This window comes from Opisthorchis viverrini, assembly GCF_000715545.1.
Source record: "Opisthorchis viverrini unplaced genomic scaffold opera_v5_63, whole genome shotgun sequence".
Taxonomy (NCBI): domain Eukaryota; kingdom Metazoa; phylum Platyhelminthes; class Trematoda; order Opisthorchiida; family Opisthorchiidae; genus Opisthorchis; species Opisthorchis viverrini.
Window position 1 is genome coordinate 157,283 of NW_008751719.1, and position 72,089 is coordinate 229,371.

The following is a 72,089-nucleotide window of genomic DNA, read 5'->3' on the forward strand; positions in this document are numbered from 1 at the left end:
CTAGAGCATGAAATCGGGGCTCAAAACCGATGCTTAGCTGCCGTAAGATCATGATTTTTTTGAAGGCTTCATTGTAAAAAAATAATAAAATGGACCAAAGCGAAATGTACTGATTGTTCATCTCAATCATTCCAAGATGTCCATACCGTATACTTATTGAAGCAGTCTGGGTAAACGTATACAACAAGAAAGCAATTGACGTCATCATACGTTCTACATCAGGCATTCATCAAACAAGCTTCGCTCTCGAAGGTAAATTGCTCTACAAGTTGGGCGGATAAATCATCGAACGTGGTGTATCAATGTGGCTGATGAAACATTCACGCAGGTGAAATCTGGCCTGTCGTCGGAGAGAACGGTAAATCACTGGTATCAGATGCTCTGTTACAATAGATACAAATAATATCGGAGACCCTCTTCAGTGAAGATCCTACTGACGCCCCTTTGGTTGCCATCTCACAAAAAGTATCACCTTGCAGACGGACAACGTTTTCGGCACATTCTGGTTACCTGGGGACGTATTGTGCTCCGATACGGACGCCGGCTATTCAAAAGGGCTCCAAAATTGACAATCTTTTGTTAAATTAACGGGCTAGAGCCCGTCATAGTGATGGGTATAGATCCAGTGAAGCCTTAGCAAATTTAATGGAAAAGAAGCAATGGGCCTCTCCTCTTTTATAACTTCCCTTAGGCAGTTGGATGAAACACGCAAGAGTGACTACAAAGGAACAAAGATTCAAACAGGGGCACAGCTGTCCAACAGGCTATGACGGTATCGACCCCATTTCATCTAGCTGCAACTGACTCCAAGTCATCAGAAATGCGCACCCGGGAGTAGGATGACAGACTGATTTAGTTACATAGGTTCCTGAATCATTGATCTTGATGAACGGAATACAGCATTGCATTGGGACACCTATCTATTCACCGCCTCTTCATGTTGCCTCGGTTCCGACGGGGTACTTGAGCCATGATGGACATGTGAATCGAATTCCGGGATTTGAGAATTGACCATACGCATTAAAGGATTTTTAACACGCTAAAGATCGCTTCTATGGGTTTCCGAGGGTGTAAAACCAAGCGCTTGTACGTCTAAATAATCGGACACAGCTGAAAACAAGGACGCCAATGGCACCTCAGCTAGTGGGGTCTCCAGTCATATGGGGGTAATTCAAAGTTGACCTCATTTTAAAGACGGGCGCACTTGAGATTACTAGAATGTTTTGCAACTGCTCCCCGCCAAATGTCCGCCTCGCTGTGCTGACGCGGTCGTTAGTTATGCGAAACAATAGATCTCTGCACTGTATGGAAATTTTGATAGCTCGGCTGCGTCAAAATTTTGTCGGTGGTGTGGCTGTTGAACTATTCACCGAGCTTGGCAGTTTGCCTGCAGATATCTGGTCAGTCGCGGATGTGGCATCAGTGCGTGGTTGAAACCACAAAACAATGCGCCTATTCAGGCAGATCGTATCAAAATTTGAGGACATGTGGTAACAGCCGTTTATTGCAGCTCTTCCAGCAGTGCACAGATGGATAACGAAAGCCTCATTCCTGAAAACACCGCACTGACATTATCTGAAATTCTCGTGATCACTTTCATCGCAGCCTGTATAGCGGAACGGTTTTCCTGGTTCCATACTCACAGCAAGAAAAAGGGATGGAATCCGCACTTCACTATAAAAACACAGCAGCTTCTCTTAGGGAAACTGCTGATTGACCATATAGATCTTTCTGGTTGTCTCGCTGCGGATGCTCCAACGCCTATGTAGATGTATTGTAGCTTACAGAGAAAGTCTTCTACAAGTCTCAGTGCACTTCCTGTCCACGGCCTCAGAAGACCTCTCTTACTCCTCGCCATAAAACAAACAGCACTTACCATAGCTGAACACAAAACTTCGGAGGTGAAAATCCATCACCTTGTCATCATAAGTGAAGCCAACCCGCAGGTGAAGTATGAACCTTGAAAACTCAAGCATTGACCTGGTCGGCGAAATTGCTACTTCAACCGACTGGGTCATGATCCCGAAATCCCAAACAGGGACTCTAATTCGAGAGTGCACGATTTCTTTGACCCGCCTGCTTGGGCAAATTCACTCGAGGAAATATACGGAACCGCCGTCCAGAAGACCTACCAAGCTAATGTGGCACTGATCTGCGGGAGGCCAGCACGCAGCCGAACGAGTCCAAAAGGATTCGGCGTTTTCTGAAACTGAGGTCCTAACCGTTCTAAAAAGAGAATCTACAACAGACACAGATCAACTGCTATTTCCTAAGATGCGGAGTCAGCGAAAATCGAAAACGTGCCGATGGATCATACGGCGAAACGACCGTTAATAATTGGTATCACCGAAAAACGAAAATGCACTACCCGAGTATGAGATGTACCTTCGTAGAAGGAAGCCAAATGCCTTTTGCTTGCTTAAGAGGAGCGGAAACCCACGAGTAACCCAGTGAGATTTTCTGAAGTCCATGGAAAATACTGTGCAAGCCTTATTCCAGCCCAGTAACCCCGATACCTCAAATATTGGCGTGGGTGTAACTATGAACAGCCTATGACCAAGTCTGAATAAGATGCTTGTCAACCCTTCTTAAACAAATGCCTTCAGCGCGTTTGGCAGATGTGATCAATACGAGGATCCTGGGGGAAACTATTCACATTGGGAAATTTTGTTCCTGGTACTCCCACGGTCAGTTGCCGAAGGAAACCTTCCCTTTCTCAAGTAGAAGTGATCAGCGTGTCATCAGCCAATCTGATGACCGCTTATCGTCACACAGCTACGGGCCCATTAGTCTCGCCAGCATATCGCGTTAGGCGACGGAATACACCATGAGCGGGTCATTTTAGATCACGGTACTGCCAACTGGCCAACAATCATGGGGATACAAACAAGGTCGTTTCCATGGACGGCTTAACTCAGGCCAAAAAAAGAGAATTCATATAGGCTGCCATATTTTTGAACCTAACGAAGGCATTCGATCGAGTCCCGTACGTTCCGCTGCTTCTAAAACTAGTCTAATGAAATTCAAGCAGAAATTATAGGCTGGATAAGGACTGTTATGTCAACTATAACACTTCAAGTAGGCGTCGGATTGACCCACAGTTCTTCCTCACCAGCCTCCATTTTAGTTCCTGAAACACTCATCCTAGAACCACTCCTTTTTCTGATCTACTTAAACAACCTTCGAGATGCGCTTTTAAGCCCATGTCTTTTTTGCGGACGGCCTGAAATCATCAAGTTACAATGCCACTGCCCACCAAATGGATTTTGGAGCCACGAACCACAAACCACTGAACTAGCACCTTCGTCCAAGTGACGAAAAATATCTGGTGAAAGCCTCATGGTTGTGATGAGCCGCGATTATGTGAAACTCTAGGCCATTTCAGAACTCCCTGAAACCTCAAATCCACGTCTTTCGATTAAAAGCGACGTGTTCGGTGACTTTGTACTCAGCTTTTTAACCTTGTGCTTTGTTCTCGTGATAATGAAATGAAATAGGCAAGTCTATCTGTAATGATGCAACGCCTCAGCCCACTTCTCGGCTAGCAGAACCACCAAAACTGCATTGCATTTATCAGAAGACCAAAACATTTCAAAAATTCGTGCTCAGTGTGTCATATCCGGTGTGAGCGCAACAACGACATCCTGGAAATTTGCGCCTCCTGAACGAAACATGGGTAGCAGCCATCAGCCGATGCCGGAACCTGATTGGTTGTTGGGTCCAGATGTTCGATCAGTGCTATTTACCCTTGAAGCTGAACGTCTTCTGGCTAATCATGTACGAATCACCTGATGGCTAGCTGCAAGGTGGTTTTGAGGCCTTAGCACAGGCTAATTGAGTTTTTATGGACGATCGTCTGGGCACCGATATTTTGGAGATATTCCAGCATCCTCATTACCATACTTGCCGCCAACAACATATCATGGTGGTTTTGTTAGCACAGGCTAATTGAGTTTTTATGGACGATCGTCTGGGCACCGATATTTTGGAGATATTCCAGCATCCTCATTACCATACCATTAAGGTGCCTGAGCAATGTATTACGTGTGCCAGGATTGGTGCTGTTTTCCGTGCCTAATTCGAACTTGTGCAAGCACAGAGATGGACGGAATTTGACGCAAAGGATATCGTGTGAAGTCTTCCGGCTGTCTGTTGCTCTCTGCCCTCCAGGATGTGGTCCACATAACCATCCCTTTTCTTGGTTGAATACGCTGAACGATATGGCAACTAACCTGTGTCAGTGGTGTTCATGGTATCTTTATATGTCAAGGTTATCTAACGGTGCTGGAGGTGTATATACCTCTAATGTTTGTGGAAGGCTACTCCTTGCCTCATTATTTTTTAGGCTTATGCTAATACCAAAAAATCATCACGAATTTCGCGTTGTTCTTCGCATACAAACTACACCCGTGCAATAAAAGTTTCATTTTCGAAAGTATAGTTATACAGCATCACTGTGCACTGCTTCAGTGCACATAAACCAAAGTGGGGTTACACTTTTTATTAAGATCTTACGGGAGCATCCATGAACTCCCCATAGGTCACAAAAGTGAAAAATCAAAAAGTCATGGTGGCAGTGATAGCACTATGCATTATAAGACTATTCAAACAAATCGACAGGGGAAATGCCAGTGTTCTCATCTGGGGTTATCGATGGTAGTGATGATCCATCAAATACCACGGTTGAGGTCGAACCCTCCCGAAGCTTCGCACCCCAACTGTCATGCTGTATAGGGTTCGTACGTCAATAATCAACACCAGCGCTTAGATGTCATCCGACCGTGATGAACGAATGCTTTTGTTAAAAGTGGAAAGTTGTGCGAGAAGCTCATGATTTGTGGAGTATGACTAAACACGAGGTGTGTACATCTCCAAATAACAGAGCATTTTGGGGAGTGAGATACCATCCACATGGTTGTCTAGGCGTCTCCGCTGAAAATCCAATTGAGCTAAACTGGACGATATAGCCCGGCGATGGTGTAACAGGATAAAAGCGGCCACTTGTCACATATGAGGAGAAAACTGTCAACCCCATTTAGTGAGGCACTCCCATATTGCTTTGCCATGCCATAACTCGACACCAGCAACATTCAAAATGAAATACAGTGCTTTGTTAAAACAGTTCAGCTCATCTGTAACACCCTTCTGGTACCTAACTGCCATGCAACCACAAGGAGGCACGAGGGCTGGGGTACTGCCAGGTTGCCCAGGCCCAGACAGGGTGAGTCGAGAAGCAGAGGCCTGATTTGAGCCACGGATCTTCTGGTCAGCGAATTCGCGCTATAACCACCTGAGCTATTTAGCCCTGGTAAAACAGTTTGGCATGGCTAGTACATTTCCCAAACCCATGGTTAACTTTGTGCTGTGTTCTAGTTGCGAAGTGCTCGCTTTTGCCTTATACCAAACGCAAAACGATACGGAGCAGATTAGGATGCCCCTGTGTGAGGATAACAAAATTTTGAAGTGTTTCTTACTTCTAAAAATAATAACTTTGATCGATCGTCTTTGATGTTATGCTTTCCACTTAGATGCTATGCGACTCGAAGGCTGAGCTGCTGCCATATGATACTGTAGAACGCAAAACATGACTGCAGTACTGCAATCTAAGGTGCCTGAGCAATGTATTACGTGTGCCAGGATTGGTGCTGTTTTCCGTGCCTAATTCGAACTTGTGCAAGCACAGAGATGGACGGAATTTGACGCAAAGGATATCGTGTGAAGTCTTCCGGCTGTCTGTTGCTCTCTGCCCTCCAGGATGTGGTCCACATAACCATCCCTTTTCTTGGTTGAATACGCTGAACGATATGGCAACTAACCTGTGTCAGTGGTGTTCATGGTATCTTTATATGTCAAGGTTATCTAACGGTGCTGGAGGTGTATATACCTCTAATGTTTGTGGAAGGCTACTCCTGCCTCATTAATTTTTTAGGCTTATGCTAATACCAAAAAATCATCACGAATTTCGCGTTGTTCTTCGCATACAAACTACACCCGTGCAATAAATGTTTCATTTTCGAAAGTATAGTTATACAGCATCACTGTGCACTGCTTCAGTGCACATAAACCAAAGTGGGGTTACACTTTTTATTAAGATCTTACGGGAGCATCCATGAACTCCCCATAGGTCACAAAAGTGAAAAATCAAAAAGTCATGGTGGCAGTGATAGCACTATGCATTATAAGACTATTCAAACAAATCGACAGGGGAAATGCCAGTGTTCTCATCTGGGGTTATCGATGGTAGTGATGATCCATCAAATACCACGGTTGAGGTCGAACCCTCCCGAAGCTTCGCACCCCAACTGTCATGCTGTATAGGGTTCGTACGTCAATAATCAACACCAGCGCTTAGATGTCATCCGACCGTGATGAACGAATGCTTTTGTTAAAAGTGGAAAGTTGTGCGAGAAGCTCATGATTTGTGGAGTATGACTAAACACGAGGTGTGTACATCTCCAAATAACAGAGCATTTTGGGGAGTGAGATACCATCCACATGGTTGTCTAGGCGTCTCCGCTGAAAATCCAATTGAGCTAAACTGGACGATATAGCCCGGCGATGGTGTAACAGGATAAAAGCGGCCACTTGTCACATATGAGGAGAAAACTGTCAACCCCATTTAGTGAGGCACTCCCATATTGCTTTGCCATGCCATAACTCGACACCAGCAACATTCAAAATGAAATACAGTGCTTTGTTAAAACAGTTCAGCTCATCTGTAACACCCTTCTGGTACCTAACTGCCATGCAACCACAAGGAGGCACGAGGGCTGGGGTACTGCCAGGTTGCCCAGGCCCAGACAGGGTGAGTCGAGAAGCAGAGGCCTGATTTGAGCCACGGATCTTCTGGTCAGCGAATTCGCGCTATAACCACCTGAGCTATTTAGCCCTGGTAAAACAGTTTGGCATGGCTAGTACATTTCCCAAACCCATGGTTAACTTTGTGCTGTGTTCTAGTTGCGAAGTGCTCGCTTTTGCCTTATACCAAACGCAAAACGATACGGAGCAGATTAGGATGCCCCTGTGTGAGGATAACAAAATTTTGAAGTGTTTCTTACTTCTGAGCTCAAGATAGCTCAGTGGTTAAGGCACGGCCGTAAGGATCGTGGCTGAAGTTTAACTCTGGACTTTGGTCCTTTCCGCTTGGACGTCCTATCATTACCTCAGGCCTCGCTCCGAGCTACACGGCGGATATGCGCTGAAAGAAAGCTACAGCCCAACGATCTGTTTTGTTTCGCCTTCAGTTACGCAGCACCTAGTTGTAGATGCACTGTTTTCAGCTTAATCCTATTACGCTCTGTAGGTTTGAATCACAAATACTTCTCCTCAAAACCACGGTCACACGCTGGACACGCAGCGTCATCGTCGGCGACGTGTTGCCGTCAGACTACAGAAAGCTTACTTTAAAAAAGCTTCGTAAAGCAAAAACTTGGGTTTTGAGGCAGTAGGACTCTTAACACTCAATCGCAACCACCCGAAAGACAAATATAAACGAAAGCTCCCTTGATATTAACATCGGCTAGTGGTCTTCCTCAGCATCATCAATGGGACGCCAATGTTGGAACCTGGTGCTTAACTCCCCTAAACCGTGGAAAAGTTGTATATTAGCAGAGACCCAGACCTGTTTTATTTATTGGTTGTTGTCAAAGGGCTCTAGGCGTCTTGATGCCGTTTCCTCATCTAACTGGATGCTGTCGTCATCGTCTGATGCATCAGGAACCACGCTTTCGTCTGTGAGCTGGATGGGTTGAAGTTTGTCGAAGAACGGGTCAGCTAATGCTTAAGCATCAACCCGATTTCCAGGCTTTCTAGATCGTGATTATCATTGATTTCAAAATGGAAATAAGAACACTAGTACTTCGGTGCCGCAGAAATTCGAATTTATTTGAGTAAGGCACCATACTGGATATAAAAAATGGAATGGGTTTGGGCTAGTGCTAGCCTACCATAAACAATTAAGGTGCTCGTATCCCCAACATTCACTCAGAAAATGTGAGTGCAGACTGACAGCTTGAACACCACCGACATCGGCTAGCGGCAGTTTGTTTCGTTGTCTCCAGCCAGGCACAGGGGGTCCCGTGGACCCCATTTTGGAGTCAGCGTAGCACAAACGATGACGAAACTTTTTATAATATCCTTCATTCTCTCCTTCCAATTGATATTGTCTTTTTCCACACATCCGCCACTTCGAATTATCATCATCGTCATCGACAGCTTGACATCACTGTTCAACGTATAACCATGATTTGTTTGAAAACCCTATTGTGACGAAAAGAATAAAGCTGGACGGGGAAGGGACTTGGTGCTAGCTCACTATAATCATTCCGGGGTGCATACACCTCCAACCACTCATTCAGGCAATCTGAATAGAAACTGTCGACAAGATCGCCACTGATATCAGTTGGCATCCATATCTTGCAGCGTCTCCAACTAGGCACAGTGGAGATCGCGCGGTCCCCATCCTGGAAGGCGAGTTGCACCGACGACATCCCGAATTTTCGTAATCTCCTTCATACTCCTCTGCCAGGTCAAGGATTGACCGCCTTTCTGCTTCCGCCACTCCAAATTGGGCATGGAAAACAGCACCCTCTTCGGCAAACGATGGTTCGGCATATGTAACACATGTCCCAACCAACGCAGTTTCTGGTGCTGGACACATTATTCAATGGAAGTACCCGTTACACAACCGAAGACTCGCTTTCTAATTGCCTCGTTACGGATATACCGGGACCAACCCACACGAGCGATGATCCGGAGACAACGATTGTCGAACACCCAAAGACGTCTTAGTTCCGCTGCTCGAACAGACCAAGTCTCACAGCCATACAACACAACAGCCCGTACTGTAGCTCGATACATACGTCCCTTGCTATTCATGAATACATCCCTTTGACGCCATAGGTGTCAAATTAGCAAGCGCGACGTGGGCCTTGCAGATTCCTGCACTGACCTTATCTGTCACACCACACTCAGAACTAATACAACTTCCGTAGAACGCTCCGTAAAACTCTCCCTGGATTGTGTGTTCAGTAAATGCATGTCTACGAGCATGATCTCACACTTTGTGGGTGCAAAGTGCATAGCAAAGGAAGGGATGACTTGATCACTTCATCCAAAAACACCTGCACCTCCTCTTCGAAGATGAAAACGATGTCGTCTGCATATTCCAGCTCGATAAGGTTTTCGTCACAGGCGCTCTTCTCGGTAACTGTAACCCGGCTGCGTGACACATAGCCCAAAATCTTGCCTTGCAGTTCTGGATGCGTTTCCGGATTGCATCAAAGGTCGTTTTTCTGATCACGTCACTGCGAACTCGCTGGTGCTAACCGATTCTACCTGTGGTTCTGAAAAGACGGTGCTCATAGGCGTGAAAATATCCCATACCATCCACCTGAGGTACCCAAGTCTCAGTCGTATGACAGTGCAGCATTTCTTTTGCATGTCGTTGGTCAGTGATACCATCGAGTTTGTCAGTTTGCGCCGATTTTCGAAAGTGATGAAAACCTTGCTCCCTCTCGAACAGTTATGAGCACCGGGCTTTCGGACATGCCTCAGAGTATACCTCATTTGCTCCTCAATGATGAAATAAAAAATGGCGAGATCGGATACCTTTGTCGTACACCACTGCTTGTAGAATGTTTTTGGGAATACAAAGAGCGGAAAATATTCACGAACTCATGCAGCATGTCTCGCTGTACAAGCGTATTGAAGAGAACTGATTTGCAGAATCGAACTCACCCACGAAGTCAGATAACATCATGACTGTAGAGCGCCTGTACGTATGCTGTTGTTCAAACAGTTGGCTGAGTGTGAAGATGTGGTCCACACAATCGTCTGTCGGTCGAATTTCTGCTTGCTGTTCTCGGATCCCGTCTTTATGCACCTTTGCAAGATGACGTGAAATCATCAACACCATAACATCAGTGTTCAACACTGGTACTTCGCTGCCACACAACCATAATTTACTCGAAATCCTTACCGCGAAGAAAATAATCAGAGTAAATGGGAAAGCAAATTGGTGCAAACCTATGACAATCATTCCGAGGTGCCTACACCTTAAGATACTCATTCAGGCAATCTGGATAGAAACTACCTCAATAACGCCATTGACATTGATTGGCAGCCATATGTTACAGCGTCTCCAACCAGATACAGTTGGAATCACGCGGTTCGGATCTTGGAAGATGGACGAGATGGCTCATTAGTTAGAGTGCGAATTTACTGACCAGAAAGTCCGTGGTTGAAACCGGACCTTTGCCTCTCAACTTCTCCTATCTAGGTTTGGGCAACCTGGCAGTATCCCATCCCTTGCGCTTCATTCGGTTGGCATGACAGCTAGGTAACTAACGATTATTTATTTATTATCGCTCTGCTTCCGCCACTCCGAATCGGGTACGAAAACCGCACTATTTGACAAACGATTGTTCAGCGTGCGCAACTCATGGCCAAATTAACACAACTTCTGGTGCTGAACGCATTCGTTGATGGGTTTTCCCGTTACACAACGGAAGACAAGCTTTCCAAATCCGTCTCGGACTAGTCAACTACGAGATAACGGTCGTCAATGACCTGTAGTTGTCTCATTCTCGAAAAGAGCAAATCTCGCAGCCCTGCAGCAAAACAACCCGCACTGTTGCCTGATACACACGTTCCTTGGGATTACCGCTTTGACGCCATAGGCGTTTCAAACTTATAGACGTGATCCGAGTATTGCAGATTTGTGAATTGACCTCATCCATCACACTACAAAGGAAAGTAATAAAAAATTACCAAGGTATGTGAAACACCCCACAACCCTGAATGCCTCTCCATGGATTGTTGGTGTCGTGTTCAGTAACTGCATGTCCAAGAGCATGACCTTGCACTTTGTGGGTGCAGAGTATATATCAAACAACGGGATGACTGATCATCCAAAAATACCTGCGTTTTCTTCTGCTCCTTGAAGGTGAGAACAATGTCGTCTGCATATTACAGCTTGGCAAGGTTTTCGTTGGCAGCTGTTTGAATACCAGGGTTTTTAAGGCCTTCAAGCCTTTTTTTACTTCGTCCTTCATGAAATTAAATAGGAATGGAGAGAGTGGGCACCCCTACCGGACATCATTTTGTACACAGAAGGTTTTGAAGAGGCCTTCGTATGCTCTCAAACGCCCCAAAGTCTGAGAACACAAAGAGCTTATTATGTTCTCAAACTTCCGTGACATTCATTGATGGGCATTTGAGTTAGGGAGAACTCATCGGTCAACCGACTCGAGTGCAAATCCAGGGATACCAAAAGTGTGGGTTGTTTATACCTATAACGATGTTCTAGCACTTGACGGCTGGTTAAGATTTGGTTAACGCGACCCCTACCAGATGGGAACCCTGCTTTCTGTCGTCATTTCAGTGATCCATATGCCACCATGAGGCGACGGATCACAAGTGACGCCACCAGCTTCGTTACGGGTCAAGCTGATCTCTGTCTTTATCACATTCACTATGAGCCCATTTTTCGAAAGTGGGTACTATCATCGACTCTCCTCACTTGTCTGGGACAGTCGCTTTTATAAATGCGGGCAAACAGATTGGACAAGCACTGACCGAGGACCTCAACCATGTTCGAACAATGCGGATGGGAGATCATCCAAACCAAGATCTCTGTGGCGCTTGGGAGGCCGTAGAGAGTTCCACGTTCCACGTTCACCGTCCAGTGTTTTATTTCAACGGTAGGCTGCACCCGGTGCCCACTCTGGGTGTTGTTCGAATTATTCGTCCCACCGGCCAGGGCGTTCTTTATTCAAGACTGTCACTTCACTCTCGACTTCCCCTGTTTAGGCTTGGGCGACCTGGCAGTATCCCAGTCCTCGTGTTTCCTTCGGGTGGCATTGCAGCTAGGCACCAAAAGTGTGCTGCAGCTGAAAGATGAAAGATAATGATCCTTGTAATCCTGTCCACAAATGGAACTGGGAATCGGTCGCTCGAACCAACCGAACTAATCTTCGGGTTTTATTAGCTCTCTAGACCTTTCCATTTCCATTCCATTTCCTGTTCCTTCTGATATCCAGTGGTTGAGTGGACCTGGGGCGCCGTATAGCACGCAAAAGTCCCAAGACGGTGCAAAGAGGTGGGGATCTCATTCTAGCTTGAATTCCCATTTGATGATGGAGCAGTTGAAAGAGACTCCAGGCGACGATTCATCCGGATCTGCCAGTTTGACTTGCTAAGCGATTCGTCCACACCTTGCGCGGCCATAGAAACCAGGTGAGGCGGGCCTCCGGACGAGTTGCTGGTTGGAATCCAGGAATTTTAAGGAGCAGCAATCGGTTGGGGCGTAAGTGGACACGATTAATAGGCAGCAACCAGCTTCCAGCTTGTGAGACTCCTTCATGGACTCTACCGCACGAACCACACAGAGGCGAAGATCCGCTTGATGACTGAGGGTGATACCAACCTCTACATATCATATCCTGCCCCAACAGCTTCTTTATCGCCAAATATGGGGTCATATTCGATGGGCATAGAAGGAGAGTGTTATTGATGGGTGGAGCTATGTAGATGAAAAGCATACGAAAGGGCAGGGATTGAGGCATCGGCAGTAGCCTGTTTTCTCTTACTTACCCTGCTGTGTGCAGCCAGTAAGGCGACCATCTGACGACACCACCCACCACATGAGAGTATTACTGCTTGTTTGTATCGTGGTTGGGATGAGATACTCGTAAGGCGCTCAGACCCCGAGAGGTCAACGATGATCCTTGATTCATTAACCTAACCACAAAACATCGGTGTTTAGCTGGGAATTCCAGTCAACAGACCTGGTATACTACTCTGCGGGATCCCTCTATAGATCAATCTCCCACAGGGGTACGCAAACCGTCACTACGGTCATGTCGATGCACTGTCGCCTCTTTGAAGATCCAAGCGAAGCACAAGCCTTGTTAAATAAACTTATCACTATCATATCATATTTTGGCATGCGCCTTGCACCTTCAAGGGGCAATTCCATGCTTCAGAACGTGCCGTCTACGAACATGTTCCTGTGGGAAAATTGAGTTACCTCGATGGTTCTATTATCTCTGACGGAAGTGTGTCCGATGAAGTCAGTAAAGTAACTCAAAGGCTCGAGTCACGTTTTCTAATTTGTGTCACTTGTTGCATCAAAAAGACATCTCACTAAATCTCAAGGCCACAGTGAGCGCTCTGTTGTGGTATGGGTGCGAGACATGACCTCTGCTGTCAGATGACGTGAGACTTCTTCAGGTCTTCGACCACCGATGCCTCAGAAGCGTGGCTGGTTTTGAATGGCGTCAGCGTGTTATTAATGAGGTGATTAGAAAACGGGTATTCGCTTGTGCTGCAGGTGCTTCCATCCGGGAACTGTTGGCGCACTTTGGAGTTTTGGAGCTTCAGACAAAGGACACGGGCTCATTTCATAGCTTGTGAGTTTGCTTGTCAAGAAATTTAACATTTGCGTAGCGCACCTCAAGCTGAACGCTGTGAACAGGGGCTTGTGAATATGGGAAACAGAACGCTTCAGACAAAGTGCACACGCTTCGTGTTCAAATCGGTAGCGCGGTGCTAATCAATAATCTGGCCGACGTTTCCCCAGGGAGTCATGCGTTCGTTCTTAGATATTATGTTGACCAAAAGTTTTATTTTAGGAGAAATTGCCATAGGGAGAGGCAGTTCAATCGTGAGATATTATTGCTTTCCGTCACTCTCGTGACACCCGAAATAAAGCTGTTGTCTTATCGTGTTGGTCGGCGTTCAGCGCTACAATGATTCTGAGGACTCTGCTTGTTGGAACTCTGTCCCTTACTATTCAATCATACCAGGAAAGCCAACGGGGAGCGATCTGGCGAACACCAGCTAGTCCGTCTTGTGAGAAACGGTACTACGAGGCGGTCTGGAAGTAAAGTCGCAGTATCCTCTGCGGTGGGGCTTTGAAGGTAGTAAGGTATTTCCTTCCAACGCGTCTATGTTTGCGGAAGCAGCGCTGCAGCCTTCCTCCGAGAGAGTGCGAGTTAGAAAACGTCGGCCCCGAAAACTGTACACTCCATTTGCCTCATTATTGGCCGTGAACCTCAGCACACTACTCAATACGGTCAAAATACTTTTAAAGTCAAAGAGCATGGTGCTGCTCCATAGGTACCTGCTGTGCATAGCCGCATTAAGAGTGAGACAGTATCGCCTGAATCTCTGCGCCCTCAGGTCATGCCAGCCCACTTCAGCCAAGCAAGGCAAACTACTGACTCGTTGGTTCCGGGACGTGGCCCTCAAGAAAACCCTAACAACCGCTGTCTTGTGGTTCAGACCTTTGGGCTAGAGGTAATGGGCGGGGTCCCCGGGGCAGACCTGACACTCTCCCACCACTTTGTGACCAGACTTTTGAGTCAAAGATTCAAGGTGGGATTCCTCAACCAAACCTCTTCGACCTGGTTAACAGGGAATTAGCATTCGCTCTTACAGCACTGTATTCACTGACTTCTCTCTTCACGTCCCTTGCACAACTCCCTCTGAATCATTTAACCGTCACTTACCTAACAGTTGCTCCGTGAACAAGCTTCTGCTCAGTAAATTAACCAGAATGACTCCCTACTGACTACAAGGGATCTCATCCACGCTGCTGCTTTCAACTTTTATGCTCTATGTCAGATTTGGCAGCAGATAGGTCTTGCTCACACCTTGTGCTATCGCTTGATCGACATCTGTTGGTTTTACAAGACATGAATACAAGACCCATTCTGATCATACATCTAAAACCATATGCTACGAACCCAGATTTTTCGCACTTTACTCAGGGTATCTGATGATCCTGATGTAATGGGCTGTGGTGTCTACCGTATGGTAGTTGTGCTTGGCTTCAGAACTGAAATGCTCCTTACTGGACTGTGTATGCGGCATCGCTTTACCGAACGAGCACGTTGTCTAGGGCAGTCGTCTGGTAAATATATATAATTCATGGCTGACACTTGTGCAGTTTCCAGCCTCATTAAAATAATCCAGGCAATGGACGTCTTGTTCTTTGATATCGCCGGCTTCTTTACTCATGTGCTTGTCTTTGTGTATCACGCCACGAAAGAAATCAGCTGAAACTCATAGCAGTTTCATATGGTCAGTGCCAATGAATGGACTACGCATACCAGCATCCCGAGGTGCTTTCCTGCTGTTGAAGTTGTTATTCCTCCTCTTGAGCTTAGTATGCGTGTTCTTCTTACCCCACGCACCTAATGACACTGGCAGCTTTGTGTCAGTTTGATTTGATCAGTCCCAGCCTTTCGGTCACCTAGGTTTAGATTTTGAACAGGTGAGTTGTTTCCAAAGAGCTGTACAACTTGATAGGCTCAAGCCCACTATCGCCATTTTATGATCAGAATCGGAAGTTTTGCTCTTGGGCCATACTCATCTCCCCGCTTAGATAAGGGTCTTCTCATAGTATCTCAGTCCACCTATTCTTACAAAAATAACTTCACATCACGTCGACTGTTCTGAAGTTCAGTCAAGTTGGTGAAAAATTGAAGTACTGGTGTTTTCTACCGGCATTTTTGGAGAGGATTATGAAAACGGTCCTGCCCAGTAGTCACATGGAGGAACGCCTGAAGTGATCTTTTGCAGTTGAGGAACTCTAACCCCTTTCTATACAAAATATCTTGGTCCTCAACGCACCATTCCGCCTTCCCTCAAACTGAGCCTCAAAATGTGGCAGCCGTGGTGAAGCTGGAACATAGCCTCTACCAGTGGAAGATATCCGAATACTGTTGCCTTCCTTCTAATTGTGCCTCCAAAGCATTTCGAGGCTTCATGCGGTGTGATCGTGAGTCGTTCGTACGGCGCACTAAGTGTACTGCAACTAACTGGATTGCGGTCTTCAGTGACTTAGGCATTGTTGTCGTTTCGAGGGGAGAAGCAATTAAGGGCTCAAATTAATGTCGTAAAACCCTACAAATAACACGCTGTGGCATGTCTAACAGCGAACTCCGTACTGGGCCTGTGAACCTAATATCGCTGACAAACAGAAGCACTACATACCTATCAGATCGAAGTCGCTTCTGCAGTGGTCGCACCGTTTGCATCAGGTGATGTATAATCCTTCGCCGTGTAACATCATCAGTCGTGCAGTTAATAGTCACTGGATATCTGCGCATCCAATGGAATTATCCAACGCTTGAAGATGCCTTTCCGACTGTCACGACTACCGTCGCGTTTTCAGACAGAGCAAGCCGGAATGTCGCCCCTCTCAAGCTAGACCACACATCACTATAGTCCTAGAAAGAGGAGCTACTTACGAGGTTTGGTGTAACCAACACCAGGCTGCAGTCCACAAATATAGCTGTGCCAGTGTAAAAACAATTCCTCAAGTTAATTCTCTGTCTTGGCAGCTGGCCACAAGGTGCACCAAAAAAAGCATTTGACAACCGGTGTGAAGTTAACACTATGCAATAACCCTTAGACACATAGCTGTTCGACCTAGTGTGATTTGGCGCCCAGTACAATTTTCGTGTCTTACCTCAGTGGATTGGTGTGATTTTCCAACTCATACTCTTAGCATCATCTGTTACTTTCGACTTCCTTTATTATTGCCCATTTTAGCTGCATTATCCGAACCCGCGTAATGTCCGCTAGACATGTAGGCCGAACAGATATTTCAGCGATCGGTATTGCAGCAGAAGAGGTATGCATCTTTAACTCAGTCTCACAACCTGCCCTTAGACGGAGGTGGAACGAGCCGCCAACCGACAGTTGCTACAAGAAGGTCGTCTTCTCCGTTCGAAGGAGCTTGAACGACTTCGTAATGAGGTAGGTTGGCGTTATATTTCACCCACAATAACCTTCTATGCAGGAAGAAAACGGCTACGATGGCCCCAGAGTAAGTGCCTTTGTTCGGAAACACACCACTTACATCGGACTCTATGATGCCGTTGGTTCCTCCACTTTTCGTTTTTACCTTTTCCCTCCATCCCTATTGGATAGTATGGGGCGGACTTATTAACTTTACCTCTTTTTGCATGCTTTCTCCGTTTCTTATGCTCCAGGGCGCATCAAACGGCAATTCCCGCTTCAGCAGCCAGCGTTCATCAGTTGAGCTCAGCTCAAGTGTCAGCTCATTCGCGCGCACAGCGGATGCACGAGACCTGCGGATGCAACTGAACCAGTTGGAAGACAAATTCAAGGGTGCAATGATGGTCAACGCGCAGCTTGACAACGATACACAAGTTCTGCGGTAAGCTTCTTACGATGACTACTTGTTACCCAGACTGGTTATCTTCGCGCTCTAGAAGGAGGAGGTGATTGTCGGGCGGAGAACTGGAAAGGTTTCATGTTCGGATGTTATTGGGTGACTGATCTATTAGTTACCTTTTCATCTAGCCAGTGGTAACCTGTTTTTCCCACATTTCTATTGCACGCTCCGTGGATTTTTACCCAAAAATAAGCAGCCGTATACATGAAGACATTCGATCATGACAGACTTACGTAAAGTAGTTTGTTTGTCACATGGATCTACACACTCGTAGTAGGTTCACTCAGGGAGCGGCCCAAACAACCTTGGTTTGGGTAAAATACGGTCCTTTTTGAAGGTGTCAGTTTCACCAAACTTGCAGCGAATGAATAGTTCGCACGCCTGAGGTTTACACAATACAGGTAAACAGCTGCAGCTCGTAATGTCGAGACTTTCTCATATAATACGACCGCTGTGCATACCATCTGATTATTTCAGACTCATGTCTGACTCAGAGCTGATGAGTCATCTACCTGCAACTGCCTGCAGCATCATACCTAAGTTTAGCTCCTAGGTTTAGCTCCTACGTTCTCTCCATAACTGTCTAAATATTTTTGGGCCCTGTCTCCATACGTTATCCATGTAAGGAAATCCAACCCTTTATGGGTTAGTGTTTTTGAAGGCGCGTGCCCGTATTCAAGCCGACCAAAGCAAATTTCATACTTTTGCATTTGTAGGATGTTGAGTCGTTAGTTAGATGTGTCGTTTTTCTCCGAACGGTCATTCCGTATGTTGCTCCTCGGATTTACCTCGCCCCACGGGATCTTCTCATGGTCTCACCCTCCGACTCAGTGCGAGCTTCACCTTGAGTCAGATCTAATCCTTATGCGATGGCTGAACGACTGGAAAGAGATTTCTTTCTAGATTAATGACCACTTTGACACGGGAGTATTCCAGTAATCCCCGGTTTCAAAACCTCTGTCACGAAAGAGTAGGATGTTTTCACTGGTTGTTTCATAATTTTCAGGGCCCTCATTTGGAGTAGAATTGATGGTCTGTTAGTTTTATTAGCACTGTATCGAAATACTGGTGACTCGGGTGCGTGGGTAGGTTGTGTACCACATAGCTGTTGACCTGTTCAAGCACTGATCAAGTACACTCTTACAACCTTGTAAACATAAGTAGATAAGAAGGAAGTAGCCACCCACCGCGCACCGATGACTTCCTCACGATTGACAAAGAAACGTCTGTAAGCGAATTGCCAAGCTTGGCGAACAGATCAGCAGCCAGTTGAATCTCAGGTTAATTTTGTTCCCTCATTTCCGTACTATTAACTGTTCAACTTTAATATGAAGGTTTATGTCAGTTGTCAAAAGGCTGTGTTTTCCTGTACTCCGCCCGAAGATCCGTTCCCAGAATTTTTAGGAGAAATTCAAAACAGTCAGTTCGCTTCATGTCACGTTTGCTCAAATTTGCAAATGATACATTCGGTTCGATCCTTTATGCATCGTTCGCGAGCACCAGACCCACACTGACAGATCGCTCAAGGGATTATTACTCCTGCATAGTGTGTTCTGCCAAATGAACGTGGTTTCTTGTTCTTTTCTACCTTTTGTTACATGGGATCAATAAGTCGGGGTAATATCAACATCGACTAGATTGATGGTTTCGCTTTTTTCGCATTCACCAGTCGCCACCATCACGATCACTGCCACCTTTGTGCTGACTCTGCATGTGAACCGATAATCCGTGTCTATATCGATTTCAACAAACCACACTGTTACGACGTGTACGCGCATGTAGGTGTACACGCGCATGGTCTTTCTGGTGGTTCTTAGCACGGTTGTATGAAGAATTCAGATTTGATCTATTTCGCTACAAAACACCCGTTAACTGACGGATGTGAGTGAAAAGAACAAGTGATTCTTTACTCTCACTTTTTCGCGCTTCTGCCTCACATAGTCAACGGATGCAGACAGTCCCGACGCCTTTATGTTGTTGGATGCTCTGCACTTGGTTTTTTCTATTGGGCCGTGAAGTAAGCAAAAAAATGTGCCCTGGACCTTCAGTAGTCCTTTCTGATTATCGGTTGGCTTCTCGTGCCGAAGATATTCCCTGCATCGAGCTCAGAAGCTGAGTTTTTCTGCATTCTTTCGCGTATGTATAACAACGAAAACCTAAAGAATGTCGATAAGTTAAACAAACTCTTCGTTGGTCGCTGAAGAACCTCCATCTTGTTCTCCATTGCTTTCATTCTGTTTGAGTCAAGTTAACTCGTGACTATACCTTTCATGCTGTAGTGTTCTTGAGCTTCGAAACTTCTTATGTTGACTGTACACTTACGTATCACTATGTTGCACGATTTTGTGGTGCTAACAAAACAAAACTATGTATTCGTTTATCCATCTGGTAGTTATGAAGTTGACCTCCTCAAGGATAAACTGGACGATATGATGGAGCTTAATTCCTCACTTCAGAAGTCGTATGCTGAGAAGAAGCGTGTAAGTCTTCGTACTTTTTTGCCTTTCTTTACAAGCTTCGGTGTGTCAAGTTTTCATCGTCGTAATTCCGACTCTACAGTTAGGGTGCACATTCCATACTACATATTTACTCGGATGCTGATGGTTCTGAGTTTGTTCGTAGACTTTGTGATTACAGTTGATAACGTGACTGCGTCAACTATTGCTTCTTTGGACGTTTCGGACTCCTTTTACTCTTTGTCTGAAGTGCCTTCACTACTCCTAAGGTTGCTGGAGGTTCTTCGACAGCCCATGACCGGTTTCGCCCTTTTTGGGGCTCATCAGTCCCCAAGTTTCCATAAACCTTGTGTTCTGCTTAAAGGAAGTGGCGAGCTACTTGTCTGACAGTACACTAACGCGTGAATTGAACTGAACGCCTGAGTTACGAAGGCTGGTATAGCATTTGGTCGCCTTGAGACACATATCTGGGGCACTTATCGCTCACGGATACAACCACGGCTGTAGTATATCGGTCTGTTGTGCTGTCTTCACTACTGTGCGGTAACGTAATGCGAATACTTTACAGGCGGCATTTTGAAGTACTTGACCGATTTCACTTGCATCATCATCATTGTCAGCTATAAGAAGCGCGTATTTGTCGTAGGGTAGCTGTAGCTGCCACAGTTTCGTTCACCGATGATTTGGGGAGGTGGGGTAGGTAATTGCGCAGGCGGGTGCTGACAAATTGGGTCGTAGGGTGTAGCTGCCACAGTTTCGTTCACCGATGATTTGGGGAGGTGGGGTAGGTAATTGCGCAGGCGGGTGCTGACAAATTGGTGCGTGAATACAGCGCTGTCGGTAGACTGTTAATTGGGGGAATTGAGAAGGGATCTGTGCACTGAATGCAACAGCTTGGATGCACGAGCGTCATTGAGGGTGCGACTTTTTCATGTTCAACAATGTCTCTAATTATTGATGTGTCCCGTCTCCTGGTCCCCATCCAGGAAGACGGCAGTGACCAGCGCAGCTGAGTTTGCTGGTAATGGCTCTGCTTCCAAGTCGTTGTTTGACCGCCTCTGGTTCGTGGTTGTGCGAAAAGAACCCTCCGAGGAAGTCATTCGACCGGCATACGCAGCACGTGGCCAAGCCAACGCAACCCATGCAGTGTGATCAATTCATCTATTGAGCTTGAGTTATTTCTCCCGAATACCATTCGATGTACTTCAGCATTGCTTATCCTTTCACTCGCAATATTTGCGCAACGTTTTTCAGACAAAATGGACAGACCGGGTCTTAAGCATCAAAGCCTTTCGGAAAACAGACACTGTTGGAATTAAATATAGCCTGAGGCGGAACCAGCTTCTCTGGTTGGGTCATTTGAGGCGAATTATCTGAAGTCGCATCCTGAAACCACTAATCTACAACTTCGGACATACCTGAATCTCCGAAAGAATTTGTAGCTTTCGTTTTAGATGGTGGGAGAATCTGACACTTGACATAGAGTTCTGGAGCATGCTATCATCGCATGTGTTAGAAGCTTCCAAACACAATCCTCCTTAGTGCTGCATCACAAGCAGTCTTTCTCTGAACTGAAGAATACAATCATCTGAATTAGGAATGAATGGATGATACTCGTGCTTCCTCGATAAACAAGTGTCAGTTCTCATTGTTATACTATCATGTTTAGGCCGACTGATGACTTACAATAAGCCTGTGTGTATGTTTGCTCGCCTACCTTATCATTTCTGATTTCCACCAACGTCCAGGCCCTGTGTGCAGCACCGCGAGCTGTTTTTGCTTATCCAACTGTGTGCAGACACCCAGTGGTTCCTTTTCGACCAACATATACGACCGGGTCGTGGTTATTCCCGTTCTCTAACCATCACTTTTCCTCGGTTTCCATCCTTGAGTGACTTTCCTCAGTGTATTATCGCCTTATTTTATTCAGTGATATCATTTTTCTCATACACCACACATTCACGCCACCTTGTGCAGAATCAGTGGATCTTCACAATACATGGTTCACTCAACGCTGTTTATGAAAATTGTTTAGAAAAAAGTTTAATGAAAGCGGTGTGCATACCTTACCTATCGATCTGTAAACCAAACATACCATATCACTACGCTTCTCTGTCTGTCCGCTGTAACCTGGCACATGGCCTTCTAGCTAAACTATTCTTAGAAATGTAATTTCACTCGCATTGTCAGCAAATCGATTAAACCCATGGGCGGACGGCCAGTTTGGTTGGATTTTTTGTGGTCTGGCTGGATGCTGATTTATATTAAAGTTCCTCGTGCTGCCCCGTTACTGACACAAAACTGATGAATGGATGTTCAAGAGGGTAACGGGCATGCAAATTCTGCTCCTTCACAAAATGTCCCATCTCAGACGTCGAGTTTGTGTCCCGAAACTTAGATATGGACAATGTAGGACACCGTGGCCATTAAGGTACTCAGTATCACTTGTAGTTGATTCCCTCGTATCACTAACTGTATGCAACTTTCCAAACAGCTGTTAAAGTCCGCTAGCTGGCACAGCCGACAAATGGTTTCGTGCTGAAACCCGTGATCTCCACAGATACTTCTCACGGAGAAACAGGCCTGTGTGTTTGCCTCAAACTTCCGTCGTCCGGTGCACGTGGCTGCACACATTTGACACTGAGTAACTCTTGTAAGAAACAAAATTTGCATAGTGAAGCGTCTTTCGTTATGTGGGTCCACCATCCTACATTCAACATTCGTGAACGAAAAGCACAAGCTTACAGTGTATGCTTGCCCTCAGTCAGAGACATCGCGAAGAAAACGCTGATGGGTGTTGATTGCTGCCTCCAAGTGTGTTGTTGACAGTCGGCTTCAGTTTTTACCTACCTTCGAGGAGCTATATACCGAGCTATATATACGTTTTTCGTTTGCATATTCCTTTCTGGATTTTTTTCAACTGAGTGATTCTGGTGCCTCTTTCGTGGTACTATAATGGCTATCTTGCCCCAAGAAGCGAATGTCCATAGGAAAGCTCTACTTCTCCTGCTTGTTGGTCCACTTAAGGATCAAGAACCAGACATATCGTTTGACCTAGCTAACACGGTTAGGATAAAATACGCGAAAGATGTTTTGCGAAGTGTTTTATTAATCGAATTCCAAACTGCTGGTCACCTGAATTCTTGTACCATTCATGGAGGCTAATAGTTCTCACATAACAATATTTTGCTCATATTCTGGATAGTGCTGTTCCCTAACAGTAACCTCAATCTCCCGTTCCGCTTGATCTAGGCGTGAACAACGCCTGGCATTTAATGACTAGATAATGCGCTCAGACAATGCCATCAACACTCTCGCCAAGTACCTGGTCCTAACACCCTGCCTCTCACACTCTACTGTTCGGTTCTATACTCTTCGAGGGTTCAACATGGCCAGCAAGCTAGAACCAGCCATCGCCTCCAGACTCGAGATCTCTCCATAGCCACCTTTTCAGGAGAGATGCGCTGGGCGATGACCTGTCTTTCGTGTGTTATTACACAATCGGTCGCAGCCGACGGGACCCCATTGCAGGTTACGCATGGTTTCAGCCTACCTTTAAATTCTCACTCATGGAGAAATTGTTGTACTCACACGGTTTCTCCGTGTGATATTAGCAGTAGAATGACTTCAAGTAAATCTTCGATTTCGATAACATCCATGGTTTACTACCAGGTTTCGAGGTGAAAAATATGTCGAGTATGTTGTCTATAAATTGTGTGTGAACTCAATAGTTATTGGCACATCATCGGCGCTTTGTAAACGAGTCACTTTGGGGAACCGGTAACTTCAATACGAGCAGCCAGATAACCGTGACAGGAGCATAAGTGCTTTTGGATTCAATTTGTCAAGTAAATATACGGGTAAATTTCTCCTCCTAGTAGGCAACCTGGGTAGCTAGCTGTTCTCCAATATTGTCGTCTAAGCCCTTCGTTTTACCAGAGGGACGTTTACAACTCGCATTTATACCCGTATCTCAGATACAGTCGTCTCATTGTAGGGGACCACCCGGAGTGACCGACCGAGTATAGCTTCTTCTAGGAGGGATATATTCGTTGGGTGGAATTTCGAGGAACCACTCAGTAGTTTCTTTTCAGGAGTGATCTCCATCTAGGAGAGCGGCTTTTTCAGTGGGTGCTCCTCACTCCCACACGTCTATCAGTTATTTTTTTCACTGATGAAGATAAACTTATCCTAAGTGCAGGAGCTCATCAAGATGGTTACTGTTTTCCTGCAGCCGACTGTTCCTGTTCGCTAGCACCTTCGGTTCTTGACGAAATTGATCAGCAACGCCAATCATCTGTTTTGTGCTTCCTAGGTAGTTTCCGTTGTTCCCATCGGCCCCCTTGATTGACCTGCTTTCAACGATCTCCTCAATTGGAACTGCCTAAAACCTGGCACGAATCTCTCACCGTTCTGTAGTTCCGAGGGTTTTACAGTATTTTCACAGTATTTTCGTGTCCAACTTCATTAGTCTACTACCTTCGTACTATTTTTGTCCACCATCAGTCTTTCATCAAGAATGAGGCTTCGTCCCTTCCCCATTAAAGACCCCCCAGAAGAGAATCCATTCTCCGGAGAGTACTCATCTATCCAGAGATAGTAGCGGACGAATATATCAAGCCAATTTTGTCCCGCCTTTCGTCTACTCTGGCCAACAAAATTCATTTCTTCCTAATAAGAGCTAATAGCTGTAGATGTTTTATCAAGTGAAATGCATTTCCTACAATATCCCACACTTGGGAGGCTATTTTCAGGCGATCCTAGCAAAGTTGGCTCTTCGAAGGACTGTTGTTACGTGTTTCTTCCTAAACTTAGTTTTTGCCTTCCACAACTACCCATTCTAGTGCCCTCAATACCTAAAAATCATCAACTGACGTCCAGTGGTGGTTCAGTTTTTTTTACTATGCTACTGTAGGATTTGTATCTCAGGTGCTTTCGAAGTTGGAAGAAATCCTTACCAAGTGACCTCTTGGTCCATTAATTTTCCACTCTGATTCACTGTGCGGAAAGCAAAACAGATCGGGGTATTTCCTACCACACCCTCCGCGTTTATGTTTCATGTGTCTCTTATCAGGAACTTGGTGTTTTCGCAGACGAAGCTGGACTCCTCCCACTTTTGTGTGCATGTGCGTATGGAGTGTTGACGTCGACCTTCCATCGTTCGTAAACTTGCTGGCACGCAAACACACGTCCATAATAATACTAAGTCAATCGATTGTGTTTTCTTGCCCATGGTTTTCACCTATTTCCTCACGTTTTTTATTGTTTTCGGTTCACTTATAACGTCGGCTTGCTCGACAACCGAATTTATTAGTCCATCCTTCCTCTTCGTTTTCATTCAGAACCGATGACCATCATAACGCGTGTGTCAGTAGTTTCGGTTACGAGCGTTTAACTTGCATTGAAATTCCGGTTGTTTTTGTAACGCACTACCCATAAGGTTGCTTAAAACTCCTCGACAGCCCAAGACCGGTTTCGCCCTCCTCGGGGCCCATCGGGTAGGCGCAGTCCCCGAATTTCCGTCAACCTTATGTTCTACTTGAAACCAAATTGCAGAAATTAGCGAAATACACTCATTTGCAAACTAGTTTGGTTTTTCGACAGACTCACCTGGAACCCAGCTGAATCTCTCGGTTTTGATGTTTCCAGGCAACTGAATGTGCTGCACCAGGCCGCATCATGTTTCAGTCGCTACGATATTCGAGATATCGCGATACACATATATTTTTGTAATGCACTACCGAGAGATTCAGCTGGGTTCCAGGTGAGTCTGTCGAAAAACCAAATTAGTTTGCAAATGAGTGTATTTCGTTAATTCCGACCGTTTTCTTCACTCGTTAAACTCATGTCGATACTTGGTTAATATTCGCCGCAGAAAAAAATTTTCTGCTTTTCCAACGTATCACTTATCACAGAGTTTTGTGTGCTTTTCCGCACGCACCATTGCTTTTTCTCTTGAACCGGGTTCTACGATCTTGCACGTGCACTTACTGTGCACCACAGTGCTATCGAAAAATCCCTATTTCAGTTCTGTAAGGTATAGAAATGTTTTACTGGACATTAAATCTGCTATCAGGTGACAAGGAAATGGTGTGAACCACAAACCCAGCCCAATGTAAACAGATTTGTGGAAAAATTGCTCGAGCTTTTGACGTGTTCCACATCAATCCTGCCGTCTTTTCAGTCGTTAGAGCGGCTGATGTTTGTGTCCTCTTCAGCGGAAGTGCGTCGACAACTGCCCTGTTTGGCACAGATCATTCCTCGTTACAGTGTAACACCAGGTGTTTTGTCTTCCTGCTTAACTTACGCACAGGAAGGTCCCACTTGTGAATCAGTGGAACGCAGTGCAGAATAATTACCTTGTTCCATGGGATGAACGATTTGGTCACTAATGTCTTACCATCAGTCTAGCTTACCTCTCCGTTGTGTAGTGGAGTGGCGGCGGGTGGACATATGTGGAGGCATGTCCTGTGATGTCTTCGAAAAGCAGACATCAAAATTGGATTCTGTTTTCAGCAATAGGCGGTTCCATTTTACTGGACTTTACTTGAACTGTGTTGGGTTTTTTTTTCGAACACGAGTGAACTATTTCTTGGCTGAATAGTTTGGCTAACTCATTAAGCCTTTTTAGGACGGACCACAGCATTCTCATGTGACTTTCTGCCTGACAGATATCAGCTATTGCATCCGGGTCGACTCATCACTGGGCTAAGTAGCTTCGTTATTGATCTAAAAGGAAGTGGACCTTGGTAAATTTTTACTAGGACACTGAAGCACACAAGGGGCAAAGAAAAGGGCAAATGCCACCGAGGCGAATTGACTTCCCACTTATCGAACGGCTGCTGTATCATCTTGGGTATCACACAGAATGCCCGCATCACACTTAAACACATGAGGTTCACATGAACTTGCTATGGAGGGTTCCAAGGGACCATCAGCCAAGTATCCCCATAATGAGGCAAACATTGGTATCGTTCACATATCCAAAACAACTATTGGTTTGAATTATAGGAGGGAACTGTGATAGTTCCAGTCCTATAGTGACTTTTGGGTTCTATAGAGCCCAAACCACATTGGTTTATCGTGGGTAATTGTATGGACTTCTTCAGTTTGGTTACTCTTGTAGTTGTTAGAAGAAATGCATCCTTATAATCCAATTACCAGATTGTGATTTGGTAATACCTGCAGGTTACTGGTGATAAGGGTCATTAAGATGTAACCACCGGATGTGTTCTAGCTCCGCTGGTTCTCATGCTGAAAGGTCATTTCTGTGTCGGAGACCTGGAAAGTATTAAGGAAATGGGACAGTAGAAATTAAAAACTTTATTTGTGTAGAAGATAGCAGCACACCAACCCCCCTGAAAAAATACCACTGGAGGTAAAGAAATGTTTGAATTTTTTCCGGGTGAGGGTCGAAAACTAAGCGGTAGAAGGACGAACGTTGTTGTGGATCGTGTTTGGGTTGGCCTCTTTTCCCAGTCATTTTCCTCTGGGGTTATACGTTTAGCGCACGCTGAATTGAATCGGGAGCTTTAGCACAAATACCGAAACGATGACTATGGAAATTGAACTCAGGGCCTCCCACCGACGCATAATTAACTGGATTGAATGAACCCCTAGTCAACTGGTCTCTTCACTACTCAACAGACATCCGGTGCCATCAAGTTTGACCAGATACGAATAAATTCCATAGGCTGTGACTGAATGTAAATACGTTCCAGTGAAGTCATCACTTAGTCGGTTGGGTACTACATCTTATCTAACCGCAGCTATGTCGATCGTCAACTCCTGCCTTCTAGGTTCTCACGAACTATGGTTATTCCATCTCTCTGGACTAGAATAATTTATCGCGAAAGCCTATTATTATTATCATGTAACAACGGAAACAATGGTTTCACTCACTCCGTCATGTAGCTTTTTTGCCTTCCATTGGTATTGCAACCAGAAGCGCTCCGAAGAATGTCAATGTGTTTATCCGGAGCTATATTATTGTCCAGTCAGGAGGTCTTCACTGGTATAGCGGACAGTACTTAGTTAAAACAGTCATGTCAGTAGGTACTACCTACGAAAATATGAAAAATCTTGTGTGTTCCGCCGCTGGGTGTGGCTGTCATTCTCTCGTTCGAGCGCCCACATTCAGCTAGTCTCCCAGTTAGTCTCCTGTTAAAAACAAATTGGCATGCAAATGAGTGTATCTCGCTAAAACTGATGTATATTTTGAACTAACCATTTGGTTAGACAAACTTCTCAACCCCATTTCAACACCATATTGTTGCACTCTCTGCTTTTCCTTTCACAATTGGACTACTAGAATTAGGCCTTATCCTATCTTGAGGGGATCACTCCAAATCTATTCTCATTTATGAAACAGAAGGGCCCAGAATAACTCTTACTTTGTGTATACCGTTTTCATGTTGTATACCGATAGTACCCAAAAATCCTCTGGAATAATTTAAACTTCCGACGTTGTTGTACAGCAGTTCAGCATTTCTATGCCATTGGACGTTTGTTTACTCAGGGATTGATTCCATTCCTGTGTTTCGTGATTCTGCAGTGTTAATGGGGTTCTTCGAATCCTATCATTCCTCCTGCTTCTGTTGCAACTTATCAGTCAAATTGAGGATTACATTTCCTCGTGATCTTCAGTTCGTTCTTTTCAGTACCTTGCACGGTAAGTGCACCCATACCAGACTTCAAATCAAAAGCCCACTGGGAGTTCGTCGTTTACACAAAGTAAACACGTCAGCAGGGTCCACTTACACTTAATGTTTCAATTTTCATAACAGAATTTTTCTGAGAATCTGTAGTTTCAAATAACCTATGATCATACCACTTTTATCAGGATCTGGCGTACCATCGACTTCAAATCACAGAACTGACAAATCGATTGGAATTTGCTCGGAAGCAAATTGAAGCTCGTGATGAGTTGATCCAACAGCACAACCTAATTCTCCTGGATGCCAACGAAATGAACGACCTTGCTCCCCCAACTGCCGCACTAGACACGACAGGTTCCGAGAACAATTTACCCATCGATAAGAAGCGACCGAGCAAACAGGTCACCAACGGCCATTCGGACCACCCATCAAAACCCTTGGTCAATGGGTTGCCGAATGAGACTGGTCCCTGTATCCCCTCGATGGCACTAATCGCGAAGACAACTGCCGAACTTTTACGCACACTGCCCGAAACCACACTCGGTAATGGTTGATTCCACATGGGTTTTTATTTAAGCACCTTATAATCACCTTGTAATAGTCCTTGTAGCTTATTCCTATCGAGACATCGATATTAAAGTGGCACGAATATGTTTGAATTCATCAGCAAAGATTAACTGGCCACATTGCTTACAAGACTAATGCACCATCCGAATCTTGTTAGCTTACGTTGTCGGTTCGTGATAATATTGTGGAGGGCTTGCATAAAGGGAGAACTGACTCTTAGCTTTCATTAAAAATGAGAGATTCTGACGAACAAAACTCAGCAGGGCTATTTATTTGTGGTGTGAGAGTTTCCTCTGCCTCTGACAAGGTTTCTGTATCCATCCTTTGGATACCGTGTTTGTAAGCACCTTTTTGCCCTGCAGGATTGACCTTCCATTCACCCCAGTTTCGATAGTTTGATGATGCCGTTGGTCCCAGTGATTAACTTGAATCCCGTGTGGAGAACAAACAGCGGTTTCATGGGATCGCTAGAGTGCATGCGATTTCGGGACATCCTTTTCCCTAATTGGTAAAAGCCAATGCATGAAAAAAAACGAATATAATGGAGGCGGGTTACGCAGGTGCGGAAAATCGATATTAGGGACAAGATGTGATTAGATAAGATAGAAAGTTGACAGTGTTCAGTTCAGAGTTTTACCTGTGAAATAGAAAGCGGAAAAAGTGAAAATAATGCTGAGTTTAATGCACAAACAGACTGAAGACGGAAATGAGTTTGAGACGTAGAACAGGAGCAGTTTAGGTTATCCCCGGAAGTTTGTTAATCAGGTTGTTAGTTTGTCCTCACTAATTTGTAACCCACACCCAAGGGAGGCCGCCATCTAGGCGGAAGTGTTTGCGTGAGCAACCTATTTCAAGGGAAGGGAATTTGATCATGGACTCTCTGACGATGCATCCTCTCCTTATACGAGTGGAACAATTTTTGGGAGATTTCTGCATTCTCTGCGAAGTGTTAGCGTACTTTATTATCTCCAGCACTTAGTAACTTCCATTACGTCATATTAGAATAGAATGGCATTTGTTTTGTTAACCCCTGAGTATGCATGAGTCCTTTCATCAGTATCGCTTAACAAGTAGTCGCTGCAGTATTATTTAACAGTGAGTAAGGAGCCGGTATGTGTGATGTGGGGCAGGATATCATAGTATGGAGAGACGGATTCGATGAAAAGCGAACGCTCTTATCTGGTTTTAAGGGCGTCCGCTCCTATTTTGGGTCCGGTATCTATGTGCTTACTTATAACGACACCTTTCTCATTACTGAGGACATTTCGGAGTTTTTTTCGCATATTTCATTGTATGTGGTGGTAAACGATGAATTTGTGTTGGTCATTGTTTTCCGACTTGGCGTCGCACTGACCCGTAAACAATCTGCCTACGCGCGCTACTTGGGGAGCATCAAATTACATTCTGGTTTGGACTTATTGGCCCAATTAATGCCAGTCGTTTTCGTGTTACAGCTTTGTACCCACAGACAAGTGACCAACGGCGCGTTCTGTTTCTAACTTCGCATGTTGCATGTCCTGCTTGCGTCATGTCTAATTACTTCGACCTACACGTATCTGTAGGTCTGAATAGCCACTGATCCATAAAGTACAAAATCACTATCGCATTCACAATCGGTTGAATAGTGGACTGAGGTAGCCGCGCTGGCACTCTCATCGATTCCGCAGTTCTGCTTCTTGCTCGATGTTGTTATACAATGGTCATTTGGGATCATCATCATCATCACTGCCATCATGACCATCAGTTACCGGTGCCATCAGCGTGCAGATTTAGATTGATTAGAAAAGTCTAACTTCTGCTACCAACACCTCAGTAATATAACTGACGACCAAAATATGCGCACTTCGTTTTCTAGCAGGATTTCCATTTTAACTTGGTAGCCAGACTTTACATTCAACTACTGGCCTTACGACTTGCACATTATTACCTTGCTCACTCTCGTCCTTAGCAGGCTACACACTGAAGGTAGATTCCAGGGGGACTAGTCGAGGGAAGACGAATCGAGTGTCTATCAGCGTCCATTTCCTTTTCTTTCGCATTTGTTAGGTAGGAGCCGTTAATTTAGTTCAAACTTTCGCTCACTGAGCATTATGACGAGAGAGACTTCCTGCTAGACAGGGTTATCTTGTGCGAGTTCTCAGTGTTGAGTCCCCTTTCCATGGTGGTGTGGATATAGCTAACTGATCTCCTCTTTGGCTCTTCAAGTGGCTCAAGTGGTTAGGACGTGAATTGACTGACCTGAAGGTCTGTGGTGCGAACCCAACCCCTGCCTCTCGATTTCCCTTGTCTAGGCTTGGGCAACCTGGCAGTATGCCAGCCCTCGTGCTTCCCTCGGGTGGCATAGCAGCTAGGCACCGGAAGGGTTTTACAGCTGAACGATTTTTCGGGTTCCTCAGTTGACACCGAATCGATTGCCTGAGAAAGTTATGCGCCTGCTTCAGGTTATTACGATAAACTCTAGTGAATACGAATGGAAGTTAGATTGTATGACGAACAATTTCCAAATGATTGCATCCATGGATCTGGCTTTTGCTGTACACGTGGCTCCCCATCCGTCAAATTAGCAGCTGCTATATTTGCAGATTCAAGTAAACTGGCTGTGACATCAACCGGGCCGAGAGAGGTGGCTGTCTTATCGGCAGGTAACAGATTTGGGAAATAGGGTGGTTGAACGGTGTCTGCTTTCCGTATATCGTGACGGCTTCACCTTTCGCAACCTCACCAATATGTCAACTTTATTTAGCAGCTTCAAGTTCGCATTCAGATCCATCTCGACTCTTGACGAAGTGCCTAACTGTCACTGGAAGCAAGACCCTACAGCAGCGTATCATGAAATTGATCGTCTAGATAAAGCGTTGACAATCCAGTATCCTTACCACTTGCAGGCCAGATTTTTCTTGCCGCATTATTTGTGGAAAACACTGCCGCGGCACTTACTGGGACTCTCGCTGTTACAAACATTTTGATAGGCCTAATGATTGGAACCTGGCTTACTAGACTGCTTACCTTGGAGGTGTTGAGAAATGCTGCACTTAGGTTGGAAGCCGTAGGCGAAACCGTAACGAAACAAGGGAGTAGCAACAAGTTGGTCGAAAAAGCCTTCACAATAGAAGGGACCGACACCAATTCAGCCCCATTCACTTTGTGTAAGCATCTAACTAGGTTACAGTGGCTCCTTTGGTTTGACATTTTAGAAACTGCCGTAGGTCAACCTTCAGGTACGGTGTTTGAACATACGGTCTTAGAACTGGACGAAAGCTTTTGATATCAGCTTATTCAATAAGCTCTCATATAGGAATCACGTACACTCGGCTCCCCCGTAATCATTTCAGTCGTATACTCCAATAGGATGGTCTCAGAGGGCAACAATGTTGGATATAAGCTCGTTTTGGAGCCGAGTAGTACTTTTGTACATATGTTTGTATGTAGCTACTTGCATCATACAGTCAAGTGCCTCTACAGCAAATAACTATCTACAATGGTCGTTGTTGATCAGCCCTTACAAATCCGTGTTTTCTTTACACAACGACTCTCCACCATTCCGATAGGGCCCGTAAGCACAGGTTTGATGGAATCTGTCACCGACTGTACCGATGATCCAAAAACCACACTCATTCGCAAACTAACTTATGTTCCGTCCATACATTGTTTCTTCCCCAGAAGTGCAGCATTCATATTAAGTGTTCACACGTTTGGCACGTTAAGCTTCAGAACTGACGGAACTTGTTATGGTATCCTGATACAAGCTTTACTTAGTACCGAAAGTTCAGTGTTAGTACCTGGTTCCTCGTGATTGCACTCCAGCCATGTCACTGTGTAATCCACATTTTCTAAACACATTAAGTGCGTTTGATTTTACCGATGTTGATTATACGGTCGGAGTTGCAACTTGTAGAACTAGATGTGCGCGCCTGCCAGTTATCACACGCAGCTCGGTTTATAGGCTCATTTTTCTATCAATGCCAATAATTTTATAGATATCTTGAATAATGGCCTGTCTTTTGGCAAACGAATAGATCAGACTTCGACTGTTGGAAGCAGTCCCCCGTTCTTGGGGCTCATTAGCCCCATGGTAAACTTGGATACCAAGTTGTAATAAATTTCGTGTAATAAATTTCGTGTCTTAGCGAAAGACTCAGATGAATCTCTCGTCTATGGTATTCTTCAACTGAATGGGCTGTGCCCGAATGCCACCTCCTGTTTCTGTTGACACGATATTCTGGGTATCACAGACGAGAGATTCGTTCGCGTCCCTGCTTGACACGAATGTAATTTGTAACTGAGGGTACTTCTCAAATTAAACTTTTTTTTAAACGTACACACTGTTCAACCGAAATAAGACTTCGGATACATTTAAAACCAAACAGTAAAACTATGGATTGAGTAGCATTCAGTTGGTCGTACATGTCAACTAATGGACGAATCTAACCTGATTGCGCTAGACTTGTTTTATGTGTACCCTGTATGAAGTCGGTAGAAAGGAAGATCCTCAAAATTAGATTACTGTTTACTCTAGCGACCAGGTGGACTTTCCTTTTTTGTTCTGGTCCTTAGAGGCATCGGATTTCACTCAGCCGGACCGTCGTTATAGACTGTTCGTCCACAATTCACGTGCAGCTGGTACCTGAGAACTAACTAAGCAGTTTGAAGTTCACCGAACTACCGTTCACCCGAGCTGTTTAGTTTCGACTAATTTTCTGTCAGCTCATCTTCGCTAACCTACATTTCGCTATCAAACTGACCCTTCTGCCTGGACGACAAGGATCGGTGCTTGTGACATTTTTCAGACTAGCGAAAATGACACCGAACCAAAAGAGATAGTGATCTTTTCATTCGCTTTTGGCGTCGCAACTCTGTCTTTCATTATGCTTTGTGTTCCGATGCTGTTTGGCTGTTGGCTCAGCTGATTGATCCGGCCAAGACCCGACCCAACTGACTCATTGAATTAGAAATGGATCGAGTGAATATACTGACGTCCCACAAACAAGTCTGAACATTCTACGTGTTTAACGGTAGAATTCTTGATCCCTATTTTAATGTCTGGAATATAGTCGTTCGGTGGACTGACCACGGGTGTTTCCATGAATTTGGTTCCCGTAGTTTTTCGATCCCCCTCATGGCCTGTCTTTGTTCTGTTGATTTCCAGATTCTCAAATTAACCACTTGTTCAAAGAACGTTCCGATTTATTGGCCCGCGTAGAAAGACTGGAAAGCGAACTTGAAGAGCAGCGGAAGGTTCCTGAAACAACTAGTCGTTTCTCCTCTCGATCTCGACTTAGCACCTCTGACCAAGCAGACCTCAAGCAAGATATTCAAAGTGAGTGCTTTTGTTGTTATCGTTATATAATCATCCCTCTGATGTGAAACCATCGCGGAAAAAAGGACATTTTGGCATCTGCGGGAGATAGACTGTATTGTGGGGAAGGGGAGGGGGTAATGGCTTTTGACGCGATATCATTGGTTTAGTTTTACCTTTGTCTTCCGACAAACTATCCGATTTTCTCTGACTGGGTTTGTCTCATATATCAATACCGTTTAGGTAATACTACAGTTTTTTTATTTTCTTCGGAAGTTATGATTACTGTTTCTTTGGAGTCGCCATCACGAAGAAACTGGTGTGACGGTTTGCGCACCTCAGCGATCCATTGAGCTATACTGGAGAGTGTCCCGCGACACTCACAGAGTCTCTCACACCAGGTTGGTCAATGGTTAGAGGTCTGACGAACAGTCTCCTGGCCCTCCAGGTTGGGGGATGGAACATGTGGCGGATTGTTTCACAGAAAAGGTAATGCATTTGCATTCCCCGCCAAACACCGCTGCCTTGCGGTTGGGCTTTTGAGCCACAGGCTTTAGATGGGGATCCTAATCGTCCTCCTGGCAGTATCCCAGCCCACGTACAACCATGAATTGTCATGGTTATACGGCAGTGAAGCATCGGTGTTGAACACTGATGTCATGCTGTCGATGATGATGATGATGATCTTTGGAGTCTCTGGTGACAACGCGCTATTTACATGTTTTCATTCGTTCATATCTTGCTTTTCGAAGCGAGCCGTCGGATTTTCTGTTTGCCTCGAAAACGTTTTGAGTATGAGCACCTCTGCGACCCAATATCAATTTCAATTAGTGAGAAAAGCATATTCATCGTAAAGACCACCAAAAGTAGTCAATAGCCTTATAAGTAGTGTATTGTTAGGTCGAGAAAAGCAGTCGCTACTTTACTGTCCGTTTCCGTCATAAGATATGATGACCCCAAGACCACATTTCCAGCGCCGTATTATGCGAAACAAACACCTGCTAAAGTTCCATTACTTACTCCTTTATCCTTCCGATCATTCTACGTCTATCTCCGCAAAGACAGTGTAATGGTACTTGGAAAACATCCAACCAATTGCTCACTAAATGGTGATATCAGGTTGTTTGTGTTCCAACATGTGAATTCATTCCTTTGGACATACATCACCTCAACTGAAGAGTAGGCACCCACCAAAGTAACCAATTCAGAATACTGGTATCATATCTACAACAGCCCTTTGTGTAGCACTTTTTTGCACAACCTTTCCCGTAAAAATTTTGTCGTTACCTTTTGGGTCTGGAACGAAAATAGGAAATTCTTAACATTCTCGCCGTTTGGATTGAGCGATGTGCTTCAACACTGGTGAAATTGCCCACCACGCGTAGCATTCCCCACTGTTAAGGGAACTTTTGGGCTCGTCAGGTGGGGGGATGCGGTTATTCCAGAACAAGCATCCTCATGGCTGCAAACAGAATGCGCTTATGGTGGGCAACCTTTTCTTCTCAATTCTTCTTGCCGACTGGTGTTCAACGTGGTTGGCTGGTTGCATGTTCTTTCAAACGTCTGCATAGTTTTGTGGCTTTAGAACGCTGTTTTTCTCCAGGTTTTCACTAATCCATCTCCTGATCACTTATGTTCGAAACAGATGCTCGCTTCTTTTTGAAAAACTTGCCCATTTCGTTGAGTGTTCGTCACATTTGCTGGTAAAATCACTGTCTCAGCTTCCATACCCTTCCATACCCAGCGAAGTCTCTCCAATCTTAGAAGTCCCATCACAGTCACACTTCCATCACCCTTTCACGATAAAAAGGGATAAATCACCCACGAGTGGATTTCATCGGGATTGTCCAATTTTACTAGTCAATGCGAACGTTGTCTCGGGTAGAAATACACCACTTATCTTGAACGTTTGTTGAACCACAGCTTTCCGTGCTTCCATCTCTATGTGACGTGTGTCAAGTGTTGGTATGCTATTGTATTCTTTGTTGCTGGTCACGAATGTGTCTTTTTACACTAAACGGTATCGGATGAAACGAATAGGTGCGACATCAAAGTACGACTCACTATCATGTCGGACTGAACAACCTTCGAAATTTCATTCGCTCTGGTAAATCTGGTTGCTACTACTCAATAAGTACTCGGCAGTTCACAACGGTCACAAATGATTTCTTTGCGTGTTCCCGATTCGTCATTGCACTGGCGGATATTCCACAGCACATCAGGCATTTCAGTATCTGTTTCAGTAGCCTTTTTAATCCTGAGAAAACGGATAACTTGCTGTATCGCTGTCTAGATTACCGAATGCCGAAATTACGAGTCTGAACAAAGATAAACGGGTAGTGTTGTACATATCTTTGTCACAGTAGAGAGAGGAACCTGTTTACTCTAACTGAGTCCAAGAATTAAAACGAGTGATTTTTTTTAAATTACGATCGTTTGGGGATTTCCCCATTCAACATCTACAGCTGAACCTGGCCGTCTTTCGCATTCTGTGGGAGCGGTTTTTTTTTGCGGGTCTTTCGATTAGTTGATTGGTAGCCTTCCGCAAGTAGCCTCGTGTGTACACTGGCGTGCGGTCTCTTATCCAACCGTAGGTAACAAACTGAACTTCACATTACCTTGCGGTTGGTGGCGGTTGCTGTAAATGCAAGCCCTCTTAGACTCCATAGGGATGTTGGGCTCTCGGTCAAAGTATTAATGGGATCTGAAGTTTGCGTTCATACCGGCTTATTTTTCCGCCCCCTAGCAACTTCAAACCTTTTCTTGCAGTGTCCAATCGGAAAGCATGTCCAGAAATGTTCGGAAATTTGTCGATGAATTTGTGACCGGACATTTCGCTCTCCGCACAGTACTAGCCACAATGAATAGTTGTAAAGGCGGCAAAAATAACCGAAAACACGAGTCTAAAAATGATTGATGGGTTGGGGCTGTCTAACTTATGGATCAGCCCACGTATGTTTTGTAGGGTTCTTGGCTCCAAGCTGAGTCACCAATGTTAGAAGTTGTAATCTAGCCCAACTCCGATTGTCACTCTCTTAACCCAACCCATACGAAACACGAAGACCTGTAACAGACACTTTGGTTCTCTCGTTTATGATATTCTACAACTGAGTGTGCTGCACACAGGCCACCTCATAATTCAGTTGAGATATCGAGATATCGCAGTATATTTTCATAAAGGAGTCTACTCACGGAAGCAGTCCGATTTGGGTTCAAGTAAACCTTAAGTTTGACGGAAACTCGGGGACTGCGCCTGCCTGCTGAGCCCCAAGAAGGGCGAAACCGGTCGTGGGGTGTCGAAGAGTTTTCAGCAACCTTGTGGGTAGTTTCCTGTAACAGACACTTTGTGAAACCTTGCTGCAGCTCATCTTTGGTGGCTACCAACGCCAGAACACTGGTTCCTTACCGCCATACAATCCTAGATTCGTTTCGCTTGGCTCAAACTTAGTCTAAGGTTCTAGCTTTCTCGAATCACCTGAATGGGCTTTGCATCATTAATAAAACATTGCCTATTAGTCAATTCTGTCCAATTCTGTCCCCGAAACCTTTAAATATTATCTAATGAAGTTCATGTTGATAGTTGGATAGCAGAAATTTTGTCGATTTTTTTCAGGTAATGGCCTACCTAGTGAATGTTCCATATGGCATTAGATATTGGAAAAAGAAGTTTTTCAAATACTACTGCTACTGATATCGTACTTATGTTGATTTGTAGCCAGATGTTGCCGGATAAGTGTCTACCTTTAGTCTATGGTACTGTGACTTTTCTAATTTTTCATGCTAAAAGCACCCACTTACATTCAGTCGTGAAACCTTGCGTTTGCCTGATTATATTAGGGAAAGGCTATGAAAGTTAGTTGGCCAACTTAAGCTTCAGTGGTATTCCTGAACGTGGGATAGTGGTATCGCTGGGATTCGAGCCTCTCACCGCAGTGGGGTACTACCAGCACATAATTAATCCAAGAAATTTTTCTTCGCTCACGAATCATCCTTCAGGAATAGTTTTCTTCATATCCAGTTGTGCAGTAGTCGGGTCTGCCGAACTAAATACGGGCTCTGTTAACGTCGTTTCAGACCCCATGCATGCATTGGTCCTAGATGGTCGCCGATTTTGTTTGCATTATTGAAACCGGGCCATCAACTGGATATTCATGTTCGAAAAAACCTATTCCCTTTAAAGACAGATTATCGAGTTAGATCGTGGACTTCTGACACTATTCAGGTATGCTCGTTTTCGGAACACCGCAACCATCTTAGTAAGATCACAGTCTGGTTAAAGTTACTGTCAACCGGAATTCACTATAGTTGGTGGAATGAAAGAATGACAACTAGCTTCTGACCAATCTGATGTATGCCATGCAACGACACAGATAGGTCTTGTGCAGGACGAGTGGCCTGTTGTTCCTTGGGGCAACCTACTGACCTCACCCAGAAAACTGATGATGATGATGATGATGATGATGATGATGATGATGATGATGATGATGATGATGATGATGATGATGACAATAACAGCACGAACCATTAACGAACTGCACTCACTTGAATATTTCATTGATGTTAACGAAAAATTGGGATAAATCTATCGTCTGTGATATTCTTTGAACTGAATGTGTCACACGAAGTTCGTCTCGTATTTCGGTTGGTTTGGTGTTCGAGGTATCGTGGTGTATTTTGTTGACAGAGAACACTTCTCATAAGACTACTGAGGAGTTTTCAGCAACTTGCGAACAAAACGAGTTATTTTCTCCACACTAGGTGTTACTTCACTTTTACCGACTCTTGCATCGTTTGAGACCTATCATTTTGCCGAACTAACGCAAATCTTATGTCTAACAACGCTCTGTAAATTTAGAATTCGTTATTCCATTTTTTTCTAGAGAACATCTAAAGAACTCAAGACTACCGAACACCTGTTATTTTTTTTCATTGGTCGAATCTGGTACAAAAATAATGACCGGTTTCCTTGTCATAGTTTGCCCTGCAAGGTACCAAAAACCTGTACTTTTTTCGACAACCGCTTTGGTTTTCTCTCCTGTTCTCTGGTGATGTTCACCCAGAAGACAGCCCCCTGCGGAGTAGCGATACGGGCCAATTAATCGTAAGTGAAAGCAACACGTGTTACGCATTACTGGTCGTTAGGCTCACTACATCAGTTCGGTAAGATACGTGCCTCTCTGTTTTCGAAAAGAACAGACGTTATTCTTGGCCTACTTCAGCTAATGGGGATCTATAACACTTTCATAGGTGAAAGTGGCAATTTCCGGTACAGTAATGGCTGGTTCGTAAAGGCATCAAATTACGAAAGTACCCTCCGCGAGCGCTGCCCATAACTCCGGTGACAATATAATTGTTATCACCCAATATCTGGAAACTTTCCTTAGTGAACTTGAATTAGATGTTAGTGCCCTCGTGAACGTCGTCTTTTACACTGTTTCATAAAGTATCGAGTCTGTAATCTGTATATACCAATAATTGTTTCAGCCGTTTTTCGCCGATTCATGATCTCTACATCTAACAGCTATGTCAATGATCAGCCCTATCCGCTCCTGGCTGGTGTAGATATTCCCATGTTCCAAGTTTCCAGAGATAATAAATTTATAGAAAAGCCAAAGTATTCCCCTACCTCCAAGGTACCGAGGCAACCTAATATGATTGAATATTATTTGTCTTAGTGGGAGTTTTTTTATTCCTCGGGGCCGAAAAGCGGTTTGTTATATCCAATAACGTTTTAACGGGAATATTCGCAGGGGCACAAAGATCATTCAAACTGTGTTCTACCGTGCGTATAAAATAAAAAGTTGATTAGCATCATGACAACAGGCGTTTCGACGATACTGTGGGACACTATTACTGAAAACCAACTAATGGATGAATAAATACAATAAATGGAAATTGCCTGAATTCCGAACAGAGTGACTGAGAACATCACAAACGAGAGATTCAGCTGGGTTCCAGGTGAGTCTCTCAAAAAACCAAATTAGTTTGCAAACGAGTGTATATTCGCTAATTTCGTGCAAATTGGTTTCAAGTAGAACATGAGGTTGACGGAAACCCGGGGACTGCGCCTACCTGATGAGCCCCAAGGAGGGCGAAGCCGGTCGTGGGCTGTCGACGGATTTTCAGCAACCTTATGAGTAGCATATTACAAAGGGTGACTAGTCACTTTTGTGAGTAGTTGCGGGCTTTGTGTAATTTTTGTTCACATTACATTGGTTCGAACGGTCCCTCTCCACCTTTCCTGGTGCGATTTTAATCACATTGCTCAGTTGTGAATACGTTCACCCGTTCAGGCGTGACTATTTATGAGCGTTTAAAATTCGCTAGTACGGTAAAGGTAACATGGTCGCCTCACATTTCAGGTATTTGGGTTTTAAGTCCCAACAGCGTCAAGAATATGCACTGCTAAGAATTTGTAATGAGAACGTAGTCGAGTCCAGTGTTCTTTTGCTTTGGTGTGCGCTGACCAAAACAATTGCGGGAGGGCAAAAGGAGGACTATTCAAACGAGCATAATGTGAAAATGGAATTTTTCCAGGATTCTGCTAACGTTTTTCACTCCTCATCTTCGGACACAACACAAGATACTCGCTCACACAGCGATGAAATCGCATACCTTGAATCCAGTGTTATCGGGCCACAAGCACTTTTCCGTTTTCTAACGTCTGGTCAACCGCTGCTGCTTTTTCAGTCTGATTTTGTCTTTTAGGTGGCTATTTGAGTGTTTTGTTGCGTATAATTTTCGCCCAGATACCTTTGTAATTGTCTTGATGATTATTTCTTCACCTGTAAAAAATGACTGGCACCCCTTTGCAGAAGTACGTTTCAGTAGTTGGAAAATTATGCCTACTCATCAGTGTGAACCGGTAGGTGTTCACACACGCGCATCCACCAACCGAGTCACTGCTGCTAGTTCCCACCTTTATGTTAACCTCGCTGATAGATTTAAATGCCTTCAATACACCGTTTGTTGCTTTCACTCGTGACATCGATTCCACGATGAATATGCACGTGACTTGCACTCTGGTTAATTTGGAATCTACACCTAATTTAAAATCATCCAAAAGGTCATGCCGGTCACGAGGCGCCTACGAACGATAAAACACAGTTGTGCGTTGAAGTTAGCTTCTCTGTGGAGGTCGATTCTTGCTGTTCCTTTACCATAACTTGTCCGGTATATGGTTGCCATTTGTTGTTTTCTTTTCTCGCCACTGTTCAAGCTTACATGTGCGTTTTTGAATGGTTTACACTTCTATGGGAAACTTGCCGCAACGCCTTCGGCATTAGGTCTTCATCAGTTTCAACTACACTCATTGAATAGTCAGGCCTTCCTTCTCTTGAGAGAGGCTTGCTACGGGATCGGTTCGTCGAGGGGCTTATGTTGGTTGCCTTTTTGAAATTATTTTTCTCAAGTCAAACGTACAGAGGAGTTCAAGGTTTAACCATCCACAAAAGCTATTTATACCTCACTAATGGTTTCGTTTTATTTTACTGTTCTAACCTCGAGGGATGGGAATAGAACTGACTAAATCGTATAAGCAACCTTACTGACTCGGAGCAGTCTACGATCACGTTACAAGAGTTGAGTAGGAACGTATTTTCCACTAACTTAAGCAACGTGAGAGTCTTACACTACCAGCTTGCTGGTATTCTGTGAGTAAAGCCTGCCCGTTCAAACGTGTTCACTGAAGGCACTGGATGAGAAATGCCCTTCCGGACCAAAGCGAGGTTCGCTGAGACTGCACATTCAACCGACTGATTCCTTCAGACTCGTTCCCTTCTGGACGCACGTGTTACGGCACTGCGTGGTAGATACACTGCCTTTCTTCCGCCTGACCGCAGCAAATACAAAGGATAACCCTCAGCGCATTCATTTGGCTGTTGCTTTGAGGATTACACCCTCATTTTGAAAGCCAACATCAACATTGTGGTTTCACTCAACTCGTTTGCCTCACCAAATGGCGTTCTGGTAGCTAAGTGCACCTCCGTTGCAACAGCGAAGTGATGACATCGCTCTTCACACTCCACTTACCCGTTTTATCAGTCTTCACACTGAAAGTTGAACGAGATCCCCAGCGTCTTTCATTCGTAAAACTCAGGAGGTTTTTTATGTCTATATAACACTAAACAATTCCGTCCTACAAGTTGCTATGCACAGATTGCTCAACCCAACCATTCCAGTAATAGGTTGCGGAAGGAAACTGCCTTACCAAGCATGGGAAGGAAGCTGCGATTAACAACTACCAGACAGCTGCAGCACACTGAATGCCTAGTAGACAGTGACCTGACGTCACATTTTGGGTACCTATAATAAGAACATACCTTTGAGCAGATTCCGGTCACCCACCGGGCACTCAATGTGTGGCCACAGTGGACAGCTTTCCAGTGCGTCCTGAACAGTTGGCTCACGGAAACTTGAGGTTCGCTAAGCATATGGGTACTGCTTGGGACATTTTTACTCGATGGAGAAATATTTGTTTGTTTGATTGGTTGATTAAGCGATTCGTTTGGAAACCAAATTACCCAACTCAATGAACACACACGACAGGAGCTATCAGTAGCAAACATCCAGATGTCTCAGGGTTTCTATCCAAACATTTTAAGTCTTAATGCAACATCGCCAGTTTCACGCTGAAACATCTTTTCTGCGAAAGCGGAACATGTTAGCATTAAACGGCATATTGATTACCTTCGATTTTACGCTTCTTCTTGCTCGAGTATCTGTTTGAATATCCTTCTTATCGTAAGTCAACTAATTGACGGGCGTCCAGAAGAATATTGCACATTGAACGAATTCCAAGGCAGGTGTAAGTACGTTCGATCACACTTCGTCCATTCAACCTTGACAAACTGGAACTCTTTTGCCTAACTCTCGAAGTATATATATTGGTCAGTTGTGTGCATTTTTTAACCCGTGTTCTTGATCTCTGTCTCACTTAGACCTCCGTTCTCAAGCGCAAGAATATAAATACAAGCTCCAAGAGGCCTTGCAAAAGAACGCGTCCCTGGAAAGCGATGTAAGTGCTTTCGTATTTCATCATCGGACGCCCCCTTCACTCGACCGATTTTGTTTTCTGAATAATGGCCATATTTTCGATCATAGTTCGTTCATTGATATCTTGTTTTATTCTGGTTTTTGTATTCCGTCTAATCAACTTCATTTTCGCCAAATCTTCACTTGTTGCCCATAGCTCGTCTGAGACATTTGCATACGAAATAATCGGATTTCTCGACCTACCGTGAACGCGTTGCGCCGGTCTGAATGGTATTTATTCTGCGCTCAAGTCTAACTTCTCAATCCAAATAGACAACTCACTTCCGCGCAGCCCTTGTGAATGGTATATCCGTGGCTCTCGCTGTTTCATTGCTGTCCTTAAAATCCACCTTTTTGGTCGTGTCGCCCCGCGTCTACCACTGCTTGGAATTTATTGTACCACTTGGAGTCCATTTGGTGACTTTTTCATCACGATTTACAGAAACGTGGGACGCTTCCATCTATCCTCCTGCCGTTCGAAGTGGGATCATCCTCTCGAAAGTCCATCTGTTTTCGTGGCTACCACTGTGGCTAACCAACGCATACCAGCCCTCAAAGGGGACTGCCATATCAAACCTATGCCTGATGTTTGAAGTTCGCTTTCCATACACTTGAGAGCTTTGCAATACCGAATGATCGTGATGACGGGTTTATGTAGTATAGTGAATTTTTGGAACTGGGAAACGCAGAATTGGATAAGACCACACAGGCGAGTTCAGGGGGCATGTGTGGACCCGAATTCCTTGGACGCTGTGAAGGTGTCTGGGTTATTACAAGCACGCTTGTACATATCTGGTCGCTATTTATGCACGGCGTCATGATGCGCAAGTCAGAGCATGTTAGATGCCGTAATTGAGTTCGAACAAACACTAGCAATCGTTCTTTATGATACAGTTAACCTTTAGAAAGCTAATACTACAGCTGGTAACCGCGGCAGTCAGGCCAATAAAAGGAAACACGTTTATACTGACTTTGGTCGAACGCCATTCTTGTAGTGCGTCAGTGCTTATAAGGAAGACATTATGTTTTCTCCTGTTTTGTTCTTTTTTGTGAATGACCCCTGTACTCTAGCGCTTCGTTGTTTGAGAGGAACGTTACTATCGAACTACACGGAGGGTGTTCGTCCACTATGTATGATATTTCCCCAGTGGGCAACTCCCTCCAAATTTATGAAGCACCCCCTAATATTATTTTCTGTGTTCAGTCATTTCCAAAAGCAGCAGCGTTTCCCAAATAAGGTCACCTGACCCGTTCACGATGTTTATGGCATTCAAAGGGCTGCTCAGCCCATGATGAAACGTGGAGTATTGTGTACAACAGGGAGCATCTCAACTCCATATAGGGGACTCATTAAGTTTCGACATGAAGAAGGCAAAGAGTCATTATGCAAGATGGTTCTGAAGGACATCTCAGTCATTCCTTCTCACACAATCTTCGTCACCAGTTTCTCGTATCCCAAAACATCGTTCTTAGTGGTTCACTTGAATTTCGATTTTACCTTTTCCGTTTTGTCGTGATCAGTACGCTTCTCCTTGTATTAATCTAACTGCACCCTCAGTGGCTGTATTTCCTGCACTTTTTCCATCCACAACGAGCTTTAATAAACTTAATGCACTACCCATAAGGTTGCTGAAAACTCTTCGACAGCCCACGACTGGTTTCGCCATTCTTGGGGCTCATCAGGTAGGCGCAGTCCCCGAGTTTCCGTCAAACTTATGTTCTACTAATAAACTAATAAACATCGCCACCTTAGAAGAATCACGTGTGCATTATCCTAGGTTATTCGTAAAAGAGCACGTGGTCTTACTGACTTTTTCTGACTGAGTGTAAGTGCAAACCAGCCAGTTTAAACGACGCTTTGGCATTCAAGCGATGTGATCGCAATGCATGCCGGCACGTATGGTTGAGTGTCTGCCGAGCTAATTTCTTGACATGGAGGTGCCCCAACTCTTGTATTAGTCCAATCGTTCGCTGCAGAAAGTGTCAGTTATTTCACAATCCGTTTGGATTTCACTGCTGACTTCCAGTCCAGACTGGCCTGCGTGATTAGCTATGCTTTCAGCATATTTTTCCAAGTCGATACAGTTTTATTTTTACAAACAGGCCAGGAAATTTTCTACGGAAAGTCTTGGCATTCGAAAGTTCGCTCCTTAATCGAATGGGCCAATAGTCATGTTCTCCATGTGTATCGGTACCTACTTGAGATTAACACCCAACTATTCATGATTAATCGGTCAGTTGTTGAGCACAATGCACACAATCATTTCATATCAACTTGAGGTTGCAGCTAGCTCTTTTGGGACTGATTGGTTGCACTTCTCCGTCTGGGTGCCCGACATCGTTGGGTGATGCCATCACCATCGTTGCGAATAGCATCTCGGACCATTTTGCTAGCAAGTATATGGTTCAAAGTGACAGGCTTTGATTCGCTCTCTGTAAGGTGCCAGTCATCTCTTCCTCATACTGCCAGAGCTCAGTGGAACAGGGTGCTAGTAAAGCCCTTTTATAGCGAACAAGGTCAATCATGTAACATTTCGGAGAAAATCCAGTTACTAACTGTTAACCAACACACTTTAATCTGCGACACTTTATCGATCGAACAAGCCCACTCATTTTGCAATCAATTTCTCTATACACAGCTCGATAATCTACCTCCCTTGGCCCAAAAAATACCCATTCTTACCAGAAGACTCATCCCCCGATTTCATTGCTGTTCCCACAAGCCAAAGTATCCACCGTTTCAGCAGCGCGTTGACGAACCTAGGTTATGCTGTCAATGTATAACTCAGAGCTATTGAAGGTTTTGTTAACATGTGAAGTAATTAACTTTCGTGAAACAAGTGCCAATCTGTTGTCACCTGTATGTAGAAACAAACTACAGTCAAGTAGAATGTCCATCCATATGAGGCCGTCCTCGTTCGATAATAGAAAGGTAGCGATCAGACGACCAAACGATCACCTATCTAAACTCTGTGGCTCCGTACCAATAAGGTGATCAGGATGGACAGGGTCGTTGATGTTCCTGGGTAGCAACAACGAGAGAGGGTGAATAATCAGCTCTTGTAATCACATAGGAATCAGTATTCGTTCCTTGAGTGGACAATCCCTTGTCAGAAGTTTGCGAGGTATTGCGTTAAACCATGTAGGAGGAAAATGACATCCGATGAGGTGTGCGATGGAGTAGAAGTCCTTGGATGAATTTCTACGGTTGCTCGGCAAGAGCTGTCGCCAAAGATCTACTGTATTGGTGGAATGTTAGTGGGCTTCTTGAACTTCTCTTATGACAGCTTTTGTAAGTATCCTTCCTCCTTGGTCACCTGATTTCCGGTCTGCTTTTGCTGCCTTTCTACGCTAAGTTGTGCCTATTCGTTCAACCGTTGTCACTTATCCGGTAATCTCAACTGCACTTTTGAGACGGGCACGTCAAATGCTCCTCGGATATAAACTACGACAGCCACGTTCACGAATCGATGAGCTACACGAAATAGGCAAGCATTGTTCCTCAGGATAGGCCACACCGTATGCTAAAACTCTACTCCAGATGAGCCCACTATTGCAACGTTGGCAATCCAAAGCAACGTCACACACGACTGTCAAGCACTGACTGGTTAGTGACTGATTTGTGAATTACGGGTGTAAATGAAAGGCTCCTAATTGCTGGTCAGTTCTGCTGAACAGTGAGGCATATGTTTCCATATTTATCGTTTTTCGCATGATACTCAAGCGGAATAAAATACTCAGCAGAAATGAAACAGAAATGCTTTCCATTTCCGCAAGTCGCTGTGCTTTCCATACTAGGTAGAAGTTAGTCTTGTATTTAGGCGTCATCGCGCAACCAATGAATCTGTGTATACCGTTCGCACAAAGGCAACAGTTCACTGTTAGGTAAATGAAATTAGGGTAGACGTTTCTACGAGAATCTAACAGCATATCTAATCGTTTATATGTTTCTGCGACCTTTCCTCATCAGCGAACTTGAACCTTTAAATTCCGAACATTAGAACGCACCAAGGGTTGTTCACCGTGTGGTTAGCCCAGTCGTTCCAACCGAGGTTGCTGTTTGCCCGCTTTCCGTGCACCTTACAATTTAAGGCTGCACTACCGTTCTCAGCTTTTCTTGCATAATCGTGTCGGAATCGACAAAAATCTACGCCAGTGCAGATGGATGATCACCCTATTCAAATATCTATCCTTGTAAGAAATGACTGTGCACTGGCTTCACTGAGGTGTGAGTGGTTTCAAAAAGGAAAAAACATTCGGCTCCTCAATAGAGGTCATCGCGCGGAAAGATGGGCTCATGAGCTAAATGGCCGTTTTGAACTATTCAAGGGGTAGATGGTCTTCCAAAGGCTCTTCCTAAACTACTGTCGCGGTACATGACACCTGGTCACGATTTATCCATCCTGGTTGAGAAATCCACACAGCCGCCAGTGCCACTTCCGTGTTCTGACGCGCTAACAAGTGATTAGTGAACTTAATTTGTCGGTGGACATGCGTTTATGTCTACTGAAGCCTAAGTGCGATGTCCGTGGACATGCGTTTATGTCTACTGAAGCCTAACATTCACCGAGTCCTTATTGCCGTCAAACTCTACGTGTTTCGGGGCAAGGATCAAACGCTACCGAAGACTAATTGTGCCAGTGTAAATCCAACTATGATTGAGTGCATACGAAGTTCCTGATTTGTTCTGTTCAGTTGAGAACAATCTATTTACCTCGCGTTTCCCGGTAGCATCTTTCCTTCCAGCATACATCTCACCCTCCATAATCATATGCTTCTTGTGTTACTCTCCGACAGATTGTTCGTTTAGAAGGTCAGATAAAACGATACAAAACCATTGCTGACAGCTGCGAGCAACAAGAGGCTGATTTGAAGCAGGATAGGCGGAAGTTCCAGAGAGAGGTAGGTTTTCTGTTGGCCGATTTTTGGCTTCCACTGTTGCGTCTTTTCCTACTTTATCGTCAGTCGTAGCATATTTTGTTCAAGCATGTGACATTTACACGGCTGAGCTATCACCTGGAAAATGTCAAGCTGGTATCTTGTGCAAAAAGATGTCCTCTTTATTTGACATGGAATGTTCTACGTTGCTCGCTCATTGAATAGGCTGTCTAGCTACTTGGCAAAGACGCTGGTCCATCTGTTTCCCGGTTTCTTTAGAGTCAAGCTTACTAATGAGACGACTCAAAAGACCCTTCACGAGAAGGGTCTTTGGGTTTGGTGTTGCTCTTGATCGCTGCCGTCTGGGCCCGAGTGTTTGTTAATATCTCTTCTCATTCCCGCCAGGTGAATAACAGTTCATCAACCGTTCAGCAGAGGCTGATGCACTGGTGGACCACTCAGGCGTAGGCTGGAGTAATCAAAAGTTTAATGAGATATTCAACATTTCTCGTTTGGTCGCTACGCTAGCACGAGCTCGCAACCCTGCCTACAGCCGTATTTTTCATTAACTTGCACCGTACTAATTTTTTTGTGCACCTGTAACGCTGCTTGCAGTTCTCTGGTTACATCACGAACCTCAGAAAAACAGCTGAGGGTGTTTGTTATCATCAGAGGAGTTGTACCAGTGAATCTGCAATACCCGTTTCTCGTATGTGTCCCAACGTTGTGTTGAACTCAGTGCTGGGAGTGCCAACCTTCGGTTAGGCTCGACAGAGTGTGGCAGTTAATGAATAGTTTAACCGATGGAAGGTGCCTTGCTATGAGTCTGTTTACTACGATTACCAAGTGTTTCTCCAGCTTCTTCGTTGTACCTTTAACGATTGTGACGGACACGCTCGTAAACAACAGACTGATGTCCTAGGTGTTTCCCTTCTGCCATTGAAAATGTGGGATAACGCTGCATCTTGACATCTATGAGGTCGAAATAAGGTAAATGTCACGTCGTAAATAATTTAACCTAGAGCCTGGTCTGTGTGTGCCACTGTATTCAAGTACGTTTTTTGTGTAGCGCTCGCTCTTGCTTAACTGGCATCTTTATCATTCAGACCCATATAGATCAATTGTCATAAAAAGTAAAACACAGGTGAACATATGGGGGAGGTAACGCTACACCTCAGCACCTAAGTTTCTTAACTTGTGACATACTGCCGTAATCAAGTTTTATTCACATGTAGGTCAAGTAGTCATGGTTAGCTAATCTTTCCGAGATGTTAGAAATGTCAACTTCACACATGTTTGGCACACAGAAGTCGAGTTGTCATTTCTGAACACGGTATTACTCATGTATTTTACATTGTTAAACTACTCGCTTCTGTGTTAATTTTACAACAGTCCAATTTCCTCAGGTTACATTCATCGCCTTGGACCTTTTACTTTTTACATGCTTTCGAATATTCTCTTTTCCGCCACTACTGCTGGACACGCATGTACACACACGTGTCAGATCAGTAGTTCTCTCGTAAACAAAGGACAACTTAGTTATGTCATTGGCGGATTTCGTTTTGACACAATCCGTACTACACTTGGAGTCTTCAGTTTATCGATACCGTTTCCAGATCACTCGTTCGGTTGTCCTGTTTTTAGGGCTTAGGTTTTTATGCAAAGTTGCCAGGTTGAAAAAAATCGCTTTAATTCTGAAGTTCACTCACTTTAGGTTGGTGGTGATCGGAAGAATTTGGAACACAGCACTCTTTTTAGGAGGCAGTCCATCTGAGAAAAAGCATTCAACCCCTGTTGTTGTTTTCACTTTAGAACGAGTCTGCTATTTTGCTGTTACAGTTCTGGCAATATTTCTCCCGTATAGAATCTGGTATAGGTGTTGTCCCCCCAGCATGTACTATCTGCTCGAGTCATTCGGCAACACCGACCAAACAAGTAAGAACGTATTCTGTTGGTAAAAATTAAATATTCGTCCAGATGTAACAACCTTTCAGTGCCTAGCTGTCGTGCCACACGAAGGAGGCACGTCGGCTGAGATACGGCTAGGTTGTCCAAGCCTACAGTAGTCGGAGTGCAGAGGTAGGGTTCGTACCACTGACCTTCCGGTCAGTAAGTTCTTGCCTTTACCAGTAAGCCATCTCTGACTCCCCACAATTTGGATTTCAAAATCGTAAGAGACAAATGCGTTACTTTGACGTCCAGCACGAATAATCTCCGTTTGTGGAAATTTTCTTGCTTGAGCGATGCTAAAACACGAGGGTAAGACCTGGTAAGAGCCATGTTTTGCATCATCTCGTGCGATTCTGAGTAGAACTGGAACTCACCTAACCATTTTGACGCGAAATCAAACTTTTGACTGTGACACTAATGCAGGCAAGCACATATTGTTCAATTGGGTGCTGCTCTTTCCCCCGAGCTTCGCATTAAGTTTGCCATGCTTTTTATCACCTGTACGCAGTGAACAGGTCAAGTACCAATTATTGCACTCGAGCTGCCGCATTTGGACATTTAGTTGATATTCTGTGCTCCGTGGGAGTTCCGTGGGAGTTCTCCAGTATTTCGCATCTCAATGCCGAAATCATGGCTTCCAACATGACCGCGTTTGAAGACAGTATTATCCGCTAAGAGCTTCGAACAGTCTGATTTCTCGGTAGTTCCTTCATCACCTAATTAGGGGCACAGTTCCTGATATGCCTAAAATCGGCCACTTTAAGCAGACAATACAAATAGGGGAACAGCGTCTTTTTAGGTAAATGCTTTTAAAAGACGCGTTCAACCAATGAATACACATTGATTTCTAGTGATCTGCTACATTAGCGCCTTCGTACAAGGAGTCAGTAGAAAAGACTCCAGCGGGAAAAAACGTTTCATGACCAAATTAAGGATGATCACATCGTGATAGTCCATCCTCATACAGGGATAGACACTCATCACCATGAGTTGGGATAAATTCGTCCGAATACGGAAGTTGTCAGTGAAAAACTCCCTCCCTAAGGTAGCCTCCAGTTATCTTTCCTCGACCTCCGCTTACCTGTCCTAATGTTTCTAGCCACTACAGCTGTTCGAAGGCCCGTAGAATGGAAAACCGCGAGTGAGATACCTGACTGCTGCTTTACATTCATCTTTTCTTAGTGTCATAGCTTCCTTACCAGCAATGCTCCTGATCCGTCATTCGTTCCGAAATCCCAAGTTTCGGTCACTTGTAGGTCCCCGTTTTTCACTTCTTGACTGCGCGTTGTAAACAAACCGGCTTGTATAACGCGTCATCTTCCCAACTCGAAGACCGACAACTCTTCTGCTGCAACCATAGTCAGATCTAACAACGTTCACAGTGTTTGTGATGTGGCAGGTGGTTCCCAACTGGATCTCTAACCTGAATTTCACCAGAAACATTCTAGTCAGTAATTGCTAGTTCCAAACAAAACGTCATCCTTTTTGTCGAATCGCTACATCAAAGGTAGCAGAGTTTCATGACCCTGACGGAAGTGCACCATGCTTTTTATTGCAGTGGGTGTGGTTCTTCTAGGTAGCTTTCGTTTGGGGCTTTTTCGGATGCACATTGGCAGATCCAACGACTTATTCCATACCATGGCGTATGACTGACCCAATTCCACCATTGCATATCATGCAACCTTTACTAGTCGCGTGTCTTCATCGCGTACAGGACATCACTTGTCTTGTAGCCAGACTAGGCTCCGTACGGTGATGCATCCACCGTCGTCAGTTCGTGCAAAACATGGCTTGCGCAAGCTCTATGGTGCGCATTACCCTATTCGACGCTGTCTGAAGCCATGCTGGTGGTCCCGTGGTTCTAACAGCATCTGTGAGTATTAGTCATTGTATGGAACCTGATAACCGAGTAAAACGCTTGTCTTCCAAACTGTGTATTCTTTCGCACGTGGGATTGATTACTTCACATCAGGCAAGCACTTCCTGGAAAACTTAGTGGCTTTTAACAACAAGTGTCCTATTTTCATAAAGGAAACTACTCACAACGTTGCTGAAAACTCTTCGACACCCCACGACCGGTTTCGCTCTTCTTGGGGCTCATCAGGTAGGCGCAGTATCCGAGTTTCCGTCAATCTTATGTTCTACTTGATTAGAAATGAGTGTTTTTCTCGAAAACAAGTGTCCTCGTTTTTGTTCTTTGGACGATATTAAGGTGATACAAGTAAATATTTCGCATGTTTGTTAGTAACTAGTGGTAGGTTTGTTTATGAATCAGTGTTTTGAGCCCTGAATTTGTGAGAGCAGTCTCCGTTAATCCTCTGTCCAGGCAACCAGCTGGACAGACTGACAACTTCGTACACTGCTGCGGCGATAATCTGGATTCCTAATTTATTCAGTAAGCGCTTATCTAACACCGGTTTTCATCGACCGAAGGCTGTTTTCTAGCTTCTTTAACCGTGTAGCCTCCGATTTTCATGCCTCCCAACTTCTCTTTCTCCACTGCGTTTATCAGCTAAGAGAAGTTCAGAGTCAGCTGGAGGACTACAAGTCTGAAAACGCCAGGTTGCAACGCAAACTGGATAAGGCGCTACGAAATCCGAATAATGCGACCGGTTCGGGAATGTCGAGCTTACGCAGTACACGTGAATCTTCCTCGCAACGATAACGTTTATCACCAGGTCGTTTTTATCATACCAGTCTAGCTAACCCACCAGCTCGTTGCCAAGCTGCTGTGTTCCTTGCTCCAGTTATACCTCGACTCCTCCGACATCTTTAGCATCACAAACGCTGCTTTTTCGTCGACGAATTCAACGACTACTCACTTTTTCGACTGGAACTACGGAGTATATGAACACCAGCCTGCGCTTTTTCATACTTCCATATTCTTTTGCATTCGTTCACTTGTACATTCGTTTCTCCCCCGTTTTTCTCCCTCCCCCCCACACGAATCCTGTTAATTGATCATAACTTTGATCTCAGTGCAACCAGTCTAACAAATGCTGCAGGTGCATGCAGTGCTTAAGCGGACAGATTCATGTGTACGCGGTTGTCATATAATATCACTTTCGTATAAGTTCGTTGATAGTTTTGTAACTTTGATCTCAGTGCAACCAGTCTAACAAATGCTGCAGGTGCATGCAGTGCTTAAGCGGACAGATTCATGTGTACGCGGTTGTCATATAATATCACTTTCGTATAAGTTCGTTGATAGTTTTGGACATTTGCACTGACTTCGTGTGGGATATCTTTCTAATTACCCGTTCGCCTGTCATGTACCCCTAGCCGTAGGGACAGCATTCTGTGGTTGCTGAATCCGGTGGAGCCATCAATGTACTTTCTTTTATACCTTGTACACCATAAGTCAGCACAATGTACAGAAACCCGATAATTATCCATTGCCTAACCCTCGCCTCGCTAACTGATCGCCTCAATCCCCGCCTCTGCCAAGCGGCTATGAACAATCCATCATTTCCTGCTATCCAGCCTTCACCCAAAATCATGTACTTCCTTAGTTCTCTCCTGTTCGCCGTGCCTCCGCGACTATGTCGGTGTCTGTGCTCATCAAACACAAGTTTCCGTCCGCTTCTCTGCCCTTAACTGTTCTCAATTTGTCCAACTTCTCAACCAGTTGGCTTGTGTTCCTTGCTTATTTGTTTCATTTTATCTTCCAGTTTTTCGACAAATGTTTGTCATACTCACGTATGCTATCCTCCGACTTTTTTCGCTACTCTGTCCGCTGGTACGCTCACTGGTTTAGATGGTCCACTTGGTGACCAGCGTCATTTACAATCAGTCCGTCGTGCTAGTTTAAGGATATCCAATTTGAAACATCATAAGCAGGACGACTGTTAACACTCGAATTCTCAAATGCGACTCTATCCTATGTGATGCACTGTGAGCCATTAGAAATCCATTTGGAATCGTCCAGTATCAACTTCGTGCAAGCAATATTGTAAGCATTCTGATAGACTGACGACCTTTCGTTTGTGCAAGTCAACCGATGTGGAAGGATTAGGTGTGTTCACGAGTACAGGGACAATATGTCGGTACTCGGTCGTCTAACCTATGCATAGTGTAATGCTGAGGTGTAATCTAACACTTAAGTCAGGGAATGTCAGACATTGAGGTTTATAAGTAACCTCTATAGATGTAGATGTCCTTGTAGAATGGCGTTTTCTGTTAGAGTGTTCTAATCTAGTCTTTCGAAAGCACCCGATCGTGACTCCATTTTACCTCAAGTTATTGTATGGTTACGACCGTTGAATAAAGCTTGTACTAGACAGTTGTCGCCTAGTCCCAAGTTCCGTGAGCAATATTGCGCTGCAGAATTTCCAGCTGCAGTCAGGTATCTTGGCTTTACCATTTCCGTACCTTAATATACATCCTTCGATACCAATAACGATCGGCCTCAAAGCGGACGAATGTCACTAAGTCTCACCGTCAGTAGGCTGAGGTCGGACAACCGTGCAAAGGAGATAGACGATCTGGAAACCCGTTTTAATTTAGACTTCGTGTCGACTGGTGCCAATGCAAGAAGTCGCATGAATAGAGTGGGTCTCGCTGAACTGACCTGAATGGTCGATTGATAAGTTTGTCACTGGCCATGCCCCGGAAGTGAGGTTTCATCAACTTATACCGTAATCCTCAACCAAATAACGTATGCTTAATTCAGATCTCCCCTCAATTTCTTAGCTGACCACTTGTGATATCAAGAAGGATTAAGAGTCCCACCACTACTTTGGGCTTACCAAATAATCCGGCCATTGCAGTTATGCCTGTCAGCTTCCGCGCGAGACTGATATCAGCATACTGCCTGCCAGTTTTGAGTGCATAAATTTACTGGTTCAGCAAATCTTGGTAGAACGGAATGTTGCGCAAACTATATGCTTCAAAAAAGGGAGCGAGCTCAAATTAAGTCATTCCACTCGGACAAGGCAAGCAGATGGAACAATCTGTTCTTGCTTGTCGCCGAGTAGGCTGATAACCCGCATGGCTTATTGGCTCCGTCTTTGTCAATACTAGCCGATATGTGTAATGCAAGACATTTTGAGTAGCCCATGAAACGTACAACTGCTGACAACTCTTAGTAAGTGGAAGAAAGTCGGTTGAGGTGCCCCGTGCTACACAGACTTTACACCTTCATGAACAGCAACGGCTACATTGAGCTGTCATTACGTTCACCGACGACCATCTCTCCAGGTATCTTCTAGGGAGCCGATCTGGCTAGCTTCCTTAACGGGTGATAGGCCATTCATTCGTCAGGCGTGTCCTATCGCTTGTGGCCTGTGTTTCTTCTACTTCAAATTTATCGTTTACCGGAGTTTCGGCGTCCTCTGTTGGTAGTGTCGAGTTGCGTCATCCACTTTATAGCGTCACTTAATCTCTGGTGGGATGACCCTCAGCTTTTGATCACGGAATTTTTACCTCGGATTATCCACATCTGATAAGGAGGTGCCACTACAGTGGGCTTTCTTTTGACAGCCACCCATAGAAGCATTACCTGACGTTACCAATGGGCCCGAGTAAACCATTACTGCACCACTGTCACTGAAGCCACCACATGGCAAGGGTGGTTAATTGGCATATCTGGACATAATTGTCGGAACATTGACTCTACACAGGCACGTTGGTGCTTATACTGCCAGGGGTGAAATTTCAACATGGTAACTGTAGTTCTATTTGTGATCAATGGAAATCAGCCGGTGAACCCAGTCGGTACGACAGGTTCCGTGCACCTCTATAACCAACATCAGTCACATCTAGACAAACAGTGATGTGTGCATAAGCTGGCTGGCCGATGCCACGCACTCGTGTCAAGCGCTGCTTCATCGTGGTTCAGTCGTACACTGTTAAGTTATAATTTTTTCAGGCAAACGTTTCGCGACAGTAAATAAGCTCCATTTGCGTAACAGGAATCCACTGTACTAAATAAACTGTTTCAGACGAAGACCTTTTGACATCAACCAAATTTGGGGTAAGCTGTCGATCAGGTGGTAGTGGATATGTTTGCAGGGTTTCAAAATTGGCTTGCACTTACGAACGCGATGTAGCTGTTACTGGGTTGAAGCCTGTCGGCAGACGGAAGTACCAATGACGAGCTGTTTTGAGCAAAAAACGCTCGAAGTTGCTGGTCATGTGTTGTGTGATTGTTTGAGTGACACCTGATTTTCCACCGAGCTATCAACATTTCGAAAAAACGCTACGAAGTCTGTGGTCGACACCAGTAAAGACATCAACCTGGCCATTAGCCTCGTAGAAAGATGTTACCCCCTCTCACAAACTGAACATAAACAAGCGCCACTGACAGACTGCTGTCTCACAAACTGGTGAGGATAGTTGCGAGGGTTGGGAACTGTCTTCTATGAAATAATGGAGCAAACGCTTGTTTTTAGATTGGCCACATAATATGTTCATGTAGGTACGGTATAAGGTTGGGCCAAGTTTTCCCATTATCATAGCGCAATTTCAATAAGTGTGTCGCACTCTTGGATAGCCAGCCGAAATAGAAACTTTCATTTCGCTCACAAACCCAACTAGTGTAGTCCCCTACCAGACATGTAAATCAAGATGTCTTGTAACGGTACGGAGTTCGTCCGTTTAACCTGATATACCTCGTGTGGTGCGTTTGTTTAAGGTGGGAAGACGCCATTTCAATTTGATGTTTTTCTATCTTTCGAAACAGCACATTTTCCGCGTCACAAATGAATTCGGATAGGATTAGGTCATGGATACCCCACGGTGACCCATTGGCCTCCCGACACTCTGTCTCCATCCATTTTCTTCCGTTATTAAGCAGCAAGCTGAACTTTACAAGATGAATATATTCAGGAGATGAGTGGATGCCTCCCCATGTTAGCTATCTGTAAAACTATCGGAGACTAAATTCTTTTTAGACTTTCTTACGATGATCTATTCTAGCTTCCTGATACATCCAGCACTTCTGTAACAATCAGTTTCGCCGTGAATCTCCAATGAGAAAAGCGGTAGTTGAATGGATGTAATTGGTTCATATGACATTTCTTCACCACGCGTCATTGCGAACGAGTGTACGGTATGAGCAACCAGCTACGCTTACACAGTCACAAACCTGATATGCAGAACGAGTTATGCCCAAAGTCATGACGCATGCCTGTATCAAAGAAATGCTCCTAAAACAGGTCCACCAGTTCCTAAAATTCAAAAAGGTAATATGCTAACTAACAGGAAATTTTACCTTGTTTTTGTGCCTAAAAACAGAATACGAAGGTGAAGTAAAGCAGAGACCTTCCCATTATTGGATACACTCAAACTGCAGTTAAGTAGCCGCATATTGAATGCTCAGTGGTTCCATGCGACCGGTTGTGGCTACTGAATTTGGGGTTCTTCACGAAATTACTTGGAAATATTCTGGTCTCGGGTAGTGACACTCAAATTACTTCCTGATGTTCTTGGAAATAACTGACTTACTATGTCTGTTGGTTTGAACCCAAAACCAGGCTAACGTAATTGGGGCTTCAGCTTAAGCGGCAGATTTCATATCCCAGCTAGAGATGGGAATTTTATTCGCAGTTAGTGTTGGGCGATCTGATAACTACACAAATATTTTCTCTCACATCTTAAACACAGCTCAGGAACATCATAAACAAGCCAAGAACACTAGTTGTTCCACAGTGTTGGGATAACTCGACCTCTTTCGACGTATCCTGCGAAATTCATGTCTGGGTGATCGAAATTGTGCTAATAGAAAATATAATCCTGATAGATTGCAGTTTACCGCCGGTTGATTCTGATTTTAAGACAGATTGTCGACGACGTTGGTGCCTGTTTTGATTTTAGAATGACAAAGAAAAACCGACCCAGAAAAAGGTCTGTTTTGAGTCATGTTATAGTCACATATCTAGCTCATGATGGTTTCGGGGGCTGAGGTCTGTGATTCCATTCATATTTCGGTCAGAATCAGATATTTTCGCCAGTCCTTCCTTACTGAATCTAGAACGTCTCGAAAGTCTGAAAGCTGAGGGTAAGTTTACACCGGATCTAAAATTTTCGTAGGTAACTTCTGAATCCGTGATCCACTGAGTTTTCGCCTTGCGAGTATGCCTTTTGTGTCAGCTAGCTCGCATCCTTGTCACTCTTATATTCGTATTTAGGGCTTCGAAAACCGAAAGATTTGACTTTCAGCTGCTAAAACAAATTGTCTTTTACTCTGTCTGAGTATGATGCGATATTTGACAGCAATAACGTAATCAGTCGACACATATGACTGTATGGCTCGATTCCTGTAATTACCCAAGGCAATTTCGCGTTGCTTTAATGCAGTCGCTAGTGTAGTTTCACGTGAGGTACTGACACAATGCAGCGTGTACCAAGGTCAAAAGAATTTTTACAAAAAGTTGAAACTAACATTTAAGTCAGTGCAATTAGGAAATTAGACAAAAAAAATAGTCGGTACGTTGGGGTAGAAGATATTTCTAGTCCCCGGTGGTTGTATGCTCCACAGACTGGAGAATGATAATTAGACGAACACTGAAGTGGTGCAACAACTGGTCAGCTATCCAGTTTTTTGAAAATCCGGGCGTTTATCAACAGTATGACAGAATCACCTTTTCCCAAATAACGAGAGGCCTATTGATGATGAATGGTTGCGAAGAGAATGTAGCGTAACCGTGTTCCTGGAAGAAAACTTTTACTTTGCTAATCATGTACTGGTCGTTCTGGTGCTGCCCTGTTGCTCCAAGCTAACATGCAAACCACTGCCTGCGTGTCTGTCTGCGGAACGATTGTTTTGTCGGCTGTTTCTGACCTTACCTAATCTTGAAAGTGAACCTTCCACACACTGTGCATGAGATTAGGTGGAACTGCTGGTGCACGAGGACGAACGCCTGAGATGGATCATGGCAAGAACGCCACTTGAATCTTACCCCAGTTCTGGACTATTCAAATGAAATAAGCTAGTTCTGTTTGTCTAGCGCTCTCCTCTAGATTGAGCACAGATGGACGATTCAATCTGCCGGTGTTACTCCTATTGAATGGCCCATTTCTAATTCCAGCCGGCCTCCCGCACCCGGTCAACTCCGCCACTGGTCTAAGTAGTTACGATCTTTTGCTCGTTAGTTATGATATCAGAGAGAGGGAGAGTGCAGAAGAGATTGAATTTATTCGTTTGTAGTCCCTACCGCTGAGTTATGGACGACCCAGTTACTTACATCGCCTGATGTGGAAACCCGAGCAGTCACCAGAACTCCTGGAAATAGTGTACGTGTAGTGCGAACAGTGAACTCACAATAACGGAAATGTAGCACATGATAATAGTTCTCGTTTAAGAATTACTGGCTCTGTAGTTCTATCTGTGCTTCTTGCCTCGAATCCTAATCATGAAGATTAAAATAAAAGCGGTGATTTCTTACACCTAACCTTTTTGTTTTGTACGGAATTTCCACACACAAAAAAAAACAGACTCATCAGAAGTGCCAGTGCACGGCACGAATAAACAAACCAGCACAACCCGAGTCTAAATCGCCGTCCAGATACTTTTCGCTGCGTAATTCTCCCAAAGCACGTCCTAACTGAGATGCGTGATCAGAAGACTGACGGCCCCACTCGGGGAATTAGAAGGGCAAACTACACGGGGTCGCTACGGGACGGACTGATTTTTCAGCTCTAGCATGGGCACTCGCATACCATGGTCATTGGAATTTTCGTTCCCTTTGGGATTAGCATCTGTATATGCCCCGCATGAATCACTGGCTCCTCGTATAATGGTTCATGTTTTGTTGGCTTTGTCCAGGGCATTGTTCAGATAGACAAATCGCGTTTGGTGTCTTCCGACTCTCTTCGCAAAAGAGTTAAGAGCCTCCATGAAAACAATCAGGTAATTTGGGTGGTCGCAACAAGCCACCATGGTGAACAATCTATATTCACACCACTTGTTGCTGCATGTACGAACAGCTGAGCTAAGACATCTGAATCACTATGGTTGGCGTCAGCGTACGAGTGTACCGTTGGGTTTCACTACCAATGACAAGTCCAGTACATTTCGTTCTACGCAATCTGCAACCGTACTTGGTCTTGCAAGCTATTGTATACATCATTCTAGATGTCATTCTATATCAGTGGTTCTATATCATTGGTTTTCCAGATATTCAGAGTCTACCAAAGTAGCGAATGGAAATGCTATGGACTGGATGCAGCCACTGCTGTCCTGTCCAGCAACAAAGACCTGTACTTTTACTGCTTCACCGCTTTTCGGTGTTGATGTGCTGTAGGTAAGGCCTAATAACGCCTTGCTTGGCCTAAACTAGGATAAATCACAAGATGATTTGAGCCCAGCGCGAGCTTCACTAGTGGAGAGTGAGCTGAGGCTATGTGCACGATGAACTGACTTCAATTTACCAGAAAATCCGTCAGAAATGCCGTGGATGGTTGAATGAGACAGCAAAATCGATTAAACTCTAAAGTCGATGCTTTTCGTTTATGCATCATCAGCTGGCTCAGTAAGAAGAAAACGAATTGGAAAACTTGGTGACCATCAGATTTCTGAAGCGAGTGAAAAATTACAAACAAGTCAGAGTAATTAACGGAAAAGTAGAGACTCGCCACGTCGTTGTCATCATAATCAAAGCGAAAAACCAATGACCCAATATATTACCCCAGTGACTGGAAAGCGAAATCAAAAGGCATCGACTTGTGTCACAGTAGCACAACCACTAAACCACCGCTACGCTTCCCAATAACACACTGGTGATGTCACCTCGATTAGTGATGAAACGTTTGAAATCAAATTGCCCAGCTCATGGAACCAGCCAACGATCATCTACGCTACCTGAGCTATCAACATTTTCCTCTATAGTGCTATGTTCTGTTAAACGGCAGCTGCGAGACTGACACCACGACTAAATCGTTTTTCCATCCAGTTCAAGTCACTGCACACATTTTCCAGTCAAGTGGTAGGCAAACACGTTGACAGCTTCAGCTGACTGTGGATGCCACTGTGAACATGTGGTGGATAATACAAAAACTTCTAATCAATAGACTTTGATTCGGAACATGAGCAAATTTTAAAGTAAGCCTACAATTTCCTAGACGTGAAGCAACCTTTGACTGATGTTTCGTCGGAATACACTGTCAATTTGTGGATGTTGACGAACCTTCGATAGTTATGAGTGAAGATTTAATGACGACCCATGTGATGATATAACCAAGGAAATGGGTTTAACAAGGACAAGTTAAGTTAACGACTCTGAGTCATATCATTACTGGAACAGTATTCACGTGACGCTGTTACGGTTTCAGTATATTTCAGCTACAATCAAAACCAAACCAAGCAATCCAATAAATCTTCCTCAGTAGAACAAACAACCGGTTCGTTCTGCAAATAAGTACTGTTCATTGGACGTTGATATGACCTTGAAATTAAATAAAATTTGTGTACAACCATAGGCTTTTGTGCAAGATTTGTCCCACTGGCCAGCTGGATTCGGTGTTTTTTGTTTCACTTACATTCAACGAGGTCCAGGAATATTTGTGATCATTTCGAAGTTTACGAGACCCAGAACGTTCAGGAACTTTCACCACACTTGCAATAGTTTATCCCATTTCTACAGATGGCACTTATTTTATAAGACTTTAGCAAGGTATGCCGCTTGATTTCTGTACGATGCAGATTATGGAAATTCTTGTTCGGCTACTCAGCGCGGTCCACTTTCAGCGCACAGTAGCCGTTGCGCCAAAATTCCGAACTTAACTTTGGTTGGATATTTAACCCGTAGGTCTTGTTAACGGTACCGTAGGAGTGGGCTAAATGAAGAGAAATTAGCAAAAATACTTGGAGGGGCCACATGTAACACACTACTCCTAAGAATGCTGGAAAATCTTAGCCGATGACCGGTCTCGCCCTTCTCATAGCTCATCAGGTAGACGCAGTTCCCAAGTTTCCATCAATCGTATGTTACACTGGAATCCAGATTAGAAGGAATCTTTTCAATTACTCTCATCTGCATTAGAAGTTAGCTTTACGGGATACCCAAGTGAATCCAGCTGAACGTCTTGTTCATAGTGGTATTTTGCAATTGAATATGCTGTATCATGTAAGCTCATGTTTCCGTAGGTACAACATTCTGAATATCACAACACAGTGTATGAACCCAAGATATTACTCGAGACGCTACTGATAACTTTGACAGCCCATGGCTGCCTTCGCTACTTAAGGTATTGGCTGCTTTGTTGAGTAATTTATTAATTTAACCTAGCATGGCGGAAGTAAAGAGATTGTATCTTATATTCTCTAACTTTAGCTTTTTAAAAAGTAGGTCTAAACTGCTAGATTCGCTGGATCAACGACATCATCGTCTGTCGACCAAAAAGTTATCTCTTCAAGCACTCTTCACACACATCTCTTCACACTCCATTCATAAATTCCTACGCATCCTGCTGAATACGGAAACTTTCACGTACGTATCATCCTGATGTGCTGGTTGCCTCCTTGACCGAATGCCTTGTTAAGCGTCATGCAAGCTTCATTCCTGAAATGCAACCAAGTTAGTTGGTTTCTCTGGATTTCTTCCCCTACTACTACGTCAGCAATTGTACCTGAGTGGCTGACCGCGAAGTCAACGGTTGCGCTTAATTGCTTGGGTTGTCAAACAGCGAAGAACCTAGTAAACCGTGTTTTACGGCTTCAGCCGGCCCAGCTGAACTTAGTTGAGTAGACAGTTCACAGTGTTCACATGTGAGATGGCGAGCGGTTGTCAAGCCTTACAAGGCACGCAAGCACGTTTGCCTGGGATCGGGCCGACTGACCTACACATTCCTAGTGGGAAACTCCTGGTTAGGGCTTACTCCACATAACTACTAACCCGACTTACCATCCAGTATCTCGATATAGTTGGTGGAATAAGAAGGTCCAGACCTTTTTTCCTGTTAGTTTATGGGACCGGAATCTCGCCCTGAAGCCCTTATAAATGAGGAGTAGGAGACTGACTTTTGTTCACCTTCAAGGTGAACAAAAGTCAGTCTTCTATTGTGATCCGCAGAAAGAGAGCAGGGCGGGTTCGCTGATGTTTTATTAACGGACCAAGAACCACACATCGGAGATGCTTTTAACCTGGAATAGGATGTTTACATTGTAGAATAGTAGCTTATCAACCGAATCGATTAAGTAATTAAATTAACCGACCTATTAGCGGATCAGAACGTCTCACAAAGGACCTTCTATTTGTCGGAAGAATGGCGGTAGCTTGTAGGTTTGTGTGCACAATGGAACAATTTTCATCATCCAGGATAGCTAATCTGGAATCCTCGCTGGGTCAATGGAGTCACCTTCAGGAACAAGAAGACTACCTTATTACCAGAAAAAGAATTTCTCTGCATTTGAAATGAATTATCTTGTTCGCTGTCATGTCTACCTATCGCCTTGCATCGTAAAAACATCACATTTTCTACTTCGGGGTTGGTGTATTGCCCCATCTCCATGCTCATTGCTTCACTTGATACACTTTCCATTCCTGGTCTATGTAAAAGTCTGCAAGTGGACTGAAAATGAAAAAAAGATAAATGGGGGTAAATGCTTCAATTGCAGTACCCTTCCACTGCCTAGCTGCCATATCATTCGAAGAAATCACGTGGGCTGAGATATTTCCAAGCTTCATAAGCCCAGAAAGGCGCCGTCGAGATGCAGTAGTTAGAAGTAAGTGAGTAGTTAGTGGTTAGTTAACTCGCACGTTATTCATTGATCAATCTTGGGCTTTGAGAGTGTACTACCCAGAAAGTATGGTACTGGCGGGTGGACCAAAAGACACCACTGACTCTGGATGACCGGAAGTAGAACTGCAGCTGGCAACCGTTTGTGCAACGAGAAAACCAGTAAAACACAACGGAACCTAGTCAAAACGGCAACTCAACGTGCTCGTATGAGGAGAATCGGACGACTGCTTTGCCATTTAAAGTATGTGAAGGTTGTAATCGGAATGTTCCTGTAACTCACAAGTATTTTGTTCCCATGGCGTAGTCATCTCTGAGACAAATTTGCAAATCAACTTCCCCTGTGTATCTGCACGAAGATTCACGGGAGACTACAGGTGTTTTAAAAATGACTGGTAAATAAAACAAGTTCAACTTGTGTCGCCTTAAATTTTATTCTACTAGGTTTATAATGACGGTTTATAATGACTTGCCCATAAAATGTTTTTTATTCGAGCTATTGAGAAGACATGAAATGATAATTGAGTAGCCAAAACTATCTAGGATTAAAGTGAGTGCAAAGTATGTCTTTAGAAAATTCAACCCTAATGAGCAATGTGCGAAACTTTTGATAGCTCTGGTGCGAACAGATCAAAAGCCAATTGATAATCGACCATTCAACCTGTAGATTAACCGGCCTTCAGTATTGCGGCTTCTTGTGGACCGTTTAACTTACACTACTGTTTGATTGGTAAGTAACATAAAAGATTTAAATGCAGCAATAGCCCCAACATGCTGGCTCCATAGGTTGGTGACCGGTAACCGACGTGTAGAGGTCTGTTTCGGAATCATCAGACAAGCGGAATCGGTGGGGATTGGACCACTGTAGACGAATTCCTGACAGTATAGTAGTCCAGACTGAGCATAATTGGCTACAAATATATGTCGAAATGAAGGGACAAGCTTCCCGCTAGTCCCACGTGCTCAGTGTAACTTGAGTACGAGAATCCAGTTAAACAATCACCTAATGAGAAACAGGGATTCTTGTTTTACTTTTTGATGTATTCTCCGGCCACTTGTGGCAAGCTCAGATGATCCGACTTCCCCGATATTTTGCTACTTGATCCACTCCTTTTCAGAAGAATGCTATAGTGAAGTGAACATATCGCGCTTGTAGAACAACGCAACTTCAGCTTTTTGATGCGGTCAAATTCGACTGCTGACCTGCTTCTGCAGCTCACGTAATCAGGAGGGTATATAAATTCCAGAACTTGTACCCAAATTCATATGACTTAATGGTAGTTCGCATCCCGTTTGCAAAAGTTCATCGTATCTACTCGTTGAAGGTATTAGGTGAGACACTGGAAATAAGCCTCCCATTTCAGTTGAGAACACAAATGCAACTGAATTCTGTATCACACTTGGTCAAGATAGCTTAATCAGGCCAAACTAACTGGAGGTACTAAAAAGTTCCCTCTCATATTCCAAGTTGAAAAAGACCAGAAGTACGGTCAAATAGAGCAACGCACGGAAAAAGTCCACAAAAGGATTTACTGTACTGAAATTCTGGAGGTATTGTATAAAATCGGTCCTCTAGTTGCCGTTTGTACATGCCTTTAAACAAACTTGTGAAAAATTACTTAATACGGACTGAGAGAACAGTTCTAATGCGGACACTGAAATAGGTATCTAAAATCATCACAGTCAGCAGAGCAAAGTTATTAGTAAGTTCTACTGCACAACATCTACTATACTGAGACCTACCCCTAGATCCGAAAAATATCTCCAGAATCATAACTAGATAGGGGATTTTGCAATCAATGAACCCTAAAAATTCAAGGCCAGTTTCCTCCTGAACTCAGGTTTTTAAGCATTTACATCTTTTCAGATTCTGACGTCCACTTGTCCCGTTTACTGAAAACAGGATAGTCAACATTAATCCCACGGCTTGGTCTTAAATGCTAATACGTTCAGATTTTTTTGGGACGGGTAACTGTGGACATGTTAACTCAACAACAAATCAGTTTTTGTGTCAACCATTTGTCTATGAGCCATGCTACTAAGGTCGCACAACTCCACATATGATTCTTTGTTGATGCTTGTGTCCGCCCCTTGAATCGCGACTATGTTTAATATGATGCACACATTACATAGCATGATAGGTGCTTCCAGACTGCTTTTCTGTAATAATTACGGCAATTACTTGGATTGTCTCCTCTTAATAGTCTTTATTTTCTCAGGAACCTGTTCATTCTCTGCATCAGCTACCCCACTTTTTTCCTAGATCTGTTCAGTTAGATGTGACAAACAGTTACCTCAGAGACAGATAGCCACGATGACTGTTCACATCTATCCAAATCGAAACGGCTTGTGTTGTATGCTACAGCTCGGCTGAGTTGCTCTGGAAATGGACCTGTAGGTCCTACTACCACATGGTTTACTAAAATCCAATTACCCATGTCATTAATGATGTCTCAAGTGGCTACTGTTCAAACTACGGATTTCCTTAACCACCTCTATTCTAAATTTGGTTCTGCATTGGTCGGAAAACTACCGACAGTGTGGTACCTATCATAATTCTGCGGATTCTACAGAGGCCCCAATGTGTTATTCGGCAGAAGGTCCCTACAACAGAATTCAAGTTTTATTTAAAAGTGTACCTCAGATGAATCAGGTTTCGCATCCGTCGTTCCCATCAAGTCTGACAAAAGAGAATTCTAGTATGGAAAAAGGATATACTTGTGCCTAACAAGGTTAATTCTGACCGGTAGCTAAATCGCTACTCCTAAACTCTAAACTTCCTGCAGCTCAAAATGAATAGTTTTCTTTTCTGGATCCTCACTCTTTCCGATATGATTTAATTTTGCTTCTAACACTNCGATATGATTAAATTTGCTTCTAACACTTCTGTTTTCTTGAATAGAGCAGAAGTATTTGGGGTTGAAAAGCAAGGCTATTCCTGAATTGCCTTTGCGCAGTTGCACAACTCATTTGCAAGCGTGTGCTACCTTCCGCGTACTTTCGCAGTGCAAGTAAATGAGCAGTGGTGTGACACCAAATAATGAGTTGAACCGCACTAGATTATGTCTATCGCAGTCAATGTTGAATGGAACACCCTTGTCTGGACATCTTTTGATAGGCTGCGCTGAATGTAGATACATATGTAGCAGTGCCTACCACGAAAAGCAGAATTTCATTTCAACTCACTAAGGAGACTGGAAGCTAGGATGATAATAAAAGCACAATCAATAACATCACAGCTCAACCGGTTTATGATCGTCCAGCTATAGCACCCTTTCGGTGCCTAGCCGCCATGCCACAAGGAGGCAGGAGGGCTGGGATACTGCCAGGTCGCCCAAGCCTAGACAGGGGAATTCGAGTGGCAGAGGTTGGGTTCGAACCACGGACCTTCCGGTCAGTAAATTCGCGCTCTAACCACTTGGTCCATCTCGCCCCCACTGGTTTATGAGAGACATTAACTGAAGATGCACATAAGTACACGACTGGCTACTTGCGTTTGCAGGTACACGATTGCCTACGGGTTTGCTAACTAATAAGGATAATGTATTCCATAATAATGATGGTGACTGGGTTCCAATAATAAGCGCACTTGGAGTTAATCCAAGGAAAGCTGATGCGCAGACAAAGCTTGGTCAAATGCCCTTGTGAACCAGCCCATCACTCTCTACTGGCTTCAGGCTATGCACCTTTGCTGGCCCAGAGTCTGCTGCGGCAAGATGCGCAGGGGTTGGCATCGGCCGAGTGGAAGTATCCTTCTTCGACTGGATACCTGTTGATAGTCGCCTCTGTGCAGTTCGTCTGGCAACTTCTGTGACGCGGTCCCAAAGCGGAAGAGTCGGCGGTAGGGCCAGTTTTCAAAAAATGAGCTCGTAGTGAGTGTGCTAACCACAAGGTAATCAGCTTGACCCCGATTGTAACGAGACTTTTGGCGTCAGTGGTGCTTCGTCGCCTTAAGGTGCCTCGTGAGACAGTGACTCGAGAGCAGCAAGCGGAATTCCGGCATGGTAGGCGTTGCTAGGACAACGCCATACGTACAAGCGACCTACGATTCTAGTGTTCCTAAATTTCAAAGATGCATTCGACTCGGTTGACAGGTCTTGATACGTGTTCCCACCGAGGAATGCCCCTGAAGTTCGTTAACATAATAAGCTCTTTGTATTCCCAGAATGCTGGACATGTGAGAGTATACGGCGAGCTCTCCAAAAGCTTCCGTATACAAAGTGGTGTCTGTCAGAAATGCTTATTCTCCCCATTCCTTTTTAACTTTGTGATCGATGGAATCATGGGACGGACGTTGGAAGGTCTCCAGAAACCCCGGTGTTCAAATAACCAGTGATGAAAACCTTGTCGACCTGGAATATGCAGACGACATCGTTCTCATGTTCGAAGGGGAGAAGGCGCAAGTATTCTTGGATGAACTGACCAAATTCATCCCGTCCTTTGATATGAACCTTGCACCCACAAAGTATAAGATCATACTCCTGGATATGCAGTCACCGAACATACCACTTACAATCCAGGGGAAAGCACTCGAAGTTGTGGAGTTTTACGTATCATGGGAGTTTTATTAGTTCTGATTGTAGCGTAAGAGATGAGATCAATGCAAGAATCTGCAAGGTTCGGGTCGCGTTTGCTAATTTGAGACATCTATGGGGCCAAAGTGGTGTATCCCTGAATGTCAAGGGACGTATGTATCAAGCTACAGTACAGGCTGTTTTGTTGTATGGCTGTGAGACTTGGTCTATTCGAGCAGCGGAAATGAGACGTCTTCAGGTGTTCGGCAATCGTTTGTCTTAGAACCATAGCTCGTGTGGATTGGTGTCGGCGTACCCCTAGAGAGGCAGTTAGGAAGCTAGTTTTCGGTTGTGCAACGGCACTTCCATTGAAGAATGTGTCCATCACCAGAAGCTGCGTGAGTTGGGACACGTGTTACATATGCCAAATCATCGTTTGCCAAAGAGTGCTGTTTTCCATGCCCAATTTAGGCGGAAGCAGAAAGGCGGCAAACGCCTGACCTGGCAGAGGAGCATGAAGGACATCACGAAAATTCAGGATGTCGTCGGTGCAACTCGCATTCCAGGATGGGGACCGCGCGATCTCCACTGTGCCTAGTTGGAGACGCTGCAAGATATGGATGCCAACTGATATCAGTGGCGATCTTGTCGACAGTTTCTATTCAGATTGCCTGAATGAGTGGTTGGAGGTGTATGCACCCCGGAATGATTATAGTGAGCTAGCACCAAGTCCCTTCCCCGTCCAGCTTTATTCTTTTCGTCACAATAGGGTTTTCAAACAAATCATGGTTATACGTTGAACAGTGATGTCAAGCTGTCGATGACGATGATGATAATTCGAAGTGGCGGATGTGTGGAAAAAGACAATATCAATTGGAAGGAGAGAATGAAGGATATTATAAAAAGTTTCGTCATCGTTTGTGCTACGCTGACTCCAAAATGGGGTCCACGGGACCCCCTGTGCCTGGCTGGAGACAACGAAACAAACTGCCGCTAGCCGATGTCGGTGGTGTTCAAGCTGTCAGTCTGCACTCACATTTTCTGAGTGAATGTTGGGGATACGAGCACCTTAATTGTTTATGGTAGGCTAGCACTAGCCCAAACCCATTCCATTTTTTATATCCAGTATGGTGCCTTACTCAAATAAATTCGAATTTCTGCGGCACCGAAGTACTAGTGTTCTTATTTCCATTTTGAAATCAATGATAATCACGATCTAGAAAGCCTGGAAATCGGGTTGATGCTTAAGCATTAGCTGACCCGTTCTTCGACAAACTTCAACCCATCCAGCTCACAGACGAAAGCGTGGTTCCTGATGCATCAGACGATGACGACAGCATCCAGTTAGATGAGGAAACGGCATCAGTGTCCGATGGGTGTGCACCGGTTTGCACATGTCTATCCTTCAGTATATGAGAGAGCTGTTGAGTGATGCGTGGACATATGATCAGAGTTGTGTACTTGCCTTCACAAGGCGGATCTGTCTGGCCGCATGTACACAATACATCGTTTCCTTATATACATGTTACGTACGAGTTACTTACAATACTGTTAAATAAAGTGACTGTCAAAATACCATCTTCGGGCAGGGCATGCTTCAGAACTTGTCCTCTGCAACCCAACGAAGACCACTGTGCGTTACGGAGCTTTAGAAACCCTAGTAGTAGTATAACCTCTGACAAAGTACATCTGATGAGGTCAGTGCATGAATATCGAAGACACGAATAAAGTTTGCCAATCTTCGTCACTGGTCGCACCGAAAAGGCATATCACTGGGTCGCAAGAATCGCGTTGTTACGCGGTTGCGAAACACAGTCCTCAAGTAGACGATCTGATACGTCTTCAGGTTTCCAACTGCCGGTATCTCAGGAGCGTTGACAAGTTCCAGAAAAATAGAAAATGACAATAACGTCGCTGTCTCTACTGATGAAGCAGAAAACCAACTACACTCAGGTGTTACACTGCAATCTCAGCACGGCAGTCAACGTGTAATGCCAATGAGTTGTAGAAACCACGCAACTCGAGTCCGGCGTGTCCTTCTGTCGTGAACTAACAAGTGGTTACATCAATGAAGAGTGTTCAGAATAAAAGCCAGCCAGTATACTGGTTTAAACGCGATGATCGGTGAATCCCGCTATGGTACAAAGCTTTTACTCACTTACACAGATACAAGTGACTAGCTATGTAACAGCAACAGTACGCTCTTCGTACAAAAGCGCTAGTATTTCATGGCTATTAAGCGGTCAATCAATGATGGAGGGATATCACCGAAGAATGTGGCCCACCTACTAGTGATCCAAAAGAAACTGAACAACATAAGTGGTTATGCACTCCGTGCCACTGTAATGTTGTGATAGTAAGTAATGCGACACAACTAAAGACGTTTTACTTATCCATTGTGCGGTAGCTCTATCCAACACATGGTCTCCTGAGTGACTGTGTACCTTACCTCAATAAGGCTGAAGTACGCACAAACATGTAAAGCATGATACTGGGTTGAAGGAATGTTCATTGTTTGTCTTGGAAAAAGCTGGATACAAATTGCTAAAACCATCGGAAAGACAAGGAAACAAGTGGTTACATGAGCGAACAAAGTATCACAGGAATGAATAAGCTCGTATTGTGCACAGACGAAGATCATATGAGGCCTTTACTTCAGCAGTGGTTCCTCTGAATTGGTGCGTTTCCATCGGTGGTTAGCGTGCAAAATCAGCGCTCAAAAGATGCTAAAACCTCCAGTACATTATCCAAAGATGGGCGTGCCTGAGGATCCACAGAAAGCATTGATTTGATCAGGTGCAACATACCAGGAGGAGTGCTACGGAAGATGTAAAAGACAAGAAACTGTATCAACCAATGCCAGAAGTCGACATTAGTGCTTAGTAATTATACAGGTAATTAGCCACATTTATCACAGCTGCTACAAAGTTATATTACGCCTTATCCGTTCCTTTTAAAAAAAACCTGGGGGCTTGGAGTCAGCTGAACTTCCGAAGGTCTCCACACAGTTAAGGAAAAAGCTGTATTTTTAAGACCCAAGAATTCCATAATGGCAACGTGGTTATTATGAACACCACGACCTGTTGTGGAGGATATGCATCCCAATCACTGATCAGCAGTCGGTCAGTCGTCTGGAAGCATGCACTTAGGGACAAAATTACACGATGCAAACCTATACTGGCGTAACGGTGGATAATACTGATGAGGTATGCGAGTAGTATGTTTTCTCGTAAATCCGCTTCGCGTCTCTTGAAAAGTGAGATATATTACGGAATTTGTGAAATCGCTTTGTAGCATTCGTTTACATTTGAGTGATAGTCAATGAGTAGCTAGGAAAGTTCAGGAAAACGGATATTCAGTTTTTATGAACAAGATGCATATGAGAGTTTTGTTTCACTGTCCAATAGTCTGTAAGTGCTCAATTGGTGTTTTCTAATAAACAACTCCGCGGCGAAGGCCTTCTTCCTTTCACTGGTAGAAAACATCGGTGGAACCATGCAAGATAAAGACGAGACCTCCATTTGCGGGGACCGAATAAGCAGGGAACAAGTACATGGTTCAAAGATCAATCAAACCTATCAATTTATCACATATACACAGAGTGCCATAAGCACATTGGTTCCAGCTGCTACAGTTTCGTTCACCGAAAAACGGGAAAGTGGAACATACAACCATGCCTTGGAGGCAAAGGGATGCTCAGTTTGTTCAGAAATTGGGTAGCTACGCATTGAAGGCGATAGATTTGATGCACGAGCGCCACTGAGTACACGATTGGGTCAGTTTCGCCGATGTCATTAACCACTTGTGATTTGAGTCTCAGGGTCCCCATCCAGGGAGGCGGCAGTTGCC

General features: G+C 44.4%; 2 protein-coding genes across 2 annotated transcripts in view; one reads left to right on the forward strand and one right to left on the reverse strand.

Moving 5' to 3' along the window:
- Positions 1-16,563: 16,563 nt before the first annotated feature.
- T265_04035 (hypothetical protein) lies at positions 16,564-53,762 on the forward strand (the record flags this gene model as incomplete). Its single annotated transcript, XM_009168670.1, has 10 exons — positions 16,564-16,645; positions 16,684-16,770; positions 16,814-16,840; positions 17,007-17,194; positions 19,605-19,692; positions 28,511-28,868; positions 34,039-34,209; positions 43,128-43,204; positions 48,019-48,123; positions 52,562-53,762. The coding sequence occupies 10 exons, from the start codon at positions 16,586-16,588 to the stop codon at positions 52,712-52,714; spliced, it is 1,314 nt and encodes a 437-aa protein (XP_009166934.1).
- Positions 53,763-70,619: 16,857 nt separating this feature from the next.
- Positions 70,620-72,089, reverse strand: part of T265_13395 (hypothetical protein) — a gene marked incomplete at both ends in the record, with an annotated part of 9,500 nt that continues 8,030 nt past the window's right edge. Inside the window, 1 exon segment of the mRNA XM_009168703.1 lies at positions 70,620-71,058. Coding sequence (XP_009166967.1) covers positions 70,950-71,058 — 109 coding nt within the window.